The sequence below is a fragment of the Dendrobates tinctorius genome, unplaced genomic scaffold (assembly GCF_039654945.1).
Source record: "Dendrobates tinctorius isolate UK_male_01 unplaced genomic scaffold, ASM3965494v1 ptg000145l, whole genome shotgun sequence".
In the NCBI taxonomy this organism is placed as follows: Eukaryota; Metazoa; Chordata; class Amphibia; order Anura; family Dendrobatidae; genus Dendrobates; species Dendrobates tinctorius.
Window position 1 is genome coordinate 11859540 of NW_027361812.1, and position 72089 is coordinate 11931628.

At 45.7% G+C, this 72089-nt stretch overlaps 1 protein-coding gene and 1 long non-coding RNA gene across 4 annotated transcripts; one reads left to right on the forward strand and one right to left on the reverse strand.

Moving 5' to 3' along the window:
* Positions 1 to 18876: 18876 nt before the first annotated feature.
* Positions 18877 to 48451, reverse strand: LOC141049608 (uncharacterized). The gene is made up of 3 exons (XR_012220396.1): positions 48334 to 48451; positions 23586 to 23745; positions 18877 to 19900 (listed from the first exon to the last, which is right to left on the reverse strand). It is a non-coding gene; the product is annotated as an uncharacterized lncRNA (long non-coding RNA).
* A 99-nt stretch (positions 48452 to 48550) lies between these two features.
* MFSD5 (major facilitator superfamily domain containing 5) lies at positions 48551 to 53728 on the forward strand. Of its 3 annotated transcripts, none has more exons than XM_073546190.1 (2): positions 48551 to 48700; positions 51950 to 53728. In XM_073546190.1, the coding sequence occupies exon 2, from the start codon at positions 51982 to 51984 to the stop codon at positions 53338 to 53340; it is 1359 nt and encodes a 452-aa protein (XP_073402291.1). In that variant the 5' UTR covers positions 48551 to 48700; positions 51950 to 51981; the 3' UTR covers positions 53341 to 53728. The 3 variants fall into 3 exon arrangements, with proteins under 3 accessions (XP_073402291.1, XP_073402293.1, XP_073402292.1); XM_073546192.1 differs by lacking the exon at positions 48551 to 48700 and adding an exon at positions 48771 to 48789; XM_073546191.1 differs by lacking the exon at positions 48551 to 48700 and adding an exon at positions 48809 to 48923.
* The last annotated feature ends 18361 nt before the right edge of the window (positions 53729 to 72089 follow it).

The following is a 72089-nucleotide window of genomic DNA, read 5'->3' on the forward strand; positions in this document are numbered from 1 at the left end:
AAAAAAATCTAAACAATAAAACTACACATATTTGTTATTGCCGTGTCCGTAACGACCCGACCTAGAAGACTGTCCCACTAGTTAACCCCACATATGGGCTATCAGCATACTCAGGACAAATTGCACAACAACTTTTGGGATCCAATTTCTCCTGTTACCGTTGGGAAAATAAAAAATAGGGGGTGAAAAGCTCATTTTTGTGAAAAAATATGATTTTTTTATTTTTACGGCTCTACATTATAAACTTCTGTGAAGCACTTGGGGGTTCAAAGTTCTCACCACACATCTAGATAAGTTCCTTAGGGGGTCTACTTTCTAAAATTGTGTCACTTGTGGGGGGTTTCCACTGTTTAGGCACATCAGGAGCTCTCCAAACGCGACATGGCGTCCGATCTCAATTCCAGCCAATTTTGCACTGAAAAGTCAAACGGCGCTCCTTCCCTTCCGAGCTCTGCTATGCGCTCAAACAGTGGTTTACCAGCATATATGGGGTATCAGCGTACTCAGGACAAATTATACAACAACTTTTGGGGTGCAATTTCTCCTGTTACCCTTAGTAAAATAAAACAAATTGTATCTGAATAAATTTTTTGTGAAAAAAGTTAAATGTTCATTTTTTTTAAATATTCCAAAAATTTCTGTGAAGCACCTGAAGGGTTAATTAACTTCCAGAATGTGGTTTTGAGCACCTTGAGGGGTGCAGTTTTTAGAATGGTGTCACTTTTGGATATTTTCTATCATATAGACACCTCAAAGTGACTTTTAAATGTGATGTGGTCCCTAAAAAAAAATGGTGTTATAAAAATGAGAAATCGCTGGTCAATTTTTAAATCCTTATAACTTCCTAACAAAAAAAAAATTTGGTTCCAAAATTATGCTGATGTAAAGTAGACATGTGGGAAATGTTATTTATTAAGTATTTTGTGTGACACATATCTGTGATTTAAGGGCATGAAAATTCAAAGTTGGAAAATGTGAAGTTTTCAAAATTTTCGCCAAAATTCAATTTTTTGCACAAATAAGCGCAGGTCATATCAAAGAAATTTTACCACTATCGTGAAGTACAATATGTCAGGAGAGAACATTGTCAGAATCACCGGGATCCATGGAAGCGTTCCAGAGTTATTACCTCATAAAGGAGCAGTGGTCAGAATTGTAAAAATTGTCCCGGGAGTTAACGTGCAAACCACCCTTAGGGGTAAAGTGAAAAGGTCATACCTCCAAACACTATAAATCTGCAGATATGGGGTTGATCTGCAAGTTAACAACATTACATTGCTGTCAGGCCACCTTTCCGAAAGTGCGGCTTCCAGGACAAAAGGCTCCGGCTTTCACTCATAGAGGCGCACCATTGGCCCTATAACAATAATGTTTCTGAACTTCCACTTAACATTTAATAATGTCCCTTGAGTCCACTATGTACAGTTACTCTTTACACAGTATGATGTGTCCACAGCTCCACTGTACACAGTATAATGCCCCCAGCGCTCATCTATACACAGTAAGATGGGCCTACAGCTCCCATATACACAGTATAATGTGCCAAAAGCTCCCCTATAAACAGCATGGTGGGTCCACAGCTCCTCCATACACAGTATGATATCCCCACATCTCCCCTATACACCTTATAAGGAGCCCCCAGCCCTCACAGTGTATAGTGGCCTCCACAGTAGTCCTCTGTTGTGAGTTCATTTTCCCCTTCACCATTGAGGTCTGATGAACTCCCTCTTCTGGTGAAGTAAGGTAGTGAGGCTGATTACCAAGCACCTGGGTATGATGATGATGACTGGGTGACGGGAATTGCTGACTGGATATAAAGCAGCCGACGCCCTTCTGCCTTGCTGGTGATCTCTCTGAGGGATTCTAGGAGACCAGTCTGATTCCTGCTCCTCAAAAGCTAAGTTTTCTGCACTGCTTTTTGTGTTTTGTTTTGTTTAGCCTTGTTTTTTCTGAATTTCTGCCATTCCCTGCTGGGGTGAGTTGAATTCCTTTTTGCTCTGTCTTCAGAAAATACCTGAGTGCTGATATAGTCTTTTTGAAGCCTAGCGTCTTCAGGGCTTTTTTCCCTATCAGCCTGTTGGCCCTTGTTTTGATAGGGTTTTTGGCGGATTGCAGACAGCAGCTTTCCTATCCTGTCCTATTTAGTTAGCTTGGGCTCCATCATTTGCTCAGCATTTCTATCTGTGTGAGTGTTTTTTCATCTTGCTTCACCGTCATTATATGTTGGGGGCTGCCTATTGCTTTGGGGTCTGCTCTGGGGCAGTTTAGATTTCCCTTTCTGTCTTTAGGCTATGTAGTTCTCCGGCTGTGATCGAGGGGTCTAGGGCACCGTAGGAACCCCCCACGGCTACTGCTAGTTGTTGTTGATAGGTTCAGGGGTCTGCAATCCGATAGCTGCCAACTTCTCTGGTTTTCTGGACTTAGCTAGTATTTCTGTTTTTGCCTCCTACGGTGACTCATTCATAACAGTCCTCATACTGTATAATGGCACCTATGGTATGCCCCAAATTGTATAATGGCCCCCCATACTTTATGAGGAACCCCCACAGATGTCCCTACAAAGTATGAGGCCTCCTACACTGTGTGAGTGTTCATCAGACTGTATTCGGGCCCCCACACATCTTTCTAGATAATCCAGCTCCAAGGTTGTGAGTCAAGTCAAATGGATCTTCTATGACAATATACTTGGATGTCCACTGCTTTTTGAAGGACCACACCGTAATCTTCAAACTGTATAATGGTCCCCGCATTAGCCAACTGTACAATGGCCCCCAGCATTAGCCCCAACCTGTATAATGGCCCCTGCATTAGCCCTCAAAATATATATGGCCCCCAAACTTTATGAGGGTGCCCCCACAGTAACCCCCATACTGTTTGAGGGGCCCCATTGCTTATGATGCCCCCACAATTTTTATTTAAAATAAAAAAAATCATATACTCACCTAATCCAAGATCTTGCCGAAGGCCTTGTAGACCAATGCACTAATATCATAGAGTCAAAACACGCAGAGTCCTGGCACGATGGCAATGACGTCACCGCGCCAAGACTCTGATGTCTTGTGGGTGTGCCAGTACCTCGGCCACTCCATCACCCTGCCGTTATGTAGACCGTAGTCATAAAGTGACCTGTGGTCAACAGAACAGAGAGTTGTAGATCATGTCTCCCTGCACTACCACAGAGATTAACTATATCGACGTGCTATGCATGCCGATACAGTTAAGGGTATCTCCAGCAATGGGTGGGCCCCTCTGAGCAGAGGGCCCGTTGGCACTCCAGAGTCAAATATACCTGGCTGAAATCATGCAGCCAGTGTCTGATATATGCTGCCTGTGGTTCAGGCAGCTTGTATCAGTGGTCAGGTTTCCTTTAAGGCAAACAGAATCATAGAATGGAAGGGACCTCCTGGGCCATCTGGTCCAACCCCCTGCTCAAAGCAGGATTCGCTAAATCATCCCAGTCAGATGTCTGTCCAGCCTCTGTTTGAAGACTTCCATTGAAGGAGAACTCACCACTTCTCGTGGCAGCCTGTTCAGCATTGCAGCATTGATCACTCTAACTGTCAAAAAGTTTTTTCTAATATCTAATCTGTGTCTCCTCCCATTCAGTTTTATCCCATTGCTTCTAGTCTTTCCTTGTGCAAATGAGAATAAAGATGATCCTTCTACAATGTGACATCCCTTTAGATATTTGTAGATAGCTATTAAGTCTCCTCTCAGTCTTCTCTTTTGCAAACTAAACATTCCCAAATCCTGCAACCTTTCCTCATAAGACAGGGTTTGCAGACCGTTCACCATTCTGGTCGCTCTTTTCTGAACTTGCTCCAGTTTGTTGATGTCTTTTTTAAAATGTGGTGCCCAAAACTGGACACAATATTCCAGATGAGGTTTGACCAAAGAGAGGGCGATAATGACTTCTCGTGATCTAGACTGTATGCTTCTGTTAATACATCGTAGAATTGCATTTGCCTTTTTTGCTGCTGCATCACACTGTTGACTCATATTCAGTCTGTGATCTATTAGTATACCCAAGTCTTTTTCACATGTGCTGTTGCTTAGCCCTATTCCTCCCATTCTGTATATGCTTTTTTCATATTTATTGCCCAGATGTAGTACTTTGCATTTTTCCCTGTTAAAAACCATTCTGTTAGTTGCTGCCCACTGCTCTAGTTTATTTATATCTTTTTGAATCCTCTCTCTCTCTTCTCTAGTATTAGCTATCCCTCCTAGCTTTGTGTCATCAGCAAATTTAATCAGTTTACCCTCAATTCCTTCATCTAAATCGTTGATAAAGATGTTGAACAATACAGGGCCCAGGACAGAGCCCTGTGGTACCCCACTTGAGACATTCTTCCAACTGGATGTGCAGCCATTTATGACCACTCTTTGGGTCCGATCACTAAGCCAGTTATGAATCCACCTAACAGTTGCCTTGTCCATTCCATACTTAGTCATTTTTTCAATAAGGATTGTATGAGATACTTTGTCAAATGCTTTGCTGAAGTCAAGATATACTATATCTACAGCATTTCCTTGATCCACCCAATCAGTGATTCCGTCATAGAAGGAAATTAAGTTAGTCTGACATAAGTTATTAGTTACAAACCCATGCTGACTCTGTTTAATCACTTCATTCTTATCCAGGTACTGACATACAGTGGGGCAAAAAAGTATTTAGTCAGTCAGCAATAGTGCAAGTTCCACCACTTAAAAAGATGAGAGGCGTCTGTAATTTACATCATAGGTAGACCTCAACTATGGGAGACAAACTGAGAAAAAAAAATCCAGAAAATCACATTGTCTGTTTTTTTTTCATTTTATTTGCATATTATGGTGGAAAATAAGTATTTGGTCAGAAACAAAATTTCATCTCAATACTTTGTGATATATCCTGTGTTGGCAATGACAGAGGTCAAACGTTTTCTGTAAGTCTTCACAAGGTTGCCACACACTGTTGTTGGTATGTTGGCCCATTCCTCCATGCAGATCTCCTCTAGAGCAGTGATGTTTTTGGCTTTTCGCTTGGCAACACGGACTTTCAACTCCCTCCAAAGGTTTTCTATAGGGTTGAGATCTGTAGACTGGCTAGGCCACTCCAGGACCTTGAAATGCTTCTTACGAAGCCACTCCTTCGTTGCCCTGGCGGTGTGCTTTGGATCATTGTCATGTTGAAAGACCCAGCCACGTTTCATCATCAATGCCCTTGCTGATGGAAGGAGGTTTGCACTCAAAATCTCACGATACATGGCCCCATTCATTCTTTCATGTACCCGGATCAGTCGTCGTGGCCCCTTTGCAGAGAAACAGCCCCAAAGCATGATGTTTCCACCACCATGCTTTACAGTAGGTATGGTGTTTGATGGATGCAACTCAGTATTCTTTTTCCTCCAAACACGACAAGTTGTGTTTCTACCAAACAGTTCCAGTTTGGTTTCATCAGACCATAGGACATTCTCCCAAAACTCCTCTGGATCATCCAAATGCTCTCTAGCAAACTTCAGACGGGCCCGGACATGTACAGGCTTAAGCAGTGGGACACGTCTGGCACTGCAGGATCTGAGTCCATGGTGGCGTAGTGTGTTACTTATGGTAGGCCTTGTTACATTGGTCCCAGCTCTCTGCAGTTCATTCACTAGGTCCCCCCGCGTGGTTCTGGGATTTTTGCTCACCGTTCTTGTGATCATTCTGACCCCACGGGGTGGGATTTTGCGTGGAGCACCAGATAGAGGGAGATTATCAGTGGTCTTGTATGTCTTCCATTTTCTAATTATTGCTCCCACAGTTGATTTCTTCACTCCAAGCTGGTTGGCTATTGCAGATTCAGTCTTCCCAGCCTGGTGCAGGGCTACAATTTTGTTTCTGGTGTCCTTTGACAGCTCTTTGGTCTTCACCGTAGTGGAGTTTGGAGTCAGACTGTTTGAGGGTGTGCACAGGTGTCTTTTTATACTGATAACAAGTTTAAACAGGTGCCATTACTACAGGTAATGAGTGGAGGAAAGAGGAGACTCTTAAAGAAGAAGTTACAGGTCTGTGAGAGCCAGAAATCTTGATTGCTTGTTTCTGACCAAATACTTATTTTCCACCATAATATGCAAATAAAATGAAAAAAAACCAGACAATGTGATTTTCTGGATTTTTTTTTCTCAGTATGTCTCCCATAGTTGAGGTCTACCTATGATGTAAATTACAGACGCCTCTCATCTTTTTAAGTGGTGGAACTTGCACTATTGCTGACTGACTAAATACTTTTTTGCCCCACTGTACATGTTGTTTAATAATTTGTTCAAAGATCTTTCCTGGTATAGAAGTCAGACTCACCGGCCTATAGTTGCCTGGGTCCACCTTCTTCCCCTTTTTGAAGATAGGAACAACATTTGCTCTTCTCCAGTCTTCTGGGACTTCTCCTGTTCTCCAAGAAACAGAGCTTTACTAATGTCCATGGGAACTCAACATATTTGGATAGTGCAAAACAGATGGAACCTTGAGGTAACCAAAAGACCATTTAATACCAAACTGCTGTATCAGACTTTTTAGGCTACCTAAATTGTAAAAACAGTTCAAATATTAACCTTTTTTTGGTGGCAGATGCCTGTCTTGATTGTGCTTATACACAAGTGGTACAAATAGAAAAAGCTGTAGCTTTTTCATACAGGGTGGTGCAAAAATGATCCCTGATTGGGGCATTTGAAGAGCTTTTTTCTTTGCTAAATGAAGAAGCAAAAGCTTTTTCACAAGGCATCCAAAAATTATCAAATTATTTAGGGAGCAAAAACTCATATATATTCTCAAATAGTAGTGAAAAAGTATCCCTTTTTTTTACATATTCTCAAAACGAATAAACAAATACAAAGGCTGTTTTATCAAGCTTTCCAAAAATTATCCTTATTTTAGGGAGCAGGAAAAGGCTAGCTGATTTTCAAATAAAGAAGTAATGGCTGGCTTTAAATAATTTTCTCTATTAGGATGGGGAAGACAAGGAGATATTTGTCAGTATAGGGCCATCAATGCCAGGACCAACAGCAGCGGTACAGTGTAGCACCTTAAAACCAGGGCTGTGGAGTCGGTAAGCCAAACCTCCCGACTCCTCAAATTCCCTAACTTTGACTTCCAACTCTGACTCCACAACTATAACTCCACAACACTGCCTCACTACTGAGCATGTACATAGAATGCAGCACAGATTCATCTCAACTAAAAGCTCAGATCCTTATATCAGGAATAGAACAGACATTTATAGGAAATTTCATAACTTTACCAATTTCTTATGAAAAATTTACAGCATATACTGCATTGAACTACTGTACTCAATTTATTAAATATTTTAAGAGTTAGTGTCGATCCATTTTATACCAACTCCACAAAAATGGACACTGTGATCAATATTGGAGATATAATTTCATGCCAATCATTTGTATCTTATTTGGCCTGGGATCATAAAACCCCCTTATTGTGTCCAGCACTGACAGGAAACCAGGCTCAGCAGGAAGCCCCACATTCTTAAATTCTCAAAAGATGTGTCATAATTCCTTAATAGACGGTCCTAGGGATGCGGTTTTGACACCATCGGATCCGGCCGGACCCCTGCTAAGTGTTAAGGCCAAACACAGTTTTTCTATCTGGTTTCTACTGGCTGTTCTTTGTATCTCCATACCCATGGGTGCTAGAATGGGTCAAGATCCAGGCATGCGTTCGCCATGTTCTGACGATCTTGGCAACATACTTGATGTACAGCTAGGAAGTATAGTATCTCCATAACTCCTTAAGGAACTATGTTTCTGGAATGTTCTAGAATGTGTCTGCAGCTTCAGCAGGACTCTATATGCCAAGCAGGCCTTTGTCCTGCTTGGGGTTGGTCAAGGGGTGACATCAACTAGGGGTATGTTGCTATGGACAGGATTTGCTACGGATTGGACACTGTGTACAGCCGCAGCATCCAGATGTTACAGCATAGTGGAGGGGATTTTATGAAATCCCATCTCCACTATGCGTACAAATACGCAGGTGGCACACCAACATAAACGCACATGCGGCGCGTCTTTATAGACCGCAGCATGTCTATTTATTTTGGGGAGACGCACAGTCTCCACAAGATAAATAGCACTGTTCTATGTATAGGATGCAGTGGTTCCGCATGTGTTCAATGAACAGATGCGGAATCACTATGCGTACAAAAGGGGCAGCGCTTTGGATGGGGATCAGCTGCATCCAAAGCGCTCGGAATCCTAACCGTGGAAACATACCCTTAAGGTTTTGGAGTTTTTAGCTGCAGAGGCAAGGGAAAGGGATTTAGGCTCAGCCCCAAGGGCAGGAGGGTAGTGACCCAAAGGGGATAACGGCTATTGTAAGTCCATGTGGTCTCTCTCTCTGCTATGCATGCGGTCCACTTCAACAGTCTGGGCTTTGTCGAGTTACATGTTGTGAAGGACCTAGGACTAGGAGCCAGCTGGAAGCACATGCCCCATGCAGCCCAGCACACACAGGATCGAACATTACCTGGTAATTGACATGATTATTCTGCTTATATCTTTTGTCCTACTACTACTGTATTTGCATATCTGACCATTGTATATGTGTAACCAATGTGTATGCAGTGTATTGTCTAGTGTGCCCTTAAGGCAATTAAATATATAAATTAACCTTGGGCTGCTCTTTTATCTCGACCCCCGAATCCCCATGTTCATTTCTCGATTTAGCTTTCCACACTACCAGGGCTGGTTTCTGGCCAGATATAATCCCGTTAATGGACCAGACTTATATCTAAGGAGGAACTGGTGGCAGTCCTACTGTGCTGGCAGCACTCTGTTTCCCTGGAGCTAGTGAAAGGGGTCTTTCAGCCTTGTGAGCAAGTGTGGTGCCACATTAGTGAATACGTAGGCTCCATCCTCTCAATCTCTGTGCCTCCCTGGGCCCGTGCGTACCAAGCAGACCTTACGTTTCCCCAGGAGGTGTGGAATGTCATGGTGAAAGTGGAGAGACCACATTATGTGATCCATCTGACATAATAGTGACGTTAGGTGGGATGGCGGGATGCAGGTTCCTCACATATGGTGGCAGCAGTGGAATTCTGAATGATCTCTTCGGTGTCATCCTTTAGGGACACCAACTCCACTGCACTGTAGTTAAAACACAGTGGGCAGACAGCCAAGAGATATGTGGCTGGCATGGCCATGTAGTGCCAGTTGCAGCTGCAGAAGCTGCACAATAATGAATTAGCATAGTACTATGGTGCAGGCAAGAGATGTCTGGCAGTGTAGGGTTATCAACAGCAGCAGCTGTACTACATTATAGAACAGGGAGTAGATGCTCAGCTGATTGTGGACAATTAGCACTGGCTGCAGCAGAGCAGTGTAGTAGAAGACAGAAAATTGACAATAAAGCAGATAGTATGGCCGATTTAGTAATTAATATCAAGTGACTGTAAGTCGGTACTAATCCATGTCTGCTTCATTTTGACAAATGTACGATTTTTGAAGCAGATAACCTAGTCTGCTTAGGCGTAACAAAACCACTGGCCAACCTGAATACTCTCTCTGACATTACCTTGTAGGGGTGACATGACAGTACCCTTATAGCAAACTCGGACAGTTCTTTTCATTGGAGAAATCTGCTGATCCAGAAGTCCTTGGGATCAGGGTATCTGCCTGAGAAAGGACACAGCCTAGATAAGACTTATTCTGGGTGTTCAACTGATGCAATTTCTTAAAGAGAAAGGGCGCACCTGATGTGTCTGTAGCAGATAGCTAGGAGTCACTTAGTGCTTCAGGCACCTTCACCTGTTGGAAAGTGCTTGAGCAACATTAGTAATCAGTTGGTCTGCAAGCTGTCTATTGTCAGGTCCCTGTTCCCTTACTTGTCTTGTTACCCAGAATCTGAACTAGTTCTGCTTTCCCGAGCCTGCCTAGTTAGAACCAATGTCTGCACCTACCGTCCTGTCTGAACCCATACCTATAACACGAGTCCATCCTGTCTGATCCTGCCACTCGGTTCAGCCTGAACCATGAGTCAGTCCTACAGTCCTGAATATGCTCCATCTTAACCAGCTCCAATATCCATTCTGGCCGTGATTCTGTTCCTGCCCTACCAGTTACTCCAAATCTGTACCTTCGTACTTGTCCCCTTGGGGTCAGTTGCTGCCATTCCGGGACTGTCCTACAGTAGCACCTGGCGACCACCTGTGGCTCAAGACTAACCACTCCATCAGGGGCTCTAGTGAAGAACCAGATGTTCACTTAGTTATGCCCCTTCAGGCTCTCCCCGGTCAGCAGCGCAGTGGGTCAACACCCACCAGAGTGCGTTTGCTCAGGACATGGACCCACCTGATCCCAATACTCCTCTGCTCTATGAGTTATTCCAGGAGATGAGCAGCCAAAAAGATTAGCAAGATAAAACCCTGTCTTATTGGCGGATGGTGAGCACCTGTTTGGACGCTCTGCTGACAGCCCATCGGTATGGTCACACATCAGTGAGTCCTCTGGATGATGGGCAGCACAGTGGCTCAGTGGTTAGCACTGCAGCCTTGCAGCGCTGGGGTCCTGGGTTCAAATCACATCAAGGATATCTGCAATGAGTTTGTATATTCTCCCCGTGTTTGCATGGCTTCCTCCCACATTCCAAAGATATACTGATAGGGAATTTGGATAGTGAGCCACATTGGGGACAGCGATGATGATGTATGTAAAGCGCAGTGGAATATGTTAGCACTATATAAAAATAAAGTTTGTTATTATTTTGGTCTGTCATCTGGGTGGTAGTGGATCGCTTCTTGAAGATGGCTCACTTTACTCCATTGCCTGATCTTCCATCTGCTCCCGAACTCGCAAACAGGTTTATTCAATGCATCTTCCGCCTTCACGAGTTTCCTCTCCACATTGTATGTGACAGGGAGTCCAATTCACTTACAGATTCTGGAAAACGTTGTACAAACTTTTGAACATGGACCTGGATGTCTCTTCTGCATATCATCCTCAATCCAACAGTCGGTTGGAGAAAGTCAACCAGTTTCTGTCTAATTTCCTACGACATTTCACAAATGTGCACCATAACATCTATCTAGGTCAAGCTATTGTCCTGGGCAGAGTTATCATCTAACAATCATGTAAGCGACTCTTCTGTAAAGTCACCGTTCTTCATTGTCTTTGGTCAACAAACTGATAGCCCTCTTCTGGTGTTGGACGCTTCTGGCGTTCCTGCAGCCGATGCTCTAAGAATTTCTCTAAGATCTGTGAAGAGATCTGGTTATACACCAAAGTTACTCTAGAGAAAACGTGTAAATGAATGAAGAGGAATGCTGACAAGAGACGCTTGGATCCACCATGTTTTCAGCCTGGGGATAAGGTGTGGCTCTCTTCTAAATGTCTCAAGATCCCATCCTTCAAGTTGGGTCCTTGCTTCATCAGTCCATTTGAGGTCGTTAAGCAGTTCAACCCAGTGTCTTACAAGGTGACGTTTCCAGCCTTGTTACATGTACCAAACTCCTTCCATGTAACTCTCCTCAAGCCTGTGGTCTTAAGTCAATTCCTCAAGGATACTTGTTTTACTCCTCTTCCAGTCAGCTCGGAGGATGTCTATGAAGTGGAGAGCATCCTGGCCATGAAGAAAAGGAGAGGTAAAACCTTTTTTCTAGTGGATTGGAAGAGGTTCAGTCCTGAAAAGAGATCGTGGGAGCCCAGGGACAATATTCATGAACCGATTCTACAAAAGAAATTCCTTACGGGCTTGAAGAAGAGGGGGTGTCAGGATGGTCCCCGGCCAATAGCTGGAAACCACTTAGTATTTAAGGCACATTCACCTGTTGGAAGGTGCCTGAGCAACATTAGTTTTCGGTTAGTCTGCAAGCTGCTAAGTCCGTTGTCAGGTCACTATTCCCGTACCTGTCCTGTTTCCCAGAACCTGAACAGGTTCTGCCATCTTAAACTTGCCTATTCAAAACCAGTACCTGCACCTGCTACGATCCTGTCTGAACCCTTACCTATACCCTGAGTCCGTCCTGTCTGATCCTGCCATTCGGTTCAGCCTGAACCCTGAGCCAGTCCTACGATCCTGAATCTACTTCATCTGAAACAGCTGCCATATCCATTCTGGGCATGATCCTGGTCCATACCTTCGTCTCTGTGCCATTGGTGTCAGCTGCTGCGGTTCCAGGGTATGTCCTGGAGCAGCACCTGGGGATCATCTGTGTATCAAGCCTCATCATACCATCAGGGGCTGTAGTGAAGAACCAGGTGGTCACTTAGTTAAGCCTCTCCCCCCTCCGTGGCGCAGTGGGCCACACCCACCAGCGCGACAGCTACTACAACTGACAGTACCCCTACCACTTTGTCTCGCAAAGCAATCAACAACTGGAAGAAATTGTTCTGGTGTAGCATCTTTTGTTGCCCCTACAGATTTCTGGGTTAGGGGACTACGGGACAGAACAAAAACAGGTATCATTGATGGAATGGAAATTTTGCTGTAGCAAGTATTTGTGAAGAGCAAAAGGAAATGATACATGGTTTCATAAATATTTTGTAAATATAAATCTTAAATTTGTGACGTGCATTTGTATTCAACCTCCTGAGTCAATAATTTGCAAGACCCTTTTGTTGCAATTATTGTTGCAAGTCTTTTGGGGGTATTTCTCTACCAGCTTTGCACATCTAGAGGCTGAAATTATTGCCCATTCTTCTTTTCAAACTAGCTCTAGCTCAGTGAGTTTGGGTGGAGGTCTGTGAACAGCAATTTTCAAGTCTTGACACAAATTCTCAAAGAGATTTAGGTCTGGACTTTTACTGGACCATGCCGAGTTGTGTCTTTTGGATCACCCAGCAAACACTGGAGCGTTCTGGCAGGACACTGACCGGAGTGGCGCTGGGAAGAGCTGAGAATGGCGGTGGGTAAGTTGGGGCAGGGAAGTTATTAATGCACACAATGATGTCACAGTACAAGAGTAATGCAGACTTCTATCTCTTCTTTTGGCTCACCCGTCGCTGTTGTGCCTCCAAGTCTTATGTGGGAATAGAGCATTTACAGCTTCCTATTCCTCTGGTTTCTGTTGCAGGAACATCAGTATCCATACAACCTTGGAGACCAGGCTCCCGATCATGCGCTATCACTCGGAGTGAGCACTCTATTCTTCGCTCAACCTCCAGCTTCTCTCTCCACATCTACACACGTTGCCCTCCTCACACTAACTACTAATTTCCCCTTCCTGGCCCCAGAGAGTAGCTCTTCCTCTAGATTTTGGTTCAGAGCTCCCTCTGCTGGCCTGTTAGTGGGAACTGTGTTGTGTGTATTGATTAACTGCTGGAGAGACCCTTCATTGCTTCCAGGCATGACATCACACTCCCTAGGAGGAAGGTAATGCCACTGTGGCGACCATACTCCTGGGGGCGCCACAGATGCGATTCCACTGGGGGAAAATCCGCAGCATTAGCACAGTATTGCGGAATCCCATAGGATTGCATGGGATGCTGTCTTTTTGCGTTTTCGCGGCAAAATCGAGCATTAAAAACCGCCGCGAAAAAACCGCAACGTGTGAACGCAGCCTTATGTCCCATACTTATCTTAGATGATGGGCTATGTAACTGCAATATGTCTCATTATTTCTTTTTATTATGCTTCCTTATATAGCACTGACATATTGTGCAGTGCTTGACAAACACTGCCTTTCCTATGTCTCTCTAACACTTGGCTCTTATATTTCTATGTGGAAAGAAGAAAATAACATAATGTTAGCAATTAACGAAAAGTAAATGCACATTTATAAATATCGATTTTCAAAATATTTAGTAACCACAGCCCGAATTTAGAACCATTTCTGCCAAGCACGTCACTTTGATAAATTTGGCACAATATTTGTCCATAGCTTAGCCTAGTTTTAATTTAGATGTTGGCTAAAATTACACCATTTTTGATTAATGAGGGACCAAATCTCTGATAATAAGGGCTAAAATCCAGGTAGCGCTGAATAGTTTGTCTTGACACTGATCCAAAAAATAAGCTTTGCATGTAACTGTGTACTATATGCTTAAATGAGCATAGAGAATACAAGAAATACTTTATAAAAACATACGACAGCAGAGAATAACTAAAGCATAAAAAGTCTCCTCCGAAACTTGTGTTTATTTCATCATCTGTAATTCTTTCTCACCTTAAATATACAGGTAAGATACAAATCATCCTACAGCCATGTCAGACATGGTACCCAAGGATATGGTGGTAAAAGTTTAGCACCCCCACATATGACCCTGACAGCTGATCTGTCATTTATTTCAACACTCTATCTACACAGAGATCACAAGGCGGCTGATCCAGTGCTCTACATCCCCAGATGTTTCTATGATTTCACTCAACTGGTATCTGAGTGAGACAAAGGCAGTGTCAAAATACTCACCCTCCAGGGGCTAACATCCCACCTTCTCTTGAAAACTAAACAAGTGATCCCATACAGGGGGCTGTCACTGGTCCATGACGCCTAAGTGAAAAGCACAGGAGTGTCCACACCTGGGATCATTGCAAAAAGTATTTTTCTAGTATAACAGAGGCAGCATTTGCAATTGTCTTGGGGCTCAAGGATGGGTTCCAGCTGCAGGTCTGGTCTAAGCTACTGCAAGGATAAAAAGACCAGTCAATGAACATGTAACCACTTGCCTGGCAGAGCTCAAAACTAAGAGCGTGTGTGATGCTCCATATGGGCAAGTAGACTTTACAATTTGTCATCACCATAGTTTAGCTGTGCCCAACATCCTTTGCAGTGTAAAAAGGGATGCTTCAATAATGGTCAAGAATATTAGTGAATTGGATGACATTGCCCATGAGGAATTGGGTTAACATTTCTCAGGAGGCTGCCAGAAGCTGGTGTCAGTCTGTGCATCATGTTTACAGCAGGTCATAACAGCCAGAGGTGCTCTACTGACTACTAAAGATGCTTGTCATGAAGGGGATAACTACGATAATTCTGAGATTGCAGTAGTCATTAAAAGTAGCATTTTGTGTTGAATTTGTAGACCAACTTATTTATTTTTATTTGCTTATTTTACTCACTTCTAGATCACCGCTAATTCCACAGCGCTTTACAGACATCATCACTGTCCCCATTGGGGCTCACAGTCTAGATTCCTCACCAGTATGTCTTTGGAATGTGACAGGAAACCGGAGAACCCTGATGAAACCCAGGCAAACACAGGGAGAACATACAAACTCCTTGCAGATGTTGTACTTGGTGGGATTTGAACCCAGAACCCTGAAAGGCTGCAGTGCTAACCACTGAGCCACCATGCCGCCCTGTCATGTTGAGCTTTTTATATTGTTCTTGTTTGGTTGTTTTTTTTGCAAACAGTAGAAAGTTTGGTAATAAATGTCATTTGCAATGGCGGTTGAATAATTTTGATGAAAAATGTATATGCCTTTAAGACTGTTCAGTTCGGGTCAGAACACTTGCGGCCTGTCTGGAAATCAAGCACCGAACTCGGAGGTCTGAATTGAGCCTTATTTCTTAAAGGGTCTGCTTCTAACATCATGGACACCAGAAGACACCTTAATTTTCTTGTGCAGCCTGTTGGCTCAACTCATCATGGCATCAAGCTGTATTATGTTATTTAGTTAGTTTTCTGATTTTTACGCAATGTGGCTTTTCCAGATGTTTTATATGATTCATAAATTATGTATTTTTCAAAAAGTTGCAAAATTTGGCCAAATGTACTCCTTTCCCTCTCGGAGTGATTTTATTATGCATTTTAAAGCCACTTTGCATAATGTGCTACTTTTTTTTTTACACCTACTCATTGTGTATAGGCAGCTACAGAAAATGTCTACTGTAGAACACTTGTAGCCGACTTATTTATCTGCAATTATTGAACGGACAGATAGGTGGCGTTCCGACAGGGTCGCTATCAGGCATTAATGCCCTTACTGCTGTATGGGGATCGGTGAGCAAAAATAAAGAGAGGGTCCCGGACCCAGTCCAGACCTCCCTCTCTTTTGCTTCTGCTCACTGCGCCCCAGGGTATAATAAAGTATTGTGCGCCGTCACAGTGAGCTTTACCAGCGCTCCACGGCCGTCAAAACTGAACAGCTGCACAGCTCCCCTCTGCCTTTTCTGTGACATCTGATGACGGTGCGTACATGATGACGTCATATCGTATGCGCCGGCATGTAAAACTTTTTTTTCCTTTTAAATAAAATGAATTTAATGTTTGTGGGGAGGAGCAAATGATGATGAATTGAGGGTGTGGGATGGGGGACAGCGAATGATGATGCATTGAGGTGGGGGAGAGCAAATAATGATGAATTGGGGGTGGGGAACAGCAAATGATGAATTGAGGGTGGGGGTGAGTGGAGCAAATGATGAATTGAAGATGGGGGCTGGGGAGAGTAAATAATGACATGGATGGCTGGGTAGAGCAAATAATGATTAATTTTAAGGGTTCGGGTGTAAATGATGTATTGAGACTGAGGAATGGGGGAGCGTAAATAATGACGAATTGAGGAAGGAGGGTGATGAACAACAAATGATGAATTTGGGGTGGAGGGGCAAAAGATTATTATAAATTGAGGGTGGGGGACAGCAGTTGAAAATGAATAGAGGGTGAGAGTGGGAGAGAAGACATGAAAATAATGAATTAGGGAGCGGGGGACATTAAATATAATGAATCATGGGAGCGCGAGGTAAAGTGTGTGGGGTGTTGAGGATGCAGGAGTGTGACTGGTATGGGGGAAAGAGTACAGGTGCTAATTAATTTATTCATTTATTGGGTGAGGAAACGTGGCTATTTATATTTGGTGGTGGCACAGTGGTGGATTACAATTTATATTTGGAATGGTGGGCTGCATAATAACTAATTATATATTGATTGTGGGTGCTGTCTGTATTAAGCTGCGAAATGTATAAGTTAGGGAAAAACTGGAGAATGTGCTCTGGAAGCGGTGCTCTAGATAACTGTATTATTTTATGCACAGATGAGTACGGGCTGGAAGAGGTGATGGCGGTCTGCTCTGGATGAAAAAGAAAAGCGAAGATGAAGGACTTCAACTAGAGACGTCACTGGTGAGTCAGTGTGTTACCTGTACACTGACGCTATATACTGTACACTATATACAGAGATTATGTGTATAATGTCACAGGTGATCACTGTATTATCTGTAAAATGAGACTATATACAGAGCTCCTGTGTATATCACTGGTGATCACTGTATTACCTATACACTGACACTATATACAGAGATCCTGTGTATAATATCACCATTGAGTCACTGTATTACCTGTGCACTGACACAGTATGCAGAGCTACCTTGTATAATGTGATCGCTGTATTACCTGTACAGTGACGCTATACAATGTATACTATATATAGAGCTACTGTGTATAATGTCACTGGCCACTGTGTTACCTGTACACTGACATTATACACTGTATACTATATACAGAGTTTCTGTGTATAAGGTCACTGGTGATCCCTGTATTGCTTGTACTCCAGAGTCGGACTGACCCACCGGAGAACCGGATGATTCTCCGGTGGGCCCTGGCATCCTGTGGGCCCTGGCACCTGCTGGCATACAGGGCCAGCAGTTGCCTAGGGCCCCCGCTGCTCCAGGGGCCCCCAGCCAGTGGCGTCCACAGCTGTTTTGGGGGCCCCTGCCAGCGGAGGAGCAGCGGGTAACAGGAGGTAGGAGCCCCTTTCCCCGCTGCTAAAGAGAAATGAATATTCACTGCTTCTCATGCCCACATGGGCGTGGAAAGTGGAAAGGAGGGAACATCATTTCACTTTAGGAGGTCTCCTGGCTGTCAGTGACAGTGTTAGCCGCATCAGCCCGCTAACCACCAGGGCCCCCCGCTCCCCCATGGGCCCCCGCTCCCCCCAAGGGGCCCCCAGCTCTGGCAGCCGCTATGCGGCAGTAAGTCAGGGCCGGTGCCGCCCTCAATTGTAATGGGAGAGAGCGTCAGATGACGCTCTCTCTCCCATCAGTCCCCTCTGCTGACTCACAGCCGCTGTGCGATGACGTCACTTCATCACGCACCCGCTGTGTGTCTGGCAGACAGCAGCTCCTGTCACTGAAGCAGAGTCACCACCGGAATCAGCGTGGGAGCGAGGACGAGAGGTGAGTATTGTGGTTTTGTTTTATTTCTATCTATATCTATCTCCTCTATCTATATCTATCTATCTATCTATCTATCTCTATATAAATCTATCTATCTCTATCTATATCTATCTGTCTCTATATCTATCTATCTCTATTGATCTATCTGTCTCTATATCTATCTATCTCTATATCTATCTATCTATCTCTATATCTATCTTAGATTGAGATAGGTAGATATAGAGATAGATAAATAGATAGATATAGAGATACATAGATAGATATAGAGACAGATAGATCGATAGAGATAGATAGAGATAAACAGATATAGATAGACTATGATATCTCTATATCTATCTATCTATCTATCTATCTATCTATCTCTATATCTATCTTAGATAGAGATAGATAGATAGATAGATAGATATAGAGATATCATAGTCTATCAATATCTATCTATCTATTTCTATCTATCTCTATATCTATCTCTATACCTCTATCTATCTATCTATCTATCTATTATCTATCTATCTATCTATCTCTATATCTAAATGAAAAAAAATCAGGCAGCACTCCAGTTCAAGGAAAAATTGTGGACTTTAATCCATCACCAAGTGGTGCAACGTTTCGACTTCACAGCACGGTCTTTGAACTGGAGTGCTGTCTGATTTTTTTTCATTTATATTTTGCGTTGGACGTATTGCACCCAAAATCTGCAAAAGTTTGTGCTGCTGTCTGTTTTTTTTTCTATTTATCTCTATATCTATCTCTATTTATCTATCTCTATATCTAATATTCATTCCAAAATAAGGTAGCACTCCATAGTTAGTGTTTCAAGTGATAGTGAGTTTTATTAGACCCACATAACCAGGCAACGTTTTGGTTCAAATGAGCCTTTCTCAAGCAGTGGGTGTTACAAAAAAGTGTCTACTTATAGACCCAATTAACAATCTCATAATAGTGCCAATCATATTACACAATATGCTACAAAATACATTTAGAGTGCATAAAATCTTTTTCATGATAATCCATATGGTAATTCACATGTGCAAATAGTGCCAAAGTGCTTTGTGCCTTATACAAAATTCCATTTCTACGTATATCATTAACAACATAGTGGCTCATCATTTGCATTGGTTGTACAGTGATACAGTATCTAATACAGCCCCCTCAGATTACATACCGCCACATGGAGGACGCCATGAACGCTGTTTCTGGCGTTCCTGTAGTTCTACTGCACATGTTCCATGCGTCATTGCTGTTGTCAAACTTCACCGGCCAATAGAAAATGTTGTGTGGCATAATCCTTTCAGGCGCAGGCGCACTACAGCTTTATCGCCTCTCAAGCGCCATTTTGTGTGTGGCAACAAATCGATTCTCTTCATGTGCAACCGCACAAAGCCTCCATTTTTTGCTTGAACTATACTCCTCTAGTTATTTAAAGTGCTCTTGTCTCTTATTATAGCCGCAAGTATTCTTATACATATACATTGAGGGATTTTAATGGTGTTTATGCTCGCCCTGGAACCCCGGACGACACCTTCAACAGGTTGTCTCCAGTTATCCAAATAATCACTCCTGTGTCCCACATAACCATCTTCAGGTCACATGATTCACCTGGGCAATTAAAAGGCAACATACCCATTATCCCTGCAGCTATAGAGACTCACATTATTTAAATGAACAATTGGCCGACGCTATATGACACAGTATAAAGAAAAAAAATTTTCAGTAACAAAAATTTTTTGGAGAAAACATTTTAAAATTCTTTTACATATATCAATTCGTCCTCCATGTCGTTAATGTCTTCATCAGGGCAATTTCAACACCATTACAGAAAGTGATGCATCTAAAATAAATTAAGAAAAAATTAAAATTAGGAATAGTCCAAAATTATCAGACACTTCCTAAATTTCTATGGATCTTGAATTCACAGCTTAGAGAGGAATCATTCACATGATAGTATGAACTTTAAACTCAACATTTAGTCCTTTGGGTTTTAGGGTATTCAGCTCATAAATCCACTTCAATTCTTTCTTCTTAAGTATACGTTCCCTATCCCCACCCCTTCTTTATATAGGGACCGCATCTATTATCCTAAATTTTAAATCCCTCTCGGTATGGTTACACTCTACGAAGTGCTTGGGGACTGACAAATCAAGTTTTTTCTTTCTAATAGTATATGTCATGGTTAGGACATGGTTAATGTCCTGTTCTCACAGGGATAACTTTTGCCGGCCTCTCTTTGGATCTGGGAGGGGTATTTATACTCACTCCAGACTAGCATTCTCTGTCAGCTATACTGTTGTTCTGACTGTGTGTCTTACCCCTGGTGTGCGTGTATTCTGCGTTGCTTGTTTGATTCCCGTGTATGACCCGGTCTGTCCCCTCACTCTGTACTCCGTCTCTCGTTTTGGTACTATTGTCTTCTCCGGTTCTGACCTCCTGGCTTGGCTATTGTTACTCCGTTGCACATTGTCCCTATTGTACCGTCCATTGCCCGTTCTGGTTTTCTGATCTATTGCTACGTCCTGACTATTCTCTCTGTCTAACCCTTTGGTACTGTCCTGCTATCTCGTGCTTTGACCCAGCTTAATGTGGTTTCTGTCTCTGTCTATGCCACTTGGTAACATTGTCCTGTAGTTACCTTTCTAGTTTCCCTGCAGCTCCTAGCTCTGTGGAGCTTAGGCTACGCCCCTAGCAGTCACGTGCTTCAGGTCCTGGAGCATGCATCGTCACCTCTGCTGCCCTGCTCCACAGGTATCTTTGAGCACTGTTTTTGTACTCAGGACACGCGCACTGGCTCAGTGAGCAAGTGCAGTGCGGTGTTCCTGACAGTATAATGCTGGTTAATCCTAGTTATAAAATCGCACATAGTCTCCCCCAATATGCCATAGTTTACAAGGACATTCGAAAAGGTATATCACAAAATCAGAGTTGCAAGTTAGATACTGATATATCTTGTATGTTTTAGAAGTTTCATGATGCTGAAAGGTAGAACCCTTCAACATCAAAGTGCAATTTATACATGACAAGCATGGGTAACAGCCCGTCTTTTTGCTACCCGTCAATGTTGTTTGAAAATTTCTTTTAAAAGATCCAACATCAGACTTAGCCAGATAGTATCCAATATTTTTATTCTTTTTAGATGAAAAAAGTGGTGGCAAAGTTAATTCCTCAATATGAGGTAAACATCTCCCTAACATTCCCCAATGTTTGTTTATAATCTTGGCTATATCTTTACTTTCCTCATTGTATGTAGTTATAACAGGGATTCGATTTAAGCATTTTTTCTTATTGGCGCCAGATCTCCTACAAATTAACTCATTCCTGTCCTGTTCCATAACCTTCTTTTTAGCTTTTTCCAAAAAATTTCTAGGATAACCAATAGTCAGGAATTTTTTAATCATAGTATCCATCACCACATCCACTTAATTATCCCTTTTCACAATCCTCCTTACCCTCAATAGTTGACTCAATGGTATTGACCTTATCATGCTGCGTGGCTGTTGGCTATCATATACCAACAGATTATTTTTATCTGTTTCTTTAGTATATAGTGTAGTAACCAATTCACCTTCTGTCTGATGCAAAAGGATATCTAGAAACTGTATTTGTATCCTTGAATAGACTAAAGTAAACTTGATTGTTTCAACAATGGTATTAAGGAACCGATGGAATTCATTAAGCTCTTCCTCTGAGCCAGTCCAGAGGAGGAAAACATCGTCTATGTATCTCCACCACACCAACGCATGTCGAAAGTGGTGGGACACATAGACAAAGCTCTCCTCCAAGACCCCCATAACTATGGTTGCATAAGCGGGGGCCATATTGGCCCCCATTGCTGTACCACATCTTTGTGTATAAAAGGTATCACCAAACAAAAAATAGTTCCGCCTTAAAATTATTTCCAACATTTTTAATAGAAATTTTTTTTCTCCAATGGTACATCCCAATGAATTCAACATGTTTTCAACAATAATAATAATAATAATCTTTATTTCAACAGCCCTCAAACCACGTTTGTGGTCAATTGAAGTATAAAGGGACATGACGTCGAATGACGCCAATATCACTTCCCCTTCTGATTTAATTGACCCCAGTTTGTTCAAAAATTCTGTCGTGTCCAGTATATATGATTTACATCTCGCAATAGGATTTAATATTTTATCTAAAAAAATTCCCATTCTATTAAACAGTGAGTCCACGCCTGATACAATTGATCGTCCCGGGGGGATTCACCAACGTTTTGTGAATTTTTGGAATCACATATAATACCGGAGTGTGGGGATTTTCGACCAACAAAAATTCAAACAAATCTTGATCAATTAAACACGATTCTAAGGCCTCTTATAGACACTCTCTTATTTCTTTCATTATTTTAAATTTTGGATCACTGTCCATTACTTGATACACTTCTAAGAGTATCATTTCTCCTTGCGGAGAATGACATGCTAAGCATGTCGAGATGAGGACACTTAAAGCCGCAATGCTCCTCTGGGAAATATCCTAATTATGCAAATTGTCTCTTCAGAGAGAAAGAGGACTAGAACCCTAGTGCCACCTATTAGAAGTAGCAATCCTAAAAGTCAATGTCGACCCTTTAACGAGCCTTCTTACATGACTTAGGATAAAAGCCAAGCCAAAAAACTCAATTTGCAGACACTGTGTTTCGGAGTACTGCCCCTCGTCAGTGCAAAGTGTGAGATCTGGTTTGGCTGCTAGAGGCGTCTGACCGATATCCAAAAGTATAATTTCTCCTTGCGGAGAATGACATGCTAAGCATGTCGAGATGAGGAGATTTAAAGCGGCAATGCTCCTCTGGGAAATATGCTAATTATGCAAATTGTCTCTTCAGAGAGGAAGAGGACTAGAACTCTAGTGCCACCTATTGGAAGTAGCAATCCTAAAAGTCAATGTCGACCCTTTAACGAGCCTTCTTACATGACTTAGGATAAAAGCCAAGCCAGAATCTCAATTCGCAGACACTGTGTTTCGGGGTACTGCCCCTCGTCAGTGCAAAGTGTGATACAATTTTGATACACTTTTGATACAAATTTTGATACACTTCATCATCCATGAGTTGTCTCTTAACTTCATTTAAATAATCACACTTGTCCATGACGACGACAGCGCCCCCCTTGTCAGCGGGTTTGATGACAATGTCGTCGTCATGGAAAAGTTCCTGTAAAGCCAAATATTCACCCTTTGATGCATTTGGTTGTTTATAACCCCTTATGGCCGAATTTCTCAATTTTTCTACATCATCCCTGATTGTTTTTTCAAATGCTTCCACTACAGCTGAATTATTTGGGGGAAAAAAATCACTATTTTTTCTAAGATCAACCTGGTTTAAGTCAAATTCACTTGTTCTCATTTTTTTCACATTGTTTTTACCATGAAACCATGCCTTAAGTTTAATAGCGCTAAAAAAAACGCTCCAAATCGATTTGTAGTCCAAACAAATCGACATGTGAACACAGACTATATGATAAGCCTTTGCTCAGTACTGATATTTGTGAGTCAGTCAATACCTTTTTGGATATGTTGACTACAAGTTCTGTTCCTTTTTCTTCAGGGAGGCTTGTCTCTCGGGCTGTGACCTGTTCTTTTCTAATTTAATTCTGGCTCCGGTGGTGGCGCTTGCCCCTTCTCCTTTTGCGTCGAGACAATCCCCTGTTCCATTGTCCAAATCTAAAGGGAATAAAGTCATTAGTAGTAAGCTTCGAACCAATAGAAACATTTAGGCTACGTTCACACATAGCGGAACTCTCGTGGAAATTACCGCAAGAATTTCGGATTCCATTCTGTGGGAAAATCGCATTTTAAATTCCCGTGATTTTCCCGCGGAAAAACTAGCGATTTGCAAGCGTAATTAGCTTGCAGAATGCTAGCGTTTTCCAAGCGATCTAGAGCATCGCTTGGAAAACTGATTGACAGGTTGGTCACACTCGTCAAACATAGTGTTTGACGAGTGTGACCAACTTTTTACTATTGAGGCTGCCTATGCAGCATCAGTAGTAATAGGCAGCATCAGTAGTAAAAGATAGGATGTAAAAAAATAATAAAAAAAATAAAAAATATTGTTACTCTTACTGTGGTGTGACGGGTGGTCGCGTGGTTAATGGAAGGTATATGTCAAATGGATGGATGATCCCTGCGATGCAACCCGGAGTATTTTGTCTATAGTGTACCCCATTTTGCCTGAAGATATGTGTATGTTCAGGACCTGTGGTGAAGTCCTGACCATGTGACCAGCTCATGTGATCCATACTTCACCTATGGGTGTGGTTACAGGGCTATGTAATGGAGGTGTTTAGCACATGTGAGCGAGTCTGTTAGAGTGTGGACAGACTTCCATGTGTCCAGGTGGGACACTACAGAAGTGGTCTGTGTTCTAAGGAAGGAGAAGCCTTCCTGTGTCTGTGGCTGCAGATAGAGCTCTGCTCTGGACATTGCCCTGGCCTGTGTGTGCACAGGACCTGAGGGAACCAAGCCCAGCTAAGGACTGTTTTGTGTTGCTGTAAGACTGTTTGCCTTTTTTTCAGGCTTCAATGGTTTATGGAGAAAATAAACCGAATGGACTCGTTTTAACCCTGCGTGTGCCAGTGTTTACCTCTAAGACCTGCAAAGTGAGTAACCCCCGTCCACAGACACTGTGGAACGTTACAATACCTTCCGGCGTCCCGCACAGCCTTCCCGCCTCTCTCCACGCTCCCGTTCCCAGTAATCCTTTGCGAGAATGACCGCGATGGCGTACGTTCTCGCGGGATCGTGACTTCTCGGAGACGGGAGAGAGGCGGGAAGGCTGCGCGGGATGCCGGAAGGTAAGAATAACAATATTTTTTATTTTAAATTCTATTTTTTACAGGAATATGGTACCCACATCGTAGAGGACAGTCTCCTCTCCTCCGGACCGTGGGTACCATCCGCAAATGTTCTGCTTACTTTTCTCATGGTGTGCACAGCCACATGCGGAAAGTAAGCAGAACAATGCATTCCTATGGGTGCGGGATTGCCGCGATTCCGCTAAATTAATGAGCATGCGGCGTTTTTTTACCGCAAAGCGATTCCGCCGCGAAAAAAAAACGCAGCATTAGCACAGCATTGCGGAATCCCATAGGAATGCATGGGATGCTTATTTTTCGCGGCAAAATCGCGCGTTTAAAACCACCGCGAAAACGAGAAAAAACGCTACGTGTGAACGCAGCCTTAGACCATCTTGGAATTGACCTCTTTTCTTCCAAACTGGTTTTGTGTTATTCTTCTGCCAAGTGTAGACATGTCCACTCTCATAGTCCTCCATATCTCTGCACCATTTTTTACTCTTTATTTCCTCCAAATCTATCCGGAATTTTGTGATATCCTTATCGATTTTCTCTTTAAACAAAATCCAATCTTCATTTTTTAAAAAACCTTGTATCTTTTTTTTCATTATCGCTTATAACAAGCTGTAGTTTTTTAATTTCAGTCTGTAAAAACTCGATGTTTAGCAGTATAATATCTAGAGCATATTTATTAGATACCATAACAAATCTAGCACAAAATGTTGGATGTCCTGCAAATAAATTCAGGCGTATGTTAGATCTTAATCCTCTTGGAATTTTCCTTTCTCTATAATACTGGCCCTGAGTGGTCAAATGCTCAAGTTTGTGCTGCTGTCTGTTTTTTTCTATTTAAAGTTGTGGCCAAAAGTATTGACACCCTGCAATTCTGTCAGATAATACTCAGTTTCTTCCTGAAAATGATTGCAATCACAAATTCTTTGGTATTATTATCTTCATTTAATTTGTCTTAAATGAAAAAACACAAAAGAGAATGAAGCAAAAAGCAAAACATTGATCATTTCACACAAACCTCCAAAAATGGGCCAGTCAAAAGTATTGGCACCCTCAGCCTAATACTTGGTTGCACAACCTTTAGCTAAAATAACTGCGACCAACCGCTTCCGGTAACCATCAATGAGTTTCTTACAATGCTCTGCTGGAATTTTAGACCATTCTTCTTTGGCAAACTGCTCCAGGTTCCTGATATTTGAAGGGTGCCTTCTCCAAACTGCCATTTTTAGATCTCTCCACAGGTGTTCTATGGGATTCAGGTCTGGACTCATTGCTGGCCACCTTAGAAGTCTCCCGTGCTTTCTCTCAAACCATTTTCTATTGCTTTTTGTAGTGTGTTTTGGGTCATTGTCCTGCTGGAGGACCCATGACCTCTGAGGGAGACCCAGCTTTCTCACACTGCATTATGCTGCAAAATATGTTGGTAGTCTTCAGACTTCATAATGCCATGCACACGGTCAAGCAGTCCAGTGCCAGAGGCAGCAAAGCAACCCCAAAACATCAGGGAACCTCCGCCATGTTTAATAATAATAATACATTTTATTTCTATAGCGCCGACATATTCCGCAGCACTTTACATTTCAGAGGGGACTTGTACAGACAATATACATTACAGCATAACAATAATCACATAGATCATAGCAGATACCAAGAGGAATGAGGGCTCTGCTCGCAAGCTTACAATCTATGAGGAAAAAAAGGGTAGACACGAAAGGTGGGTGGTAACAGTTGCCCAGATTGTATGGACCAGCCATAATGTTAAGTGTGTAACAGTACAGATGCAGAGGGCTAATGGATGCATAAAGCATGTGGGAACATGATGCGGGGAACTTGGTTATGGTAAAAAACTTTTGGCTGTGCCACATAGGGATAGATTAGGTTAATGTGTTGAGGCGGTAGGCCAGTCTAAATAAATGAGTTTTCAGGGCACGCTTAAAATTGTGGGGATTGGGGACTAATCGTATTGACCTGGGAAGTGAATTCCAAAGAATTGGTGCAGCACGTGTATAGTCTTGAAGACGGGAGTGGGAGGTTCTGATTATTGAGGATGCTAACCTCAGGTCATCAGCAGAACGGAGGGCGAGGGTAGGATGGTATACTGCAACAAGGGAGGAGATGTAGGGTGGTGCTGAGCAATGAAGAGCTTTGTGGGTGAGGGTAATAAGTTTGTACTGGATTCTGGAGTGGATGGGTAGCCATGTTTGACTGTAGGGACCGTGTTCTTTTCTTTGAATGACTCTTTTTTTCTCCTGTAAACTCTATGTTGATGCCTTTGCCCAAAAAGCTCTACTTTTGTCTCATCTGACCAGAGAACATTCTTCCAAAACGTTTTAGGCTTTTTCAGGTAAGTTTTGGCAAACTCCAGCCTGGCTTTTTTATGTCTCGGGGTAAGAAGTGGGGTCTTCCTGGGTCTCCTACCATACAGTCCCTTTTCATTCAGACACCGACGGATAGTACGGGTTGACACTGTTGTACCCTCGGACTGCAGGGCAGCTTGAACTTGTTTGGATGTCAGTCGAGGTTCTTTATCCAACATCTGCACAATCTTGCGTTGAAATCTCTTGTCAATTTTTCTTTTCCGTCCACATCTAGGGAGGTTAGCCACAGTGCCATGGGCTTTAAACTTCTTGATGACACTGCGCACGGTAGACACAGGAACATTCAGGTCTTTTGAGATGGACTTGTAGCCTTGAGATTGCTCATGCTTCCTCACAATTTGGTTTCTCAAGTCCTCAGACACTTCTTTGGTCTTCTTTCTTTTCTCCATGCTCAATGTGGTACACACAAGGACACAGGACAGAGGTTGAGTCAACTTTAATCCATGTCAACTGGCTGCAAGTGTGATTTAGTTATTGCCAACACCTGTTAGGTGCCACAGGTTAGTTACAGGTGCTGTTAATTACACAAACTAGAGAAGCATCACATGATTTTTAGATCAGTGCCAATACTTTTGTCCACCCTCTTTTTTATGTTTGGTGTGGAATTATATCCTATTTGGCTTTAGGACAATATTTTTTGTGTTTTTTCATTTAAGACAAATTAAATGAAGATAATAATAACAAAGAATTTGTGGTTGCAATCATTTTCAGGAAGAAACTGAGTATTATCTGATAGAATTGCAGGGGTGTCAATACTTTTGGCCACAACTGTATCTCTATAGCTCTATCTATCTATCTATCTATCTATCTATCTATCTCTCTATTATCTATCTCTATCTGTCTATTATCTATCTCTGTCTATTATCTATCTATCTCTATATCTAGCTATCTGTTAAGGGTTAGCGGAACGCGCCAAATAATGAAGATGGTAAATGATATATGGTGCGTTCGCAGCCCGGGGTCCACCGTGTAGAGGTGTAAACTGCAGCTAGACAATGACGAATGGGATATGACAGGAGGTAGCCGAACACCGGCGGGTAACCTCTGACCCGGTGCGTGCAAGGACTAGCCGGCGTATAAGCCTGACCTGTTAAACGTCACAGGTCAGGCGGGTCCTATGTCTACCATGGCGGTCGCCACTAACCAGCATAAACTCAGTGCTGGAAAGCGCACCTATCTGCGAATGGCACCGCTCTGGCAGAGGCTGCGGTATCAGCGGTATGTGATGCCTGTACTGACTGACGCCCACAGGCGCTACAGGAAGGAGAGCTGCGTACACTGTGGCGCTAAGCAGTGCAAGTGCTAGGTACTGACTCTAAGACCCTAACTCATGCATATCAAAGGGAGGGAGTCTTAATGAGTCAGTCACCAGTCTCATACATCCATCACCTCTAAACAATATAGAATCACTATCATAGCGCATGGCGGGGCGGCCATGCAAACCTTTTATAGCAGCGTCCTTCCGGGACCTTCCTGATAGTCCAATCCAAGCTGGAGAATGACCTGAACATGTGACCTCCGATCTCAATGAGAGATCGTCCCACGGGCATGCTCAGTGGACCAAAAGGAGGACTTAGTCCCTGGAGTTGTTCGCTGCTGGCCAGCATGCGTTGCTATAGCTGGACCAGAGGTGGCAGCAGCAACCAAACCCACAATGCTGGTGTGTGCAGAGCAGGCTCCACTGTGGCCGGAGAGGAATGGGAGACCGCCGAAGACAAGGCTCGGGATTCCTGCTGTGCAGCGACAGGATCCCAACACCTAATTCTATCTATTGTTCTATAGCTATCTATCCATATATCGGTCTATATATAGCATTTTATATATGAGGGGGTGGCAGCATTATACCCTATGATGGGGGCAGCATTATACCCTATGAGGGGGGCAGCGTTATACCCTATGAAGGGGTGCTTTATATTCTATGGAGGGCTACATTATATTCTATGAGGGGGCTATATTCTGTGAGATGGTTGCATTATACTATATGAGGGGGATGCTTTATATTCTATGAGGGAAGCTACTCCTGCTACATAATTAAGACGTGTACTACCTTATATTATACCCGGATATTAGCATGTTTTACCACACAATTGGTGGTCTTGTATTTATTTCTATGTAGCTACATAGTGGGCCCCAAGAATGATTTTCTCTGGTGGGCCCAAGGTGTTCCAGTCCGATGCTGCTGTACACTATACACAGAGCTCATGTGTATAATGTCTCTAGACAGTCACTGTATTACCTGTACACTGACACTATACACTGTATACTATATACAAAACTTCTGTGTAAAATGTCACTGGTGGCCTCTGTATTTCCTGTACACTGACAATATGTACAGAGCTCCTTTGTATAATGGCACTTAGTATTGTGTTATTTCATTAATGATCAGCATTGCAGTATTTGGTCATTTTGTGGTGGTAATATGTGGTCTGGTCATGGTGTGGTAGTATTTGTACCTTGTATGTGGTATTATTCAGTTACTATGTGGTGGTAATATGTGGTCTGGTCATTGTGTGGTGGTATTTGTCCCGTGTATGTGGTATTATTATTCGGTTATTATGTAGTGGCAATATGTGATCTGGCCATGGCAACGGATGTGTCACTTCCGGCCGCAGCAATACAACTTCCGATGCTCACCTGCTTTTAAACCCCTGCATCCCATAACTACATGCCCCCTGACGAAGGTTTGGTATCTGAAACGGGCGTTGAGGTGGACACACAATCATTGTGAGCCCCTGCTTCTTTGGTATCAATTTTCAAGTTTATTACCTAGCATTTTTTGTGACAATGGCATCACCACTGGCTACATTGTTTGGGCCACTACTTTAGGGCCATTATTTCAAATTTACTTTTCCTTTGGTGACCATTGCTTATGCTTACGCCTATAGGAATTATCTGACATCATTCCATTTGGTTCTTACTATAGGGTTACCTCATATGTTTTTAACTTTGCTACATACATTTGGGGTCAAAAGTTTATATGCCCTGGCAGAATTTTTGCTTTCTTGGCCTTTTTTCAGAGAATGTGAATGATAACACCAAAACTTTTTCTCCACTCATGGTTAGTGGTTGGGTGAAGCCATTTTTTGTCAAACTACTGTGTTTTCTCTTTTTAAATCATAATGACAACCCTGTCAGGAACACCGCATTGCACTTGCTCACTAAACCAGTGCGCGTGTCCTGCGTACAAAAACAGTGCTCAAAGATACCTGTGGAGCAGGGCAGCAGCAGTGGCGATGCGTGCTTCAGACTATCAGGACCTGAAGCACGTGACTGCTGGGGGCGTGACCTAAGCTCCACAGAGCTAGGAGCTGCAGGGAAACTCCTAAAAAGGTAACTACGGGACAAGTTACCAAGTGGCATAGACAGGGACGAAAACCAGATCAAGCCGGGTCAAAGCACGAGAAAGCAGTACAATACCAAAGGGTTAGACAGAGCAAATAGTCAGGACGTAGCAATAGATCTGAAAACCAGAACGGGCAATGGACGGTACAATAGGGACAAACTGTAACGGAGTAACAATAGCCAAGCCAGGAGGTCAGAACCGGAGAAGACAATAATACCAAAGCGTGAGACAGAGAAATGATTGAGGGGACAGAACGGGTCATACACAGGAATCAAACAAGCAATGCAGTATCCACGCACACCAGGGGGGTCAGACACACAGCCAGAATAACAGTATAGCTGACAGGGAATCCTAGTCTGGAGTGAGTATAAATACCTCTCCCAGATCCAAAGAGAGGCCGGCAAAAGTTAACCCTGTGAGAACAGGACATTAACCATGTCCTAACCATGACAGTACCCCCCTCTTAATGGGGGGCCACTGGACCCCCAGGTTTCTCAGGGTATCTGGCATGAAAAGCCCGCACTAGTCGATCAGCGTGCACCGAACTGGCCGGAACCCATGACCGATCCTCAACGGAATATCCCTTCCAATGAATAAGGTACTGAAGTCTCCGGCACACCCACCGTGAATCAATGATGCGCCCCACCTCATACTCCAGTTGACCCTCTACCAACACTGGTGGAGCCACAGATGAGGGATCTTCTCTAACTGTCCCCACAGGTTTTAATAGGGACATGTGGAAGACGTTAGATATTTTGAAGGATGTGGGCAACTGTAATCTGTATGCCACCGGGTTGATCACCTCTACCATCTTGTATGGGCCAATAAATTTTGGGCCCAACTTCATAGAGGGTATTTTAAGTTTGATGTTACGGGTGGACAACCAGACTTTTTCCCCCACTGTTAACACAGGACCCAACCCCATCCTCCTGTCCGCAAAATGTTTGTACTTCTTCTGGGCTTTGGAGATGTTCCCCAGCACCTCCCTCCAGAGGGTTTTTAACGGTTGTACCATCCCCTCGGCACCAGGGCAATCCGAATCCATACGGGAAAATTCCCCAAACTGCGGAACAAACCCATAATTGACCTGAAAGGGAGACTTTCCGGTAGACTGATTAATACGGCAGTTGAATGCAAATTCTGCCATGGGCAATACCTCACACCAGTCTTCCTGTCTGGAGGAAGCCAGGCATCTCAGAATCTGCTCCAACGACTGGTTGGTGCGTTCAGTCTGTCCATTGGGTGATAGGCAGAGGAGAATGACAACGTGACCCCCAACTTCATACAAAACGCTCTCCAAAACCTGGCCACAAATTGCACACCCCTGTCCGACACCACGTTCACGGGCACTCCAGGCAATCGTACAATGTGCTATATAAACAAGCGGGCCAAGGTTTCAGCAGATGGTAACGCAGGTAATGGTACAAAGTGGGCTTGCTTAGAAAATCTATCAACCACTACCCATACCACTGAGTTGCCCTTGGAAGATGGAAGATTAGTGATAAAGTCCATGGACAGGTGTATCCATGGTTTATCCGGAATTGGCAAAGGCACCAATTTCCCGTCCGGCCAGACCTGAGAGCTTTTAGAGCGCACTCACACCCCACAAGTATTTTCAAACCTTTTTATATCAGTACCCATAGAGGGCCACCAAAAACCCCTAGCTACTTCCCCCTGGGAAGCTGCAATACCAGGGTGTGCACTTAACACAGAATCATGAAATTCTTGAAGGAGTGTAAGACGGAATTGTTCGGGTACAAACAATTTACCTGGGGGTTTATTCCTGGGAGCTTGTGCTTGTGCTTCCAGAATCTCTCTCTGTAACTCAGAGGAGATTTTGGCTACAACCACTCCCGGTTGAAGAATGGAGGAAGGAGGTTCTGGAGGGGACACAGAATCAAAACTTCGGGACAAGGCATCCGCCTTTACATTTTTAGACCCTGGTCGAAACGTGATGGTAAAATGAAATCGAGAAAAAAAAAAGTGCCCACCGAGCCTGTCTGGGGGTCAGTCTCTTAGCAGACTCGATATAGGCCAGGTTTTCATGATCAGTGATGACCGTAATGGGATGAGCGGCCCCCTACAAAAAATGCCTCCATTCTTCGAAGGCCAATTTAAACGCTAACAATTTTCTGTTACCGACATAATAGTTTCTCTCGGCCGAAGAGAACTTCTTAGAGAAATGGCACAGGGTTTGAGGTTAGTCAGGGTAGAGGAGCCCTGTGACAATACTGCCCCCACCCCCACCTCTGAAGCGTCGACCTCGACAATAAAAGGTCTTGACGAATCGGGCTGTACCAACACAGGGGCTGTGGTAAAACACTTCTTTAATGGAAAGAATTTTTTTTGCGGCCACGGACCAATTTTTTTACAACTGCCCCTTTAAGAGTGAGGTCCGTCAAGGGTTTGACCACCTGCGAGAACCCTTTAATGAACTTCCTATAATAATTAGCGAAGCCCAGAAATCGCTGCAACCCCTTCAGGTCATGAGGCTGCACCCAATCGGTAATGGCCTGAACCGTCCCTGGATCCATGCGGAATCCCTCCCCGGATACAATTACACCCAGAAAAGACAGTTCTTGCATAAAAAATGAGCACTTCTCCAGCTTAGCATACAAATGGTTCTCCCTGTGTCTCATAAGAACCGTACGTAAATGGTGTAAGTGTGACTGACTGTCCTCAGAGTATATCAAGTTGTCATCCAAGTAGATGACTACATAACGCCCAATCAAGTCAGAAAAAACAACATTAATGAAGTTCTGAAAAACAGCAGGAGCGTTAGTGAGGCCGAAGGACATAACCAGGTTTTCAAACAGCCCCTCAGTTGTCAGGATTGCTGTTTTCCATTCGTCCCCCTCTCGGATCCTTATAAGGTTATAAGCCCCTCGTAGATTGAGCTTAGAAAACCATTTGGCCCCCGTGCGTTGGTTGCATAGATCAGGAATCAACGGGAGAGGGTACGTGTTCTTAACAGTAATTTTGTTCAGTTCACGAAAGTCGAGGCACGGCTGCAACCCACCATCTTTTTTCTTTACAAAGAAAATCCCCTCTGCCACGGGTGAGACCGAGGGCCGAATATGCCCCTTGCGAAGGCTCTCTTTGATGTACTCTTTCATAGCTTGGCGCTCAGGCCCGGACAAATTAAACAAACGAGCCTTGGGTAATTTGGCTCCAGGTACTAAATCGATAGCACAATCAAATGGTCTATGTGGTGGGAGCGCCTCAGCCTCGCTTTCGGAAAACATGTCTTCAAAGTCTCTCAGGTACTCCGGAATACCCTCCAGACCGACAGACGACACAGATCTTATCGGATTGACAAAAGGAATCGGGTTACAGCACAGACCATTATCATTACATCCCCATTGGATGATCTCCTTCACCCAATCAATGAGAGGATTGTGGCGTTGCAACCAGGGCATCCCCAATACCAGTCCTGCAGGCAGATTATTCATAAGGAAACAACTTAACTTTTCCACATGAGTGGAACCCATTTTCATAGAAAAAACTTCAGACATAAAGCAAATTCCATCCCGGGTAAGAGGGGATGAATCCACAGCCACAATTTTAACAGGGTCTTTTAACCTGACTGTCCCTATCTTATTAAGAGTCACAACTTGGACATCAATCAGATTAATGGAGGAACCACAGTCAACAAAGGCGGTAGTTATAACAGGACCGCCAGCAAGTTCCAATTCAACCTGCAGCGCCATCTTTGTACATGAGAAAAATTGTACCTGGAAGTCTGGACAACCTCCTCGATTGTTGCCCAGACTCAGTCGTTTCTCTGATGATTTCTCTGAAGAAGGGCAGGAGGGGCAATTCCTTTTCCAATGTCCAGAGGCTCCACAGTAAAAGCATAGCAGATTGTCTCTACGGTGCCTTCAATCTTTCGCCTTAACCGAGACTGACCCAACCTCCGTGGGCTCAGATACAGGTGCAGTGTCACACAATTTGGGGTACAAGGGAGACTCTTGCTGCATCATTCCTCTAGCACGGAGTCTCCGGTCCATACGGACCGCCTGCATCATGGCATCCTCCAGGGTATCAGGGGGAGGATGTAATGCCAGAGCGTCCTGCAGACGGTCAGACAGGCCCCTGCGGAACAACCCCCTCAGGGCGGCGTCGTTCCAGGATACTTTGGCTCTCCAACGTCTAAACTCTGAGCAGAACCATTCAGCAGAGTGCCTCCCCTGTGTCACACTCATCACCATATCCTCTGCCAGACGCACTCTATCAGGCTCATCATAAATGTGCCCCAGAGCTTCAAAGAACAAATTCACAGACATACGTTCAGGAGCAGAGGAAGAGAGAGAGAAAGCCCATGCCTGTGGAGCCCCCCGAAGTAGGGAAATGACGACCCCCACCCTCTGGAACTCATCCCCGGAGGAGCGGGGCCTCAGAGAAAAAAAAAGCTTGCATCCTTCCCTGGCAATTTGACCGGCGATTCGGGGGATGCCAATGACATCTCGATCCCCAGCACTAGGAGCCCCTGCAGCGACAGCCCCCTGCACAGTATCCACCAACTGTTGCTGGGTCTGGGCCATCGTGCGCTGTTCCACATTAAGTTTGTGGAACATTTGGGTCAGGTGCTTGACCTGATCAGCCAAAGCTTGTATGGGATCCATGAGGATAACACACTTTTTATTTTTATTTTTTTTCCTTCAGAGGAAAAAAAAAAACTGAAATGGTCAGCTATAATGTCAGGAACACCGTACTGCACTTGCTCACTGAGCCAGTGCGCGTGTCCTGAGTACAAAAACAGTGCTCAAAGATACCTGTGGAGCGGGCAGCAGTGGTGACGATGCGTGCTTCAGACTATCAGGACCTGAAGCACGTGATTGCTGGGGGCGTGACCTAAGCTCCACAGAGCTAGGAGCTGCAGGGAAACTCCTAGAAAGGTAACTACGGGACAAGTTACCAAGGGGCATAGACAGGGACGAAAACCAGATCAAGCCGAGTCAAAGCACGAGAAAGCAGTACAGTACCAAAGGGTTAGACAGAGCGAATAGTCAGGACGTAGCAATAGATCAGAAAACCAGAACGGGCAATGGACGGTATAATAGGGACAAACTGTAACGGAGTAACAATAGCCAAGCCAGGTGGTCCGAACCGGAGAAGACAATAATACCAAAGCGTGAGACAGAGAACTGAGTGAGGGGACAAACCGGGTCATACACGGGAATCAAAAAAGCAATGCAGTATCCACGCACACCAGGGGAGTCAGACACACAGCCAGAATAACAGTATAGCTGAAAGGGAATCCTAGTCTGGAGTGAGTATAAATACCCCTCCCAGATCCAAAGAGAGGCCGGCAAAAGTTAACCCTGTGAGAACAGGACATTAACCATGTCCTAACCATGACAAACGCAAAACATCCAAATGATCCTGATAATAATAATAATAATCTTTATTTATATAGCGCCAACATATTCCGCAGCGCTTTACAGTTTAACAGTTCCAAACATAAGTCATAAGTAACAATGTTAACAATACAATAAAGCAAAATAAGACGACCCTGCTCGTGAGAGCTTACAATCTACAATGAGGTGGGCGAGATACAAAGTACAGGTGTGTATTTACAATGGTGTATTTACAATGATGGTCCAGCCATCTTGAGGGAGTGAGGGATGGATGGAGATAGTGAATGGGCTACACATGCACACTTACACATAGAATGACTGTGATTAGTGAACGTGGTAGACCGCTCTGAACAAATGTGTTTTGAGGGAGCGCCTGAAACTATGCAAATTGTGGATAGTCCTAATTTCTTGGGGTAGAGCATTCCAGAGGATTGGCGCAGTGCGGGAGAAGTCTCGGAGTCGGGAGTGGGAGGTACGGATTAGTGAAGAGGTTAGTTGAAAGTCATTTGCAGAGCGCAGCGGTCGGTTAGGCTAATAGACAGAAATGAGGGAGGAGATGTAGGGGGTGCTGCACTGTGGAGAGCTTTGTGGGTGAGAACAAGTACTTTGAATTGGATCCTATAATGAAGGGGCAGCCAATGTAAGGACTGGCGAAGAGTGGACATATCCGAGTACCGATTAGCCAGATGGACAATCCTGGCCGCTGCATTAAGTATGGATTGGAGAGGGGATAGTCGAGTAACGGGGAGGCCAATAAATAGAGCATTGCAGTAATCCAGGCGGGAGTGGATCAATGCTACAGTGAGGGTTTTTGTTGTTTCCATGGTGAGAAACGGGCGTATTCTAGAGTTGTTCTTTAGGAGTAAGCAGCAAGAGCGGGCAAGAGATTGTATATGGGATGTGAAGGAGAGATTGGTGTCAAACATAACACCCAGACAGCGCGCCTGCTGCCAGTGTGTTATTGTGGTGCCACCCACGGAGAGGGAAATGTCAGATTTAGGGAGGTTAGTAGACGGCAGGAACAGAAGAAGTTCAGTTTTGGAGAGGTTGAGTTTCAGATAGACAGCGGACATGATGTTGGAGACTGCGGACAGACAGTCACTGGCGTTATTACAGCGGGGGTAAGGTCGGGGAATGACGTATATAGTTGTGTGTCATCAGCATAAAGATGGTACTGAAAGCCAAATCTGCTGATGGTCTGTCCAATTGGGGCCATGTAGAGAGAGAAGAGAAGGGGGCCAAGGACTGAGCCCTGCGGTACCCCGACAGCGAGAGGAAGAGGAGATGACGTGGAGCCAGAGAACAAAGCACTGAAGGACGGGTCAGAAAGATAGGAAGAGAACCAGAAGAGAGCACTGTCCTTAATGCCTAATGACTGGAGCCTAGAGAGTAGAAGATGGTGGTCAGCAATGTCGAAAGCTGCAGATAGGTCAAGAAGAATGAGTGATCACCGTTACGTTTTGCTGTCAGGTCATTGGTCACTTTGATGAGTGCAGTTTCTGTCAAATGTAGGGGGCGGAAGCCGGACTGTGAAGGGTCTAGAAGGGAGTGAGTGGAGAGGTATCGGGTAAGGCGGGAGTAAACTAGGCACTCAAAAAGTTTAGAAATGAAGGGGAGATTGGGGACTGGTCTGTAGTTGTTTGTGAAAGATGGGTCGAGAGCGGGTTTCTTTAGTAATGGAGTAACAATGGCGTGTTTGAAGGAGGATGGTAAAATGCCCGAGGAGAGGGAGAGATTAAAGATTGCAGTTAGGTGAGTTGTGACGACTGGAGAGAGACTGGAGGAGACGTGAGGGAATGGGGTCGGTAGTGCATGTGGTCGGACGAGAGGAGTCTGGAGACTTTTGTGATGGGATCAAGTATGGAAAGTGAGCCAGGGCTGTTTTACTCTGTGCTTGGAGGTTCTGAGGGTGAGGGGAGCTACTTGGTCAAGGGTGCTTCTAAGAGTGTCGTTGTAGTGATGAACAGCCAGATCAGGACAGGAAAAAGAGGAGATTGGGGACAGTGATGTGTAGGGAGTCTGAAAGTGTCTGAGGGTTAATGGCTTGTAGATTTCTGACTGTGTGGTAGGTAGGAGTGAGCTGGGGTGGCGAGGATTTGTGAGCGTGAAGGAGAGAATGTTGTGGTCAGAGAGTGGAAGCGGTGAGTTATTTAGGTGGGAGATTGAACAGAGCTGGACAAAGACCAGATCAAGGGTATTACCGTCCTTGTGTGTCTCAGAGGTTGAAAGCTGCGAGAGGCCTAGAGAGGTGGTTAGTGACAGAAGCTGGGATGCAGATGTGGATGTAGGGCTGTTAATGGGGATGTTGAAATCTCCCAGGATGAGTTGGTAATTCTGAGGACATGAAGTGCGGCAGCCAGGCTGAAAAGTGGTCAAGGAAGTGGGTGGGTGAGCCTGGGGGCCGATATATGACCGCTACTCTGAGGGAGAGGGGATGGAAGAGCCTGATGGTGTGGACCTCAAAATAAGGGAATAAGAGTGATGGAACTGGGGGGATGACCTGGAAAGTGCATTGTGGGGACAGGAGTATGCCGACTCCACCACCATGTCTGTTTGTGGGTCTCGAGGAGTGAGAGAATTGTAAGCCACCGTAGGAAATGGCAGCAGGAGAGACAGTGTCAGAATCCTGAATCCAGGTTTCAGTGAGGGCCAGCAGATTAAAAGAGTTGTTCAGAAAGTAGTTGTGTAGGAAAGGAAGCTTGTTACAAGCAGACCGTGGATTCCAGAAGGCACAATTAAAAGATGGAGATGAGGGAGTGCAAGTAATATTAATAAGATTATTATGGTTTCGATATGAAGTAGGGTAGGGGTTGAGGTTGGGGTATGGTGGACCAGGGTTGGGGGAGATGTCACCTGAAATCAGTAGGAATAGGAAGATATAGAGCAAATAGTTATTGGAATTGTAAGTAGTTTTTTTTCTGTGATGTGTTTTGAACTGTGCGCTTGAGATCTCCCCAGAGTGGCTTAATGATATTGAGGTCAGGAGACTGAGATGGCCACTCCAGAACCTTCACTTTGTTCTGCTGTAGCCAATGACAGGTCGACTTGGCCTTGTGTTATGGATCATTGTCATGTTAGAACATCCAAGAAAGTCCCAGGCGCAGCTTCTGGGCTGATGATTGAAAACTTGTCTCCAGTATTTGCTGATAACGTGCTGCATTCATCTTTCCTTAAACTTTGACCAAGTTTCCTTTGCCTTTGTAGCTCACACATCCACCTCCGTGCTTTACAGTAGTAATGGTGTTCCTTTCATCATAGGCCTTGTTGACCTCTCTCCAAATGTAACATTTATGGTTGTGGCCAAAAAGTTCAATTTTGGTCTCATCACTCCAAATTACCTTGTTCCAGAAGTTTTGAGGCTTGTCTCTGTACTGTTTTGCGTATTGTAGGTGAGATACTTTTTGGCATTTGCGCAGTAATGGCTTTCTTCTGGCCACTAGACCATGTAGCTCATTTTTCTTCAAATGCCTCCTTACTGTGCATCTTGAAGCAGCCACACCGCTAGTTTTCAGAGAGTCCTGTACCTCAGCTGATGTTATTGTGTTTTTCTTTGCATCCTGAACAATTTTCCTGGCATTTGTCACAGGTGAGTATGTTACCTTTAGTCGCCATTAAAACCCATTTGTGTCAACTTCTGTGCATGTTACCAGGCCAAAATCACCAGGGTGTGTAAACTTTTGATCAGGGTCATTTGGATGTTTTGGGTTGTCATTGTGATTTAAAAAGAGAAAACACAGTAGTTTGACAATAAATGGCTTCACCCAACCACTATTCATAAGTGGAGAAAAAGTTTTGGTGTTGTCATTCGTAGTCTCTGAAAAAAGGCCCAGAAAACAAAAATTCTGCCGGGTATGTAAACTGTTGAGCACAACTGTATGTCTCATCACTAATATTTTATTACTGTGGTAGAACATGGCTCCTTGCTCTGAGTATCACATGCACACACTTTGTATATGTTTTGTGTATGTTGTTCTTCCATGGTTTCCTATGTCTGTTCTATTACGATGAAAATAACAAAAAATAAATCCCAGTGTGAACTTGGCCTCAAAGACTATAAGTAAGATAGCACAAAATACAAGGCTCTGTTCATAATGGAGGGACTGAGGTTGTGACAGATTTATCCTACAAATAGACCCAAGTGACATAACATGGTCCATCAAGACTTTGGATTGCCAAGAACAGTTCTGGACAATTACCTCAAAATTAACATAAGCCCCCAATGTAGTCTTCTAATACTGGAATGAACAAAGTGGTAATGTTATCCATAGCCCCCAACTGTGCCAGATCCATTGGGGCAGTCCCAGCTTTTCCGTGCTATCCAAGGAAGTCTTTTGCATGTCTTGATGTGATCATTGACAGGTTGCTCATCAGGAGTGTGTGGAGCGGGGTCAGTATAGGTGACAGCAGGGGGACACACTAGTCCCAGTCCAGGTACATTACCTGAGGGAGCATCCCACCTCTCACCAGCTCCCAGCGCAGGGATCACAGTCTGATGACACCAGTGCAGTGGTTAGAACTGGGCACATGTGGCTCCTTCTGCCGCACAGAAGACCCATACCACCATTTGGCAATGCCCAGGGGTGGGGGCATGTCATCCATGTGTAGTACAGGTGTTGTGGGGTTACAGGACCCTTGACCAGGAGGTTATAGAATAATAAGCATCAATCTCCAGTTCTGCAGACACTCATCAACATAATCCCAAGTGCCAGTGGATCTGTGGCGCCCCTGAGGCTTCAGTCGCCACAGAGGTACTGCACCTTCTCCTAAGGTGTAGAGCCCCACCATCTAGGTAAGGTGGGAACTCCTGACCACGCTCCACACCTGCATTCCACACACAGGATAGTTCAGTGGGGCCACCTAACAGCTTTATACTGGGGGTTTAGCAGAGCACCCCTCGTGGAACCCTGCTTCGTAAAACACGAGATGTGCTGGGAGGCGGGTGGAGTAAGATGATATAAAAGAGAGGGAAGGTGTAGGATTTCAGGTCAGTCTGACAGAAGGTCTGTCTGGGGTGAGTCCCAGAGAGAGAGCAGGCTGACAGCAGGTCAGCCTGAGAGGAGCTCAAGGCGGAGGAAGGCAGTCAGTCAAGAGAGGCTGAGGACTGGTCTTAGTGGAACAAGCTCCTCAGGGAAGGAAGAGAAGGAGAAAGAGACGTAGACTGAAGACTACAGATTCCATAAGAGAGATAGAACAGATCGGAACGAAGGAGAATAGAAGGACAGTGGGAAGCAGGTTGAGAAAGAGAGAGAACCCTTCCAGTCCAGAGAGCGCAAAGGCCGGGGCCCGGTCCCCGAGGTTGATTGGAACTTTATGTCCAGCAACAGACATCGGAGGAGTAGTGAGCCACTAATGCCTTGCTCCCATCATAGACTTGGGACACAACAGCAGCTGAATAGAGAGCCGGGACGCAGTGAGGAGTCCCCGAAGCAGGCTACAGCTGTCTGTCATACAAGTAAAGACTAGGAACACCTAGAGAGAGGCATTCCAGGGTAACTAAGTACTGGAGTGCTTCGCACCTAAAGGCGCTTTGGAGGAGTCGTTCAGTAAGGTACATGTTGGCGGAGTGTGGAAGGGAGAATCCTATCCTGCCTGGAGGCTGGCTGGAGCCCTGACCTGGAGAACACGGTACAGAGGCAGGCAGTTGTGTGAACTGCAAACAGTGAGTAAAGCTTTGGAACCGCATACTCTGGTGTCCTCCAGTTATTCCCGCACCGCTACATCTGGGTAACAACATCTTTGCCATTCTGCGCCTCTCCTCATCCATTGCACCTACACTGCCCTGGGACTACAGCTCCACCTGTGGGGAGCTATACCATCTCTGCTGCACCACACCATCAGTCCCAGTGGATCTGTATGCAGCGTTGGCTTACCATCTTACTTGCCAAACACCACGGGTGGCGTCACAAACTATTCATATAAACTTTAACACCATTAACATCACCGCCATTGATATTGGGCGCCCAGGGCCACGGACCGGGACACAGCTGCCGTGAAGCTTTCCCCTCCTGACACCGGCCCGGTACCAAGTACCCCCGCTGCCCTGGGTGTGCGAGGGCGACCCAATTTTGGCGTCACGAACAGGATGACGAGACCCGATGCCATCGGGTTCTGTGTGTCTTGGATTTACAACTTTTGAAAATGTGCAGAAGACCAAATTTAATAGACAGTAAAATGGACATTAGAAATGGCCGCTGGCGCGGAGAAGGGCGTGAAGAGGTGGGAGGTCCTAAGAAAAGACCGCGAAGAGTCTTGGGCCGTCCCTGCCTGAATTACTATGTGACCGATGCATGGCCCACCCCCCGAGGGGTTCGTATACTGGCTTGGTATGGAGGCGCGGGAAGACGCCGCCCACGGAAGGAGGGGCAGAGAAAGCCAGTGGCGAGCAGAAGGGTGGAGCAAGAAGAACGCCAGAACGCCATTTTGGAGAGTGAGGGAAGGAGGCCTGCGGAGCGCGGGGAACTGAATCTCCCTGGCGCCATGGCTGAAGGCTCCGACCCGATCTCAAGAATGAATCCCCAGCAGCTGGAGGACGAGATTATCCAGCTGACATGCCGCCTGCGACTGAGGCGAGAAGCGCTATGGACATTAAACCTGCAGCGCTCCCAGGAGGGGCCTACACCTGCGGTACCCGTGACACCGGTACCCGCCGCTGCACCGCATCTTTTCCTGGCGGAGCTTGGAGCCGCTGCCATGCCATCAGCAGCGTACTCTGTTCCTTCCTTGCCGCTAATACCGGAGGAGTTGTACATATCCCAGGGAGCTGAAGCGGAGGAAGAGGAGCTCCTGCCCGGACCTGGCGCGGCTGCGCAGGTCCAGCCAGCGACCTCCGCGGAACCGGAGCTGCCATGGGCTCCACTGCCGTCCCCGGTGTCTCACCAGGCAGCATCCGCTGCCACACCACCTGCACCGGAACAGAGGCCGCCCCGTCGGGAACTCCCAGGTATTTACCCCGGCCTTCCTAATGGGTTGATGAGGAGGAGGGCCATGCTGGTGGGGGTACGGATGGAGCCGGCATGCCCGATCCGACATCTACAGGTCAGAGGGGGATCTGGATCATTTTGGGATGGTGATCTCGGGATCCCTTTACTGCCAAATCCCCAGGCAGTTGCTCATCAGCACCAACACACTGCAGAAGCCTTAGGAGCTAGACTTCGTACCAGACAAGACCCCATAGTAAGGAACCAGAATCAAGATGAGAACAGTTCCAGTTCAGCTTCCAGAACCCCAGGAGGGGACCACAATTGAAAATTTACATTTACTAAATCTCGTTACCCAGGAGGGTTTGTTTGCACCAGTTGTGCCTTGTTTGCTATCATGTTTTTCCGGTAGCACTTTTGTTGCCTGCTTTTGATTGGCGGTGTTTTTCTACAAATGGAACTGTGTAGATCATGAACGCTGTGTGATCCGAAACGTTCTTGTAAATAGTTTTCACCCCTTTGGGTGCTCACTCTTGGTTTTACATATAAAGACTCTTTGCGAAGATAATGTTTTTGCATGGACACTTTTCGAAGAATGATGTCTACCTCAAGGGACACTGCAAGAAATCCCGGCTGGGAGCTGTTAGGAATCTGAGTTCTGCCATACCTACAGTTGTGGCCAAAAGTATTGACACCCCTGCAATTCTGTCAGATAATACTCAGTTTCTTTCTGAAAATGATTGCAAACACAAATTCTTTGGTATTATTATCGTCATTTAATTTGTCTTAAATGAAAAAACACAAAAAGAATTGTCCTAAAGCCAAATTGGATATAATTCCACACCAAACATAAAAAAGAGGGTGGACAAAAGTATTGGCACTGTTCAAAAAATCATGTGATGCTTCTCTAATTTGTGTAATTAACAGCACCTGTAACTTACCTGTGGCACCTAACAGGTGTTGGAAATAACTAAATCACACTTGCAGCCAGTTGACATAGATTAAAGTTGACTCAACCTCTGTCCTGTGTCCTTGTGTGTACCACATTGAGCATGGAGAAAAGAAAGAAGACCAAAGAACTGTCTGAGGACTTGAGAAACCAAATTGTGAGGAAGTATGAGCAATCTCAAGGCTACAAGTCCATCTCCAAAGACCTGAATGTTCCTGTGTCTACCGTGCGCAATGTCATCAAGAAGTTTAAAGCCCATGGCACTGTGGCTAACCTCCCTAGATGTGGACGGAAAAGAAAAATTGACAAGAGATTTCAACGCAAGATTGTGCGGATGTTGGATAAAGAACCTTGACTAACATCCAAACAAGTTCAAGCTGCCCTGCAGTCTGAGGGTACAACAGTGTCAACCCGTACTATCCGTCGGCATCTGAATGAAAAGGGACTGTATGGTAGGAGACCCAGGAAGACCCCACTTCTTACCCCGAGGCATAAAAAAGCCAGGCTGGAGTTTGCCAAAACTTACCTGAAAAAGCCTAAAATGTTTTGGAAGAATGTTCTCTGGTCAAATGAGACAAAAGTAGAGCTTTTTGGGCAAATGCATCAACATAGAGTTTACAGGAGAAAAAAAGAGGCATTCAAAGAAAAGAACACGGTCCCTACAGTCAAACATGGCGGAGGTTCCCTGATGTTTTGGGGTTGCTTTGCTGCCTCTGGCACTGGACTGCTTGACCGTGTGCATGGCATTATGAAGTCAGAAGACTACCAACAAATTTTGCAGCATAATGTAGGGCCCAGTGTGAGAAAGCTGGGTCTCCCTCAGAGGTCATGGGTCTTCCAGCAGAACAATGACCCAAAACACACTTCAAAAAGCACTAAAAAATGGTTTGAGAGAAAGCACTGGAGACTTCTAAGGTGGCCAGCAATGAGTCCAGACCTGAATCCCATAGAACACCTGTGGAGAGATCTAAAAATGGCAGTTTGGAGAGGGCACCCTTCAAATATCAGGGACCTGGAGCAGTTTGCCAAAGAAGAATGGTCTAACATTCCAGCAGAGCATTGTAAGAAACTCATTGATGGCTACCGGAAGCGGTTGGTCGCAGTTATTTTGGCTAAAGGTTGTGCAATCAAGTATTAGGCTGAGAGTGCCAATACTTTTGTCTGGCCCATTTTTGGAGTTTTGTGTGAAATGATCAATGTTTTGCTTTTTGCTTCATTCTCTTTTGTGTTTTTTCATTTAAGACAAATTAAATGAAGATAATAATACCAAAGAATTTGTGTTTGCAATCATTTTCCGGAAGAAACTGAGTTTTATCTGACAGACTTGCAGGGGTGTCAATACTTTTGGCCACAACTGTATGCAGAAACCCAGGTCCTCACATTTATCTCCAGAGGCTAAGTCCTTTGTGCCAGCTACTGAGCATGCTCACAGGACGAGCTCCTATTGGAGTTCGGGAGTCAGGTGCTCAGGTCCTGCTCTGAATCCTATTGGCTCCTATTGGAGTTCTGGAGATTTCCGGCAGGTCCCGTACGCTATAAAAAGCGCGCATGACTGTTCCGCCATGCGCTAGTATAGTCATACTTGCTGTATGTTTGTTGATGGATGCATGGACTGGTGAATGACTCATTTGAAACCCCCATTCCTTGGTTATTACGAATGTGTGAGAGTTTGAGTTAGAGCCAGTACTAGCGCCAGTGCGCCATTGCTCCAGTGCTCAGCAGCTAGCGTCAGCTTGTGCCTGCTTGACAGCAGCGTTTCTACAGCGGCTTAGTTAACGCCGCGCTGCAGTAGCAGCTCTAGGTGCGTTCACACTTGCAACACCCTATTTCCCAGACGTACACGGTAGGTCTAGACGGAGTTGGTGCCGTCAGCTAGGGCTGCTCCTGTGACCAGATACCGCGTCTGTGTCGCTGAGCTCCTGTGACATTCAAACAGACTCAGCGTTGTTGCACGTGTTTATGCTTGCAGCTCTGTGTGTGCAACAGAGCTTGTGTTATACTTGCAGCTCTGTGTGTGTAACAGAGCTTGTGAATGCTTGCAGCTCTGTGTGTGTAACAGGGTCTGTGTAGGCTTGCAGCTCTGTGTGTGTAACAGAGCTTGCGTACGCTTGCAGCTCTGTGAGTGAAACAGAGCTCGCTGCAGTCTTATCTGTTCATGTGCTCTGTGAGTGCAACAGAGCTTGTCCAGTGCTCTCGGGTGAAGTCTTAACCCTGTGCACTCTACCGCCAGATACCTCTGCCACCACCTAGCAGCGGTCTTACCATCTACCGCACGGTGGACCCCGAGCGGTGAACGCACTTTATTTATAATTTTATTTAGTGCGTTCCACCGCTCCTAACAGGAGCAGTGTTCAGCACCTTACAAGAATTTTGAATGTTTTATGATAACGTATTTGATAATGTTATGCCTTATGAAAAGTAAATGTCTTTTATAGAATATTTGATACAGAGAATTAGAAAAGTTTTGAGATAGAATGTGAGAATTGAATAAAGACTGAAGAATTGAAAGTGACAGGTGACAGGCCAAGCGTAGATGGTCAGTGTCTTGTGTCCAGTAGAAGAAAAAGAGAATAATTGATAGAAAATGTAATAAAGAAAATGTGTTGAGTATAGCACTTTGAATTAAGAATTGCACTTAAGTAAATTTTTGATACTAAGATAGGAAGTTAGTCTGTTTGTAACGTTTAAGAAATGTACCTTCTACATTAGGAAGATTAGATAAGTATTGTTGAACAGCATTTAAATTTTTTGTGTGTTCCTGTATTGTACCTTTTGTTGTCTTACAGCCCGCGGATGTGCTGTGTTTAACGGGGGGTATGTGGCGCCCCTGAGGCTTCAGTCGCCACAGAGGTACTGCACCTTCTCCTAAGGTGTAGTGCCCCACCATCCAGGTAAGGTGGGAACTCCTGACCACACTCCACACCTGCATTCCACACACAGGATAGTTCAGTGGGGCCACCTAACAGCTTTATGCTGGGGGTTTAGCAGAGCACCCCTCGTGGAACCCTGCTTTGTAACACGAGATGTGCTGGGAGGCGAGTGGAGTAAGATGATATAAAAGAGAGGGAAGGTGTAGGATTTCAGGTCAGTCTGACAGAAGGTCAGTCTGGGGTGAGTCCCAGAGAGAGAGCAGGCTAACAGCAGTTCAGCCTGAGAGGAGCTCAAGGCGGAGGAAGGCAGTCAGTCAAGAGAGGCTGAGGACTGGTCTTAGTGGAACGAGCTCCTCAGGGAAGGAAGAGAAGGAGAAAGAGACGTAGACTGAAGACTACAGATTCCATAAGAGATAGAACAGAATGGAACGAAGGAGAATAGAAGGACGGTGGGAAGCAGGTTGAGACAGATAGAGAACCCTTCCAGTCCAGAGAGCACAAAGTCCGGGGCCCGGTCCCCGAGGTTGATTGGAACTTTATGTCCGGCAACAGACACCGGAGGAGTAGTGAGCCGCTAACGTCTTGCTCCCATCATAGACTTGGGACACAACAGCAACTGAATAGAGAGCCGGGACGCAGTGAGGAGTCCCCGAAGCAGGCTACAGCTGTCTGTCATACAAGTAAAGACTAGGAACACCTAGAGAGAGGCATTCCAGGGTAACTAAGTACTGGAGTGCTTCGCACCTAAAGGCGCATTGGAGGAGTCGTTCAGTAAGGTACATGTTGGCGGAGTGTGGAGGGAGAATCCTATCCTGCCTGGAGGTTGGATGGAGCCCTGACCTGGAGAACACGGTATGGAGGCAGGCAGTTGTGTGAACTGCAAACAGTGAGTAAAGCTTTGGAACCGCATACTCTGGTGTCCTCCAGTTATTCCAGCACCACTACACCTGGGTACCAGCATCCATACCATTCTGTGCCTCTCCTCATCCATTGCACCTACACTGCCCTGGGACTACAGCTCCACCTGTGGGGAGCTATACCATCTCTGCTGCACCACACCATCAGTCCCAGCGGATCTGCACGCAGCATTGGCTTACCATCTTACTTGCCAAACACCACAGGTGGCGTCACGAACTATTCATATAAACTTTAACACCATTAACATCACCACCATTGATATTGGGCGCCCAGGACCACGGACCGGGACACAGCTGCAGTGAAGCTTTCCTCTCCTGACACCGGCCCAGTACCGAGTACCCCCGCTGCCCTGGGTGTGCGAGGGCGACCCAGATCCACAAACAAAAATAGGGTTCCACATGGTCTATATAGCGATCTTATAGGTGACGAACATTATTTTTGGAAACTGGATTACTCGCACATCAGCCAGGTGCTGTAGCGGCACTGCGCATGCGCCACCTCCGCCCCATTCATTCCTTACGCTGAGCTCTGCGCGCAGCCCCACATAGTACTGATGGAGTGGGGTCTGCCCGCTGCTCCCTTCTAAGGGCGCAGCCAGGCGGCCATATAACCCGGACGCTGATGGCATCGCAGTGCATGGACTGGCCGGCGGCTCTCCGGATCCCAGCGGTCGGACCCCACCGATCTATCAGTTAATTAGTTCCTAACCTGAGAACAAATCACAAAGTCTTGTCAACAGAAACCCCTGTAAATGTTTGAAGATGTGACGCCATCCCCTTCTCCCAGGCTGATCCTATTCCCATGGCTGCCATTGGCGGCGCCGGAGCCACATTACTGCACAGCTGACTACATGGGTGACAGGGGCGAGACCTGCCAGTCACACGGAGAGCGCAGGTCATGTGACCGCATCACTCCTCCACCCCCGGTGAAGAGTCACGTGTTCCTCAGCGCCCCGCCCTCGGAGTGCGGCTCTTCCCGGAAGCGGAAGTGTGTAGCCAGCAGCGATGAGAGCGATGGACGGCAGAGAGGGAGAACGCTGCGGGAGGAGGCGGCAGTAGGCGGCGGCGGCCGGAGGGTCGGTATCCGAAAGAGGAAGTGGTCGGATACACGGAGTAGTACAGCGCTTCTATGTGTTGTCGCGGCCTGTGGAACTACAAGTCTCAGGCTCGTAGTCACTTCTAGGCGTCACTGTCCTGTTCCCCAGCTCTGTCTTGTGTGAGCCGCCCTGTTGTTGGATAGGACATGGCTGAGTCTCCTGACATTACAGTCAGTCTGCGCCTCTTGCTGTGAGAATGGGGGTAAATAACAGCATTCACCCCCTGTCCTCACTGGTTGTTCGCGCCTCCGCTCCATTGTCTTTTTTCCTGTTACCCATTGCTTGCTTCCTTACTTTTTCTAGTAATTCATAAAACATTTAATTTGTTCCGAATTGGTCCACTCACCTCTAATTAGCCCTAAGTGATTCGCCTGTAAATGTCGGTGTAGTATCATCACACGGCATGAACGCCCCGAAGGTGCACCCAGCGTCGGACTGCAGCACCTTGCACCCACCAGAGAATATCATTCTTAGAAATATAAATACAAGACCACCAATTGTTCAGTAAAACACACTAATATCAGGGCATAACATAAGGTAGTACACGTCTTAATGATATAGCGAGGTTGGCGCCTATGTTTTGGTGCAAACTCAATGATAAATGTTCCCTGGTGTTTATTGACTATTAAGGCAATGTGTTATAGCACCAACTCAATGGAAGGGTTTTTATGACATCTCATCTATACTCTGAGAAAATCCACAGCTGGAATTGACCAGTGCAGATTTAAAGGGAATCTGTCACCGGAAGTTGCAGGCCTGTGTGAATGGCCTGGGTCTGGTCCGATGGGCCTGCAACTTCCGGTGACAGATTCCCTTTAAATCTGAAGTTGCAGGCCTATGTAAATGGCCTGGTCCGATGGGCCTGCAACTTCCGGTGACAGATTCCCTTTAAATCTGAAGTTGCAGGCCTATGTAAATGGCCTGGTCCGATGGGCCTGCAACTTCTGGTGACAGATTCCCTTTAATATGAACAGTGTGTCAATTCATGCTGCGGATGTTCACCACCACCGATTTCAATCTTTGTAATGTAAAGAATCAGGTCAGTGGTAAAGGTTATCATTACATAGTAGTAAACGCAGCAATATCTGCACAATGTCTGTGTGGATATTTCTGCTGTTAATTTGCTGTGGGATTTCCAGTGTAGAAATTCTGCAGAAGATACATTATGTGAATGTCCCCTCTTCTAGTGGTGGGGGTCCTATATCACTTATGTATGACATTGGAGTAATATCAAGAGTTTTCCCTCACATCGTCCCCCCATACACTTTTTACAGAAAAATCTCTGCCACCTATAAGGCCATAACTTTTTATGAAGGGCCTCATTTTGTTAGTAGTAGGGGAAGGAAAGTTTTAGCCAGGGGTGATCCAGGGGGAGGGGGTGCAGTCAGTCAGGGGTGAAAGGAGAGATGAGGTAATGGGACCCTCATTTACCCCTAAGTAACTTAGCCCCGCTATCACCCCAGACTAAATGCCCCCCATTTACACTTACTCGCTTTTAGGCTGGCAGGGGGGCCCTTCTTCAACCATTTCAGCTGTAGCAGGCAGTCATCTATCTCCCTCTGCTGCTTCCACTGTGGGGGGAGGGGAGCACGCGTTATGAATGACTGTGCTGTACAGCCGGGGAGAAGAGGACGCAAACAAAGCTAACACAGATTGGCCGCAGCACAGCCAATCAGTGTTGGCCTTATTAAGAGCTGCAACTCTGGGAATAGTGGTAACATAAAAAGCTATCAGGGCGCAAGAGCGCTCTGTTACTTACAAATCTTGAGCCACAGTCTGCAGCAGGCGAGCGTGTCAGCTGTGTTCTAAAGTGATGCCTGGACTGCTCTCTGACTAGCTCTGAGCGGAGCTGCAAGTAGTGATGACGTCATGCTGGGAGGATGTCCTGCTCGCTGCTCTTCTGAGATGGTGAGAGAGCAGTGCTGGGAGGATGTCCTGCTCGCTGTTCTTCTGAGAGGGTGAGAGAGCAGTGCGGGCATCACTGATAACACAGTGGACATGCTCGCCTGCTGCAGACTGCGGCGCACTATTTGTAAGTAACAGAGCGCTCTTGTGTTCTGATGACTTTTTATGTCACTGTTCCACCCTGTAAGACAACCGGGGAGAGCGGTCGGTATGCACATTTTTGGCACACGTTCACTGTGCCAGCACATGTCAGTGCCTGGACCCACCGAAGAATCCTCCGATGGGTCAGTCCGACCCTGGGTGCACCCACATCTATTTCCAGAACAATCCCTCACACCCCACCCAAAACTTCTTGTTCTGCCTGTGTATCGAAGTCCTCTGGAGAGACATCTGACACATCAGAGATTTGCATTTTGACAATTTCCTGTTTTGTCTTCTAACAGTCTCAGGCCCCCACAAGGGTCCTCTCACACTGTGTTCTTCAACATATTCAAAGGTCCCTTTGTGTCTTGTCTTGCGTCTAAACTCCCCCCACATAACCAGATTTGGGCGTATGAGTCAACAGTGCTGTTGACTATAATAGTGCAGACGGAGGCATCTTGTGCTTCAATGTGCATAATTTTCGGGTGTGTAGTCCTACTAGATGCGGACACTCAGACATAGTAGACGGCGTCTGGATGTCCGCCTCCAGTGTGTGCATATGTCCGAAAATGGTGCATGACAAAGCACACGGTGACTCAGTCTGCACCATTCTAGTCAATGGGCCTGTCAACTCATACACCTAAATCCTATCTTGCGAGGGATGGTTGAGATGTAAGCCCCTATAGGACCACTGAACAAGGCAAAGTGCATTGTGAAAGCATCTTTAAGCTGGTAAGATCCAAAATCCTGTAATTTGAGTGCTGGGTCCAATGTCCCACGGTACAAGGTGTGAATAAAAGAAGCAATGATCATCCTCACTATCTCCTGTAGCTTCTCTCCCAATGCCTTCCTCTCCCTGCTGGTTTCTACCTTCTAATCCCAGTGACAGTGGCTACAAACACCTGCTCAGTCATTCACTGGATGAGGAAGGTCACTACTGTGGCAAGTGATTAGCTGAGCTGCCATTTACTTATTGCAATTTCCTTGGCAGACAAGACTATGAAATAGAAACCAGCGATGACACTGTAAGCATTGGAATGTGATCTGCAGGGATCAGTCAGGGTAACCATAATTGTCCATCACTTTTGTTCATACAGCTTTATTATTTTCAATAAGTGTTTCATGTTTATTTTAATGGAAAGTTATAAGTCCGGTTTATAAGTTGTTCTCTTTTTGTTTTAGCTTCTCTCAGAATGCCATTTCGATGATACATTATGTTGGTGACGGCATATTTGGTCCTCGTTGGCCTTTTGGCTCTGTGGGCAGTGCTGGAGTTCTCGGCGTGCCATTCCAAAAATGTATCTACTAACAACTCGTTGGGCAACCCAGCTTTCCGACGCTTTCAACATGACTTTTTCCGAGCCTACTTCCCAGCGTTGGCAGCAGACTGGCTGCAGGGTCCCTACCTGTACAAACTGTACCAGCACTACCACTTTCTAGAAGGACAGATTGCCATCATATATGTGTGTGGCTTTGGAGCCACTGTGCTCTCAGGGTTGATAAGTGCTCCCCTGACAGGACGTCTTGGTCGACGGAAATCATGTATACTTTTTACCCTCCTCCTTGCAGGATGTTACTTGTGTAAACTATCTCAGGACTATTTTGTGCTCTTGACTGGCCGTGTTCTGGGTGGATTCTCAAGCGCCTTGTTGTTTTCTTCATTTGAATCATGGTATGCGCATGAACATACAGAACACCATGATTTCCCAGCAGAATGGCTTCCTCACACTTTCTCTCAGGTTGCTACTTGGAACGGTGCCATTGCAATTGCTGCAGGAGTAACTGCAAATGCCTGCGCAGAGTGGCTAGGACTCGGGCCAGCTTCACCCTCTGTGCTAGCCGTACCACTGTTAGGTCTGTCTGTAGCTTTAATGTTTCGGGAATGGGACGAGAACCGTGGACAGAGCAGCAGCATTACCCGAAGTTGTGGTGATGGTCTGAGATGTCTTCTGAGGGACCGCCGTGTATTGCTTTTAGGTGCCATACAAGCATTATTTGAGAGTGTGGTTTACATTTTTATATTCCTTTGGACCCCTGTACTGGATCCTTATAATACTCCCCTTGGGATTGCCTTCTCTGGCTTCATGGCAGCAAGTGCAACTGGTTCATCACTCTACCGACTTGCAACTTCAAAGAAATATCACCTACAGCCCATGCACGTTCTCTGCTTGTCTGTGCTCATGGTTTTCTTCTCCCTCTTCATGCTAACCTTCTCTACAGCACCAGGGCAGGAACGCCCAACAGAGTCCTTCCTTGCATTCCTCCTCATTGAGCTAGCCAGTGGACTATACTTCCCAGCAATGAGTTTTCTCAGGCGTCGACTGATCCCAGAAAAAGAACAAACAGGGGTAATGAACTGGTTCAGAGTACCCCTGAACCTCATTGCTGGACTGGGGCTTCTAGTGCTTCATGACAGTGACTATCAAAGTGGTACGAGAAATATGTTCAGTCTGTGCGCTGTCACAATGCTACTCGCACTTCTCAGTGTAGTTGGACTTTTCTCAATGGTAAGAAATGACACTGATCTACGGATGCCAAGTTCGGAGACTGAGCCCAATGGATCTGAGATCTAAATTTGTTGTGCATAAAATAATGGTACAGGGTGAAACCAAAGCTGAAAAGGTGCAAAATCAAATTTATTTTTATTTTTTTTTATTTCTGATAAGTTGTAGCCAATGCTATAATGCTGGACTTAAGGCTTTTGAAGCAGAAGGTGTTACATGAACAGTGACTGCTGCAGTATCCTACATTTACAAAATACATTAAAACCTTCGCTGAGAGCAGCATTTCTAGCAGAACTTGTGACTGATGTGTATATGATGTGAATGCTGTCCTAGTACTGACTTGTATGTCAAACTCTTGATAGAAATGTTACAAGTGAGAGCAGGAGGCTCATGTGCTAATTTTACCGAAAATGTCCTTTTCCTGACAATAAATGTTCTTGCATTTTTTTGGGAGAAATCTCGGAGCCATGCATTCTAGGTATATAGATCAGCTACCCTTACATAATATAATGCATCCTTAATTGGGCAGCGAGGCTGCACTGGCAGTGAATGATAATGTACCTGAACAAGTGATGTTTTGCCCCTATGAATAAGTCAATAATGAGTGTTTGTGCATCAGGCCAGCCCAGCTCTTCAACGTCTGCTTGACCTGCAGCAAGTACCGTATTTTTCGCTTTATAAGATGCTCCGGATTATAAGACGCACCACAATTTTTGAGGAGAAAAATAAGAAAAAAATATTTTTTAATAAAATGATGGTGCCTCTTATAATCCTTGCATCTTATTGCTTACCGGGGTTGGTGGCTGCGGTGTAGCGGGGTCCCAGGCTCGCTGCTGGAGGAGGCAGGCGTGGAGTGATGCTGCAGGCCGCATTCAGGGATGAGGGGGGGCTCCGATGTGTGCCGTTGCTGCTGCAGAGTCTTGTGCTGGTGTCAGGTTTCTCCACTTGTCCGGCGGTTGCAGGCCGGTGCTGCGGGTGCCTCCGGTGCGGCGTTGTGTGCCCATCGATGCCCGGGGCTCTGCCGACATTGTTCGACAGACCAGAGCCCCAGCATTTCCTCGGTTCCCTGTATACGTGCGCTGAAGTGCCGGTAAAAAAAAAATGGCCGCCGGCGCGTGCGCAGATGGGATCTCGGGACCCAGTTCTCGAGAGATGAGATCTGAAATCTCATCTCTCGAGAGCTGGGTCCTGAGATCCCATCTGCGCACGCGCGGCGGCCATTTTTTTACAGGCACCACCGCGCGCACACAGGGAACCCAGGGAAAATGGCCGCCGGCGCGTGCGCAGATGGGATCTCGGGACCCAGCTCTCGAGAGATGAGATTTCAAATCTCATCTCTCGAGAACTGGGTCCCGAGATCCCATCTGCGCACGCGCCGGCGGCCATCTTTTTACCGGCACACAGGGAACCGAGGAAATGCCGGGGCTCTGGCCTGTCGCACAATGTTGGCAGAGCCCCGGGCATCGACGGGCACACAACGCGGCACCGGACACACCCGCAGCAGCGGCCAGCAACCGCCGGACGCCCCCGATCACAGCCTAGGTAAGGCATGTCCGCTTTGTAAGACGCACCCCTGTTTTCCCCCCAAATTTTGGGGAAAAAAAGTGCGTCTTACAAAGCGGAAAATACGGTATTTGTTCATTTTCACCATTTGTCTTGTTTAGAGGTTTAAAGGGATGATCTGTTATTTAAAATGAGACAGGAGAAAGCTGAAAATAGTGCCTTTGCTCAGAGTAGAGCCTTACCTATGTGTATCTCAGTACACTGTGTTCCAAATTATTATGCAAAAAATATTTCCACATATTTTCTCTAAATTACCTATATGAATTGCAGTCATTGTTATTTTCCAGTCACCTAATATTCTAGTATAATTGCAATGTTTTTGAACAAACTGACTATGAAAACAGTATATTTTTAAAAATAAGATATACTCAAAATGCACGTTCCAAATTATTATGCACAGCAGAGTTTTCAACCTTTTTATTTTTATTTTGAACAAAAAAATGGTGAATTGTGAAATTATAAGCATTATCAGCTTATTACAAAATGAAATCAAACAGTTTTCAAGTCAAAACTTTATTCTAGGTGATGTTACATTTGCACATAGGACCCCTTGTTGGAAAGAAGCTTCTGAACTCTCTCGTCCATTGAATTTGTCAGTTTTTGGATGGTTTGTGCTTCAATTGTTTTGCATGTGGACAGAATACCCTCCTAGAGCTGTTGCTTAGATGTGAACTGCCTCCCGCCATCATAGACACTCCTTTTGATGATGCTCCAGAGGTTCTCAATGGGGTTGAGGTCAGGGGAAGATGGTGGCCACACCATAAGTTTGTCCTCTTTTATGCCCATAGCAGCCAGAGATGCAAATGTGTTATTTGCAGCATGAGGCGGTGCATTATCATGCATGAAAATGATCTTGCTGCGGAAAGCACGGTTCTTCCTCTTGAACCATGGCAGGAAGTGCTGTTTTAGAAACTCCACATAGATTATGGAGTTCATCTTTACCCCTTCAGGGATCCTATAGGGGCCGACAATCTCTCTCCCCATGATTCCAGCCCAAAACATTACTCCACCTCCTCCTTGTTGGCGCCTTAGCCGTGTTTTCATGGTGTGTCCATCAACCAGCCATCCTCCACTCCATCCATCTGGACCATCGAGCGTTGCACGGCACTCATCGGTGAACAAAACAGTTTGGAAGTCAGTCTTCATGTATCGTTTGGCCCACTGGAGCCGTTTCTGCTTGTGTGCAGTGGATAGAGGTGGTCGACAGGATGGCTTACACACAGCTGCAAACCTCTGAAGGACCCTGCATCTTGTTGTTCGGGGAACGTTGGAGGCACCAGCAGCTTCGAAAACTTGTCTGCTGCTATGACAAGGCATTTTTGCAGCTGCTCTTTTAACCTGACCCAATTGCCTGTTGGAAAGAGTCCTCAATTTTTCCTTATCAGCACGCACACGTGTGTGCTGGGAATGAGCTACATACTTCTTGATTGTGCGATGATCACGATGAAGTGTCTTGGCAATGTTGATTGTAGTCATGCCTTGACCTAAATACTCCACAATTTGTTGCTTCTCAGCAGCCGACACATCCTTTTTCTTTCCCATTTTGGCAAAAAATGTAGGCTGCTTAATAATGTGGAACAGCCTTCTTAAGTAGTCTTGCCTTTATTTGGATACACCTGCCAAACTAATTTGCACAGGTATCTGCAATTGCTTTCAGTGATATAAAGGTATTTTTTTCTTTTGGAGTGCAGAATGTGAATTCTCTGATTGTAGTGCAACTGGGCGTTTCTGCAAAGTCTTCTCTGGGGGCATGCAGTTTCACCTTTCCCTCCCAGATGCTACCAACCATAGCTCAGCAGCTGATCTATCAGCACAGTGAGTATCTGTAGCCCTCTATACAGGCCCACTCACTGATTCCAAGATTGTAGACACCTGTGATGCTAATTAGTGGACACACCTTGATTTAACCAAAATGGGCTACGACTCCCAACTCCACAGCCCTGGTTGAAAAGCAATGTCTGACTTTCATTTGTTCATTTTCATAGATTGTTTTATTACTTTTGTCAGATTCAAGTTATTTCTGTGACCATTGTGGGTTTTTCTGTCATTAAACGAGGGATAAAAACACATCATGAAAAGTAGCCTCACCAAACCTTGTCAGATGGCTAATGCACTAGCAGGACGCAGCAGGCTCCCAACCAATAAATGCTTGAGGAGCACAGGTGCCCTCCACTGATGAAAACAGCCACGCTATCACTAAAATAGTGATGTTGAAGGTGTTAGATGCCTAGTGGAAAAAGGCACACAGATAGGGCTTGCTGAGGACATAAGTCTCACGGGAAAGTGCGATGCACAGTGTCTGAATAGCAGCCTATTTATAACGCCTAATGGAAGGCGGACTGTTCAGCACTATATATGCATCACACAGAAAACCAAGCCTCACAATATAGTGGGGACCCCTGACGTTGGGTTGCGGGCTTACCTGTTTTGTCCAAAATAGTAACCAATACCTCATTTAATGCATTTATCATATGCATTATTTTTGCATCTTTTTATTGCACCTTTTATCTTTTTTTTCTTTTTTTGCAGGATGCAGCTATGCTCCTTTTTGATGGCTTAGTTTTCTCTGTGATGCATATATAGTGCTGAACATTCCGCCTTCCATTATAGGCGTTATAAATAGGCCGCTATCCAGACACTGTGCATCGCACTTTCCTGTGAGACTTATGTCCTAAGCAAGCCCTATCTGTGCTTTTTTCCACTAGACTTGAATGGAGAGAACTGCAAGGCCAGGTCCCTACTTCGCCTGTGTCTGCATGTGGCCACCTTTTGAACAGCTATGGGTAGGTATATTCTATGGGTATACTAGGCCCATAGGGAAACAACTTTATGAAATCATTCAGTTGTTAGTGTACACATAGTCCACTCCGTTGATCATACATTGCTGCTGTACATAGAACTGACTAGGAACCTTGAATTTTACAAGTGACAAAGCAGCACTGTGTAACGTTTTACAAGGCCATAGATAGGCACAACTAATTGACTGTTCTAAGTAACATCGTTACTGAAAGAATAGATTGGTGTCTATTTGTTAAAGGATTTATTCAACATGTCTGGTCATGTGATGAAATTCGGGCACAGACATGAGTTCATAGCTTGGGTGCAGCCAGCAAAACACATGTTGTAGTATTATTATTTATATAGTACCATTGATTCTCCATAGTGCTGTACATGAGAAGGGGTTACATACAGATTACAGATATCACTTACAGTAAACAAGCTAACAATAGCAGACTGATACAGAGGGGAGAGGACCCTGCCCTTGTGGGCTAACATTCTATAGGATGGTGGGGAAGGAGACAGTAGGTTGGGGGGTTGTGGCAGCTCCAGTGTTGGTGAGGCTATAGCTCTGGTGGTGAGGAGGCAGCGGGGTTATTGCAGGCTGTAAGCTTTCTTGAGATGGGTTTTCAGGTTCCGTCTGAAGGATCTGAATGTGGTTAATAGTCGGACGTGTTGGGGCACAGAATTCCAGAGAATTAGGGATATTCTGGAGAAGTCTTGGAGGCGATTAGTTGAGGAGCGAATAAGTGTGGACTAGAGAAGGAGATCTTGGGAAGACCGGAGATTACGTAAGGGAAGATATTGAGAGATTAGTGCAGAGATATATGGAGGAGACAGGTTATGGATGGCTTTGTAGGTCAGTATTAGTAATGTGAACTGGATACGCTGAGGGAATGGGAGCCAGTGAAGAGATTTGCAGAGGGGAGAAGCAGAGGAATAGCGAGGAGAGAGATGAATTAGTCGGGCAGCAGAGTTAAGGATGGACTGGAGAGGTGCAAGAGTGTTAGCAGGGAGGCCACAGAAAATGATGATGCAGTTGTCGAGGTGGGAAATGATGGCATGCGCAAGCATTTTAGTAGTTTGAGGGTGAAGGAAAAGGAAGTATTCTGGAGATATTTTTGAGCTGGAGGCGACAGGAGGTGGAAAGAGCTTGGATGTGTGGTTTGAAGGACAGGGCAGAGTCAAGGGTTACTCCGAGGCAACAGACTTCTGGTACTGGAGAAAGCGTCATGTCATTAATTGTGATAGATCGATCAGGTAAGAAATATCTGTGAAATGGAGGAAAGATAATGAGTTCAGATTTGTCCACAATGAGTTTGAGGAAGCGAGAGGAGGAGGATATGGCTGATAGACACTCTGGGATTCTGGACAGCAGAGAGGTGATGTCTTGGCCAGAGAGGTAGATCTGAGTGTCATCAGCATACAGATGGTACTGGAAGTACTTTGAGTTGTCCCAGGCCAAGTGTATAGATTGAGAAGAGTAGGGGTCCTAGAACAGAGCCTTGGGGAATCCAACAGATAGAGGGTAGGATGAGGAGGTAGTGTGGGAGATGCTTAATGTGCGGTTGGAAAGGTATGAGGAGATCCAGGATAGGGTGAGGTCTTTGATGTCAAAGAAGGAGAAGATCTTTAGTAGGTGATGGGGCTGGATGCCATTCTTCATTGTTTGCACTACAATGTGTCACGCAGATCTATGTTGATTGTAAATAAAAAAAAAAGTTGAATAAACAGATGCAAGTGCACGTCTGCCTGCAAGCTGAAATGGTTACACAAGTGACAGTCAATGAGTTAAGCAATGTAACTTCTGACATGTTTGCCTCTAGTATCCTGGAAATGCCTGTATTTACCTACAGGACCTGTCTCTTTGTTTCCATCATTCTTTCACTGCTCCCCTGGAAGATCTTTTTAGCTTATTTATAATAAAAATCAAAGTTAACGTTTGATGTAGTCATAAATCGACTTAAAGAATCAAGATACAGGAGCTTCTCACAAAATTAGAATATCATCAAAAAGTTAATTTATTTAAGTTCATATGAGTACGGCCGCCCCCTCACGCACAGCAAAGCACGATAAAAGAAAAAAAAAATCCAGTCTGATGCCGGCGCTCTCGAAAAAAGTGAAATTTGAGAGATCGGTTCACTTATAAAAAAAAAATTTTTAAAAGATATTCTGAAGTAAAGCAGTAAAAACAACAATGCGTTTCGGCTTAAAAAAAGCCTTAATCAGGTAAAATATACATCTGCAAAACTCGTACAATCAACAGGCATCCCTGACTGACCAGCCAGACCAAAGAACTTAGACCGGCTTCCAGGGCTGTCGAGCGGAGATGGAAGAGATCCCTTTCTGCCGAGTTCTTTATTGCATACAAGCAGTCCCTCGCCAGCTTCAAGTCCACGCTCACGGCCGCAAAAGAAACTTCTCATCTTTCATATCGTCCGTCTCACAACCCTAGACAGCTTTTCAACATTCTTTAATACTCTACTCTGTCTCCCAACACCTCCTCCCTCGCCTCTCATTCGGCTGTAGACTTTGCAAGCAGCAGATCGATAACATCAGAGAAAGCTTTGGCCCACAGCCCACAATGCCCCTCCTCTTAACTGCTCAGCCCTGTACTTCCAAAACCAGTTTCTCCACCATGACAGAAGATCAGCTCTCCACCCTTCTGTCAAGATCACATCTCACCAGTTGCACACTTGACCCGCTCCCATCCCACCTCATCCCTAACCTTGCCAAAGTCTTCATCACAACCCTAACACATCTCTTCAACCTTTCACTTGAAATGTCTTCCCCCTCATCCTTCAAACATGCCTCAAGTCACACCCATCCTCAAAAAGCCCTCCCTCGACCCATCCTCTGTGTCTTAAAGGGAATCTGTCACTCTTTTTGCCCTATTGGCTGCTGGCATAGACATCAGGGGCTTATCTACAGCATTCTGTAATGTTGTAGATAAGCCCCCCGATGTAACCTGAAAGAGAAGAAAAACACGTTATACTCACCAAGGAGGGCGGTCTGGTCCGATGGGTGTTGCGGTCCGGTCCGGCGCCTTCCTTCTTCATGCGATGACGTCCTCTTCTCCCGTCCTGAAATGGCGCAGGCGCATTGCTCTGCCCTGTTGAGGGCAGAGCAGTGCGCTTGCGCCGGAACCATTACAGGACGGGAGAAGAGGACGTCATCGCATGAAGAAGGGAGGAATCCAGACCGCCCACCTCGGTGAGTATAATATAACGTGTTTTTCTTCTCTTTCAGGGTACATCGGGGGCTTATCTACAGCATTACAGAATGCTGTAGATAAGCCCCCAATGTCTATGCCGGCAGCTGAAAGGCCAAAAAAAGGGTGACAGATTCCCTTTATCATCACCCGATATCACTTCTCCTTTATGCCTCAAAACTACTAGATCACCACGTCCATCATGAACTGTCCTCCCACCTCTCCTCCTTCTCCCTCTTTGACCGGTTACAGTCCGGCTTCCGACTGCATCACTCAACTGAAACTGCCCTAACTAAAGTCACCAATGACCTACTGACTGCCAAGAGCAAACGACACTACTCTGTCCTCCCTTTCCTGGACCGGTTTTCTGCCTTTGACACTGTGGACCATTCTCACTTGTTACAGATTCTCTCCTCTCTTGGCATCACATATTTGGCCCTATCCTGGATCTCGTCATATCTAACATACCGGACATTCAGTGTCTCCCTCTCCCACACTACTTCCTCACCTTGCCCCCTATCGGTGTTCCCCAAGGCTCAGTTCTAGGACCCCTACGCTTCTCCATCTACACCTTAGGCCTGGGACAGCTCATAGAATCCCACAGTATCATCTCTACGTCGATGACACACAGATCTACCTATCTGGACCTGACATCACCTCCTTACTGACAAAAATCCTACAATGTCTGTCCGCTATTTCATCTTTATTTTCTGCTTGCTTTCTAAAATTGAACATGGATAAAACAGAATTCATCATTGTCAAGGTGTCCTTTTCCGATACCACACAATCAACAGAGCGAGTGAAGTGTGAACAATTCCAAGACCTTTTATAGGCAAAACTAAAAGGTCCATAAACAATCCACCACACTGAGAATACAATAGTCCAGAACACGAATGCAATTCAGTAATAGGATGAGTATCCAATAATCCAGCAGACAGAAGATAAAATGGGTCCATATGCTTCCCCTTCTCTCTGACGTGCTGTCTTCACACAATCATCGCCACACAGGGTCTGACTTGAACAGCTCATGTCCTGCCCAGCACCCTCCTTTTCTCCAGGGGTAGTCAGACAGGTTGGGGCAGTTTTCAGGCCTCCCAGACCTGACTAAGGTGCCTTGGGGATTAAGGCACTACAGGGGGTTCATCAAGAGGCAGTCAGGCTGCAAACAGTAAGTGAGCTAATTCAATCAGACTTTTGGAAGGTAATTAAGACTCTAGACAATATGGGAATACACGGAATGATGCAGGGCAACAAGAGAACACTATGGAAATCCGTAAAATATAAATATACACAAAATGATACCCACATAACATATCACACCATCATACCTCTCCCCCCTCATAATAAGTGAGCACGCCAGGAGGTCTACACAGACCTTGGGCCTGCTCACTTTAGTCCACATTGCTCAATCTTTTATAGTTCCTTGTATAGTGGCAGGGGTAGGTCGGCCTGGGGAGCCTATGTTTCTTCTTTTTGAGACTGTCCATCGGTGTTCTGGTGTTGGCTTCCCCGCTTGTATTGGATAGAGAAGCTGTACGGTTGTAAGGACAAGCTCCACCGCAGCAGTCTTCCATTGTCCCCAGATACGCGGTTCAGCCATGTGAGGGGGTTGTGGTCTGTAACAATTGTAAAGTTTCTACCATACAAGTATGGCTGCAATTTTTTTTTGCGCCTGTAGAATGGCGAGGCACTCTTTTTCAATAGTGGCATAGGCAACTTCCCGATCCAGTAGATTCTGACTGGCAAAAGCAACAGGATGTTCTTCTCTGGCGGCGTTCACTTGGCTAAGTACTGCCCCAATCCCAAAGGTGGATGCATCTGTCTGCACGAGGAACATGTGCTTATAATCAGGAGCAGCCAAGACAGGAGCAGTGATGAGGGCGGTCTTTAACGCTGAAAAGGCATCCTCGCATGCAGTCGTCCACGTCACATTCCTAGGCATGTTCTTGTGGGTCAGGTCGGTTAGTCTGCTTTTTAGTCTGGGGTCTACATCAGTTGCTAATGGCTTCCACCTTGGCAGGCTCAGGCCTTAGGGTCCCACCCCCTACTCTATGCCCTAGGTACTGAACCTCAGCCATCCCTATTTGGCACTTATCATGGCGAATGGTCAGTCCTGCAGTAAGGATACAGTCTAGCACTACGCCCAAGTGTTTAAGATGTTCCTCCCAGGTTGTGCTAAAAATGGCAATGTCATCCAAGTAAGCACAGGCAAAGTCCTGACATTGTTCTAACAGTCGATCTACCAGTCTCTGGAAAGTAGCGGGGGCAGTTTTCATCCCAAAGGGCATTCCCAGGAACTCAAAAAGCCCAAATGGAGTAATGAAGGCCGAGCGCTCCCGAGCGTCCTCCGTTAGGGGTATTTGCCAGTACCCCTTGCTCAAGTCTAACGTGGTCACCATTTGGGCACTGGCCAGATGATCCAATAGATCATCAATCCTGGGCATGGTGTAAGCATCACTCTTGGTGGCATCATTTAATCGTCTGTAATCAACGCAGAATCGTGTTGTACCATCTTTCTTGGGAACCAGGACGACAGCAGAGGCCCAAAAACTGTGAGATGGCTGAACAACTCCCAGTCGTTTCATCTCCGGTTCGTCCTTTATCATGCCTTGAACAGCCTCTGGAACCCAGTAGGCAGCCTGTTGGATGGGGCGTTGTCCGGGGGTTTCCACATGGTGGCTGGTCAGAGTAGTCTTCCCCGGCTTTGAGGAGAAAGCAGCAGTTCTTGGCCTTAGTACGGTGAAAATATCGTCCTTGTGTATATCCGATAAATGGGAGCCCAGGGGCACTTGTTCCAGTGATACGCCCGCTTGGGCAACCTGGAGAAGATCGGGGAGACACTCGTCGTCGGCAGTATCACTAGGGGGTTGGCAGATGGCTAGAACAGGCAGAGATCTGTCGTGGTATTCTTTCAGCATGTTAATGTGGATGGTTTTCTGTCATCGACCACTAGAGTCCAGGGCAATAACGTAGTTAGTGTCATTAATTTTCTTGACAACCTGATAAGGGCCTTCCCACACTGCCTGAAGCTTCTTGGCATGGAAAGCAGTAATCCTGAGCACTTGTCCTTTCATAAATTTCCGGGTCCTGGCATTACGGTCATACCAGGTTTTTTGTTTGAACTGGGCCATTCGCTGATGTTCCTTAGCCAAGGTAGCTAGCTGGGTGAGACGGTCTCTGAACTCTAGAACATAGGGAACTATGGGCATTCCGGTATCTGAGATGTCTCCGTCCAAATGTTCTTTCAGAAGAGTGAAAGGCCCACGGACCTTCCGGCTAAACAGTAGTTCGAAGGGAGAGAGCCCTGTGGACTCTTGGGGAACCTCCCGATAGGCGAAGAGGAGATGTGGCAGGTATTTTTCCCAGTCTTTTTCAATGTCAGCAAAAGCCCGTGGCATACTTTTTAGGGTTCCATTAAAGCGTTCACATAGTCCGTTTTTCTGCGGGTGGTGCGAATAGCTCAAACACCACAGGTATGCCATAGAGACTGGACCAGATCTGACATGAACTGAGTGTCTTGATCCGATAATATTTCACTAGGAAACCCTACCCGGGAAATGATGGTAACAAGAGCCTCGGCTACCTTTACTGCTGTAATACTGGACAGGGCCACAGCTTCAGGATACCGAGTAGCATAGTCCACCACTGTCAGGATATATTTTTTCCCCGACCGGCTGGGATGGGCCAGAGGACCTATGATGTCAACAGCTACACGTTGAAATGGTTCTTCAATTATGGGCAGGGCTTGCAGGGGTACCTTATGTTGAGCTCCTGGATGCTGCATTCGCTGGCACACATCACAGGTGCGGCAAAAATGGGCTACTGACTGCGAGATGCAAGGCCAGTTAAAACTTTGGGTGAATCTCTTTTCAGTCCTTTTCCTCCCTTGATGTCCAGCCAAGGGGATGTCATGGGCCAGTTGGAGTAGCTGTGCCCTGTACTTCTGAGGGGCAATGAGTTGCCTGGTCGTTGCGTCAAGGTTGCCCTTGTCACTGACCTTTAATACAGTCCGTTTTCTCGAGTGAAGCCATCCCCATTATCTCCCATGTGCCCAGTTTCTGCCTTTCGCCTAAGGGCTGCTAAGGTAGTGTCACCCTCTATTTCTCTCCTAAACTCCTCTCTGTCCCAATATTCTCCCAATGTAGTAGCAGCGAACGTATTGCTTACCAACTCTGATGCGGTTCGTGGTGGTTGCTCTCCGGTGAGGTCTGGATGACATAGTGCTTGAAGGGCCTGTAGTCGGGTGACTGCTCCCACAAATTGGCACTGTAACTCCCTAATGTCGTTCCCAAGGAGGATATCTGCAGGAAGTCCTCCCATAACTCCAATCCAACACAGTTTTTCTCAACAACCATAATCCAAACGCACAAAAGCTCGCTGTATACTGTATATTTGCGGGCACCCCCCGCCAGGGCAATGGGAATTCCCGGACCCTGGTGAATTGCCTCGGGTCGAACCACATGGGGGTCAGCGTTAGTCAGGAATGCCCCCGTGTCTCTAAATCCTGACACTTTGTATCCGTCAATTAAGACATCCTGCAGATGGCATTGCCGTTCCTCTGGGTAGCTAAAGGACAAAGACCGGAGTCCGTACACTCCAGGAGGGGTATCTATGGTGCTGTGGTTGGTGGTCCACTCTGGTGGGGGTGGTGGTAGCTCTTCCTCAGGCGGGATGGAGTGCTCAAGATGCACTGGACGAGATGGGGCTGTGTGGGGCTCCCTCCGAATCCTTGAGGGACAACCAAACTGCAAATGTCCAGGTTTACCACGCCCATAACATCTCTCTGTGATACCCCCAGGTCGTGGTCGGAACTGTTGGGGCCCAGGATGGTGAGGCGTGATTGTCATCGGCTTGCGACTAGGTGGAAGGGCAGATATAATCGGAGAGGCATGGGCCACGGGAGCAGGCCGTGGTTCATTGTCCAGAAGCCTCTTCCATTGCGGTCGGATAGTAAGGGCTTCATCGACCAGGGCTGCAGCTCTATCCACGGTACACAGCGTGTGCTCCCGGACCCATTCCCGTACCTCTGCGGGGCACTTGGCAAGAAATTGTTCTATAAGGAACGCCCATATAACATCTTCCACAGTAAAGGCGTTTTCTGCTTCCAGCCATCTCCGACATGCCTGGGACATCTTATGTGCATACATCCTAAATGATTCCCCTGTGGTGCATGGGAGGTCTCGGAACTTGGCCCTATATGAGTCTGGGGTGATAGCATGGTAATCAAGGATAGTCCGCTTTACAGTGTTATAATCCCGATTCCGCTGTGAGTCAATGGTTCGGTAAGCCTCCGCCATGCTTCCGTTCAGGAGTCCCACTAAAAAAGCCTCCAGCCAGAGTGGGGCACCTCCATCACAGCACACTGCTACTCAAAGTCCTTGAAGAACACCTCCCCATCTCCGGAAGCCTCATCAAATGGCTTAAGCTCTGTCCGGGTGATCCATACAGGCTTCCGAATCGTTGGGTTTACACTCCACATTGCATTACTCCCTCTTTCAAGCTCCATTGCTTCTTGTCTCCGCTGTGCCCAGCGGGCAGCCTCCTCTTTATACTCCTGAGAGACGCCGGGGCCTAGAACCGCCATCTTTTTCTTACCACACCAACCGCTGACTTTTTGGGGTGGGGATCCCTGTCTCCAGCGCTTGTCCTTCAGACATCTGGGAGGAGGTGGCCGGGCTAGCACCCACCAGTAAGTCAATTAAGGCTTCTTTAGTCAGTCCCTGGTAGTCCAGGCCCAAGTCTCTGGCTCTCTCCTGTAAACTGGATACAGTCCAATTTCTGTACTCACACTGTGGGTGGTTCTCCATTGGGTTACACTCTGTTGATCCCACCGCTGCCACCAGTTGTCAAGGGGTCCTTCTCCAATACCACACAATCAACAGAGTGAGGGAAGTGTGAACAATCCCAAGACCTTTATTATAGGCAAAGCTAAAAGGTCCATAAACAATCCACCACACTGAGGATACAATAGTCCAGAACACGAATGCAGTTCAGTAACAGGATGAATGTCCAAGGAGATGAGAGTCCAGTAATCCAGTAGACAGAGGATAAAATGGGTCCATATGCTTCCCCTTCTCTCTGACGTGCTGTCTTCACACGATCATCACCACATAGGGTCTGACTTGAACAGCTCCTGTCCTCCCCAGCCCCCTCCTTATGTCCAGGGGTAGTCAGACAGAATGGGGCGGTTTTCTGGCCTCCCAGACCTGACAAAGGTGCCTTGGGGATTAAGGCACTACAGGGGGTTCATCAAGAGGCATAGATACAGTCAGGCTGCAGACAGTAAGTGAGCTAATTCAATTATCAGACTTTTGGAAGGTAATTGAGACTCTAGACAATATGGGAATACACAGAATGATACAGGACAACAAGAGAACACTGGAAATCCGTAAAATATAAATATACACAAAATGATACCCACATAACATCACACCATCACAATCATCTTTCCCCCATCTCACTCTACCCTTCCACCAGACCTATCCATCAAAGTCAATGGCTGCTCACTTTCCCCAGTCCCACATGCTCGGTGCCTCGGGGTGATCCTCGACTCTGCCCTCTCCTTCAAGCCACATATCCAAGCACCTGCCTCCTCCTGCCGACTCCAATTCAAAAATATCTCCTGGATCCGTACATTCCTTGACCAAGAAACAGCAAAAACGCTTGTGCACGCCCTCATCTCCCGCCTCGACTATTGCAATCTCCTACTCTCTGGCCTCCCCTTTAGCACTCTTGCATCATTCCAATCTATCCTAAACTCTGCTGCCTGACTAATCCACCTATCTCTCCGTTATTCCCCAACCTCTCCTCTCTGCCAAGCCCTTCACTGGCTTCCCATTGTCATGAGGCTCCAGTTCAAAACTCTAACCATGACATACAAAGCCATCCACAACCTGTCTCCTCCATACATCTGTGACCTTATCTCCCGGTACTTTCCTACACAAAACCTCAAATCCTCTCAAGATTTCCTTCTCTACTCCCCTCTTATCACTTCTTCCCACATCTACATACAAGACTTCTCCCATGCTTCCTCCATACTCTGGAACTCTCTACCTCAACACATCAAACTTTAACGTAACACGGAAACCTACAAAAGGAACCTGAAAACCCACCTCTTCCGACAAGCATACAACCTGCAGTGATCCTCAGTCTACTTAACCACCGCACCACCAGCTCTACCCGCTCCTAGCGTATCCTCACCCATTCCCTGTAGACTGAGAGCCCTCTTAGGCAGGGTCCTCTCTCCTTCTGTACTTGAGTGTGCCTTGTATTGCTCATGTTTATTATACTTGTCTATGTATGCCCCTTTTTCACATGTAAAGCGCTATGGAATAAATGGCGATATAAAAATGAATAATATATAATGTAATTAAAAGCAGAGTGATCTATTTCAAGTGTTTATTTCAATTAATGTTGATGATTATGGCTTGCAGCCAATGAAAACCCAAAAGTTATTATCTCAGTAAATTAGAATAATTAAAAAAAAAAACACCTGCAAAGGCTTCCTAAAAGTTTACAAAGGTCCCTTAGTCTGTTTCAGTAGGCTCCACAATCATGGGGAAGACTGCTGACTTGGCAGATGTCCAGAAGGAAGTCATTGACACACTCCACAAGTAGGTTAAGCCACAAAAAGTCATTGCTAAAAAAAGCTGGCTGTTCACAGAGTGCTGTATCCAAGAATATTAATGGAAAGTTGAGTGGAAGGAAAAAGTGTGGTAGAAAAAGGTGCACAAGCAACCAGGATAACTGCAGCCTTGAAAGGATTGTTAAGAAACGGCCATTCAAAAATTTGGGGGAGATTCACAAGGAGTGGACTGCTGCTGGAGTCATTGCTTCAAGAGCCACCACACACAGACTTATCGTGGATATGGGCTACAAGTGTCGCATTCGTTGTGTCAAACCACTCATGACCAATAGACAACGCCAGAAGTGTCTTACCTGGGCCAAGGGGAAAAAGAACTGGACTGTTGCTCCGTGGTCCAATGTGTTGTTTTCAGATGAAAGTAAATTTTGCATTTCATTTGGAAATCAAGGTCCCAGAGTCTGGAGGAAGAGTGGAGAGGCCACAATCCAAGCTGCTTGAAGTCTAGTGTGAAGTTTCTACAATCAGTGATGGTTTGGTGAGCCATGTCATCCGTAGGCCAACATTTTGGATTTTACAATCATTTTTCAAGCCGGTGTTATAAAGTATTCTAATTTACTAAGATGACTTTTGGGTTTTCATTGGCTGTAAGCCATAATCATCAATATTAACAGAAATAAACACTTAAAATAGATCTCTCTGTGTGTAATGACTCTATATAGTATGAGTTTCACTTTTTGTATTGAAGAACTGACGTAAATTAACTTTTTAATGATATTTTAATTTTGTGAGAACCACCTGTGATACAGACCCTGTTATCAAACTTAACCCTTCCTCGACATGACATACCTGTACATCATAACGGGAAAGTTGTTCCCCCAAAATAACATACAGGTACAAGATGGTGATAATGTAGGCACAGGAGCTGTGCTCAAATGATCACCTCCGGGAACTTGGCTTAACTGACATGTGAGCTCAAACAGCAGCAGCCAGGACCAGTGCCATTACTGTCCCTGGCTTTTTAAGCCTCAAAACGTAGAAAGTTGTAAGGAGGTGATTCGCCCCTCACCTCATCCCCCCCCATAACACTATTGTGGGGTACAGAAAGTTGTCATGGGGAGCAGAAGTCATACAGTGACCTCTGGGTCTGCCAGGTATGGTTGTCTGTTCATGCTCTGGGGACATGACAGGGTCCCTTTTAAAAAGTTTTGCTATTTTCAACTTTTAAATACTAGTGGGAACAACTGGCCATGAAAACCGAATATACTGCTAGCTTACATTACAACTACAGTAAATGTGGTTATGATTTGCAAAAGGAGAATGAAGTTTAGGCTCACAGAGCAGCGCCATTTGGTTTGTGACTGCAGTGTGATACCAAGGACTTCTGGCAGTGCTGATTTTGTTAGCTCTGTGCTACTCACTGGTCTTTACAAAGATCTGAGTGGAGCAGTTATATCATTGTGGCTGCAGTGCTCAAATCACAACTAATTACACAGTTCACGATTAGGTACACTGTTCAACAATCAGTATTACACATGATTAGCAAAGATACACAGCTCTGTGGACTATATCACACATAAGATTAGATACATGGCTCAGTGAACAATTACTATGATCTGAGCAGCGCAGTCATATCATTACGTCACTTAGTGTGGAAAATAAGTATTTGATACACTGCCGATTTTTCAAGTTTTCCCACCTACAAAGAATGGAGAGATTAGTAATTTCTCCCATAACGCCCCACGACATCACCACATGAAGATGTCACCTCACCCTAATGGGGACAGGAAACACAAAGAGGTCAAAAAGCCCCTTCCACATCCTCTTTTCAGTGTTTTCCCCAGTCCCTATTGGAAAGAAGAGGTCATCCTGTGGTGCTCTGTGCCAACGGCAGACACTGTGAAAAAGATTAGCTAGCTGGGCAGTAGGAGATGAATTGGGCTTACCTTTCCTGTACAAACACTGCTCCTGTCTCCTAGACGGACTCAGGACCCCCCTTCCAGTCTGTGCTTTCACGTAAGGTCTGGTTGGTTCTTCAGGCTGGAGACCTCTTTGAGATCTCCAGCCCATCTCCTCCCCCCTCCTCGTTATCTTCACCTGGGAAGCGTGAGACGCCTGGCTCCTCTGATAATTTCACCTTGTCCCGCGCTGGAGGGCATCTGATGCGGCCCGGTCGGTGGAAGTTACGGCAGATGTCGGGCATCTTTTTATGATGTCACTTCTATATTTTGCACTCCACACTGGAACGCAAAGGCGGAAATGCATCAGGAAGACGGATGGTGGGAATGACCACCTGTGATTGCATGGGCCTCCTTGCTCTCACACCTGGATGTTGGGGGAAAGAGTCCCTCTAATGAAGAGAAAGGCGATGGGTCTGGTCACCCATATAAGAGCCCCGGATAGAAAACACCGTAAGGTAGGACCAATCCAGTTGTGATTAACGTGAGGTTTAGGTTCTTCCTGCTCCGCATCTACAGAGCTCAGTGCTGTTCCAGTCCCAGTAAGTAGTCTGACATTGGGAGTCCTTCTCCATGTTGGAGATATGATGCATGATGTCTTTATTCCTTCTCCCATCTCTTTCAGGGGGACAAGGAACATGCACAATGGGGCAAATCTAAGGCATCAAGCTGCAAATGTGCAATTTGTGCAAAAAAACCTATGTCAAGAATGCATTGAAAAGATCATCAAAGATGAGGAACCTTCCTTAATGGTGGAGATTAAATAGATAGTCTGCCAGGAAATCTAATCTTCCCTGGCCTCTTTCTCTGAGCCCACACCCATTTCCAGTATCCCTTCAGCGGCAGGCTGGAGTCACACATAGCGACTCACCAGCGATCCTGACAACGATATCAATGTGTCAGGATCGCTGGTGAATCGCTATGTGATCGCTGGTGAGCTGTCAAACAGACAGCTTCACCAGCGATCAGCACAGCGACGCCGAGCGCGCGGCGTCGCTGTGCACGTTAGTAACCAGCGCGCTGATGTAGGAAGCTGGTAACTAACGTACACATCGGGTATCTAAGGGACGTGCGTCCCTAGATAGCCGATGTGTACGTTAGTTACCAGCTCCCTGCATCAGCGCGCTGGTAACTAATGTACACATCGGGTATCTAAGGGACGCGCGTCCCTTGGATACCCGATGTGTACATTAGTTACCAGCAGATCGCTGGTCTCCCGCCTGTCACACGCAGCGATGCGTGGTGGCCAGCGGGAGACCAGCGACCAAAAAAAGTCCTGGCCTTTCCTGCAGCGATACCGGCAGGGGGGCCGGTCGCTGATCGCTGTCACACACAGCGATCTCGCTGGTGAGATCGCTGTTGTGTCACAAAAATTGTGACTCAGCAGCGATCTCGCTAGTGAGATCGCTATGTGTGACGGGGCCTTAAGAAAAGGAAGATTAGCCAGGAAGAAAGAGACTCGGACTCTCAAGAAGAGACGTCCATACCAGAGGAACTTCTGCAGAAATGCAAACTATAGGCCCTGTCTGCAGGAAAGGCCAGGACTTTTTTTTGGTCGCTGGTCTCCCGCTGGCCACCACGCATCGCTGCGTGTGACAGGCGGGAGACCAGCAATCTGCTGGTAACTAATGTACACATTGGGTATCCAAGGGACGCGCGTCCCTTAGATACCCGATGTGTACGTTAGTTACCAGCTTCCTGCATCAGCGCGCTGGTTACTAACGTG

Bases quoted from the DNA above. Each gene is read 5' to 3' on its own strand.
- MFSD5 (XM_073546190.1), top strand. From the start codon at position 51,982: ATGTTGGTGACGGCATATTTGGTCCTCGTTGGCCTTTTGGCTCTGTGG.